Source organism: Lynx canadensis, chromosome A1 (assembly GCF_007474595.2).
Source record: "Lynx canadensis isolate LIC74 chromosome A1, mLynCan4.pri.v2, whole genome shotgun sequence".
Taxonomy (NCBI): domain Eukaryota; kingdom Metazoa; phylum Chordata; class Mammalia; order Carnivora; family Felidae; genus Lynx; species Lynx canadensis.
In genome coordinates, this window is record NC_044303.2 from 2,071,937 (window position 1) to 2,135,076 (window position 63,140).

General features: G+C 41.6%; 3 protein-coding genes across 3 annotated transcripts; 2 read left to right on the forward strand and 1 right to left on the reverse strand.

Moving 5' to 3' along the window:
- The first annotated feature begins 12,296 nt into the window (after window positions 1-12,296).
- Window positions 12,297-18,326, forward strand: SAP18 (Sin3A associated protein 18). Its single transcript, XM_030307712.1, has 4 exons — window positions 12,297-12,445; window positions 12,628-12,737; window positions 17,541-17,663; window positions 17,923-18,326. Exons 1-4 carry the CDS (start codon window positions 12,317-12,319, stop codon window positions 18,077-18,079), a joined length of 519 nt encoding a protein of 172 aa, XP_030163572.1. The 5' UTR covers window positions 12,297-12,316; the 3' UTR covers window positions 18,080-18,326.
- A 6,737-nt stretch (window positions 18,327-25,063) lies between these two features.
- Window positions 25,064-45,523, reverse strand: SKA3 (spindle and kinetochore associated complex subunit 3). The gene is made up of 9 exons (XM_030307690.2): window positions 45,311-45,523; window positions 41,923-41,984; window positions 41,632-41,797; window positions 37,333-37,744; window positions 34,863-34,948; window positions 29,160-29,245; window positions 27,366-27,569; window positions 25,497-25,627; window positions 25,064-25,193 (listed from the first exon to the last, which is right to left on the reverse strand). Exons 1-8 carry the CDS (start codon window positions 45,411-45,413, stop codon window positions 25,499-25,501), a joined length of 1,248 nt encoding a protein of 415 aa, XP_030163550.1. The 5' UTR covers window positions 45,414-45,523; the 3' UTR covers window positions 25,064-25,193; window positions 25,497-25,498.
- Window positions 45,524-45,566: 43 nt separating this feature from the next.
- Window positions 45,567-46,639, forward strand: MRPL57 (mitochondrial ribosomal protein L57). Its single transcript, XM_030307721.1, has 2 exons — window positions 45,567-45,650; window positions 45,859-46,639. Exon 2 carries the CDS (start codon window positions 45,864-45,866, stop codon window positions 46,170-46,172), a length of 309 nt encoding a protein of 102 aa, XP_030163581.1. The 5' UTR covers window positions 45,567-45,650; window positions 45,859-45,863; the 3' UTR covers window positions 46,173-46,639.
- Window positions 46,640-63,140: the final 16,501 nt, after the last annotated feature.

The window sequence follows — 63,140 nt, forward strand, 5'->3', positions numbered from 1 at the left end:
CTGTGTCTCCCTCTCTCTCTGCCCCTCCCCCGTTCATGCTCTGTCTCTCTCTGTCCCAAAAATAAATAAACGTTGAAAAAAAAAAAAGAAGATATGGTGTATATATATATATATATGTATATGGTGTGTATATATATATATATATATATATGGTATATATATATATATATATATATATATATATATATATATATACAATGGAATATTACTCGGCCATCAAAAAGAATAAAATCTTACCATTTGCAATGACATGGACAGAGCTAGATTGTATTATGCTAAGTGAAATAAGTCAGTCAGAGAAAGAAATATACCATATTATTTCACTCATATGGAATTTAGGAAACAAAGCAGATGAATATTTGGGAAGGGGGGTAAAAGAGAGAGGGAGAAAGAAGTAAGCCATAAGAGATTCTTAATGATAGACTAGAAACTGAGGGTTGATGGAGGGAGGGAAGTAGGGGATGGGCTAAATGGGTGATGGGTATTAAGGAGGACATGTATTGTGATAAGCACTGGGAGTTATATGTAAGTGATGAATTCTACTCCTGAAACCAGTATTTCACTATATGTTAACTAACTAGAATTTAAACAAAAATTTAGGGGGAAAAACCCCACAATATTTGTTCTTTCAATCCATGAGCAGGGAATGTCTTACCATTTGTTTGTGTCATCTTCAATTTCTTTCATCAATGTTTTATAGTTTTCAGAGTACATGTCTTTCACATCCTTGGTTAATTTATTCCTAGATATTTTATTATTTTTGGTGCAATTGTAAATGGGTATGTTTTCTTAATTTTTCTTTTTGCTGCTTCACTATAGTGTATAGAAATGCAATGAATTTCTGTATATTGATTTTGTACACTGTGACCTTACTCAATTCACTTGCCAGTTCTAGTAGTTTTTTAATGGAGACTTTAGGGTTTCTGTATATGGTTTCATGTATCTGCAAATAGTGAAAGTTTTACTTCTTCCTTACCGATTTGTATGGCTTTTATTTCTTTTTCTTGTCTGATTGCTGTGGCTAGAACTTCCAGTACTATGCTGAATAAAATTAGTGAGAGTGGACATCCTTGTCTTGTTTCTGGTCTTAGGGTACAATCTCTCCATTTTCCACCATTGGGTATGATGCTAACTGTGGTTTTTTTCATGTATGGACTTTATTATGTTGAGGCATGTTCCCGCTAAACCTACTTTGTTAAAGGTTTTTAATCATGAAAGGATGTTGTACTTTGTCAAATATTTTTTCTGCATCTATTGAAATGCTTGTATGGTTTTTGCCCTTTCTCTTCTTGATGTGTGTGTTTCAAACTGATTGATTTGTGAATACTGAACCACCTTTGCATCCCAGGAGGAAATCTCATTTGATCATGGCCAATGATTTTTTAATGTATTGTTGGATTTGGTTTGCTAATATTTTTTTTTTGAGGATTTTGCACCTATGTTCATCAAAGATAGTGGCTTATAGTTCCTCTCCTTCTTCCTCTCCTCCTCCTCCTCCTCCTCCTTCTTCTTCTTCTCCTTCTTCTTCTTCTTTGTAGAGTCTTTATCTGGTGTTGGTATTACGGTAATGTTGGCTTCATGGAATGAATTTGGAAGCCTCCTCCTCTTTTATATTTTAGAATAGTTTGAGAGAATAGATATTAACTCTAGTCAGAAAAAATCTGCCTGTTATAAAATAATTTTATTAGTCTATGGAACCCCAAAATATCTGTAACACTCAACAGGTATATTTTTATAGAAAAATGACAATCCACATTAGTGAATTCCAGTTTCAAATTCTGGCCACAATTCTTAGTTTTACAATTTTGTAATTCTTGGTTTGCCAGCCTACTGGAAAAAATCACTCAATAGTGTGCTTGATCACTTCAAGGTATGATATTGAATCTCCCTTTAATGGACTTTGAAGTCCCCAGGCATGAGGTCCTCCATTAGTAAATTGGGCAGTTAGTGCATTGACTCCTTTAGGCTATTGGAGACTATTTAGGAACCATTTATTAAATTGCATAAGGCTAAAACATTGAGATGCTTGCTTAGACAACTAACTAATTACCGGGAACTATATCAGACATTAAGTAGAACTTAGTTAACTTGGGCTGTTTGAAAGTAAAACAAAGTAAAACTATAAAAATTGAGATTTTTTTGATATTCAATTACATTTTTTTATTAATAGATTTCACTTTTTCTTTTCCAGTGAGATGAGAACTCCTTACCTGAATGCAAGAGCTATATGAATTTAAGAAACCATTAGCTTTTCCCCGCCCCTGTCATTTCTTTCTTTGTATGGGATAAGACTTCTTCCACCCCCTTTTAAATTTTCCAGGGTTACTTCATTGAAAAAATCAAAGCACAGCTGGTGGAAGGTCCAAACCACGACTATGAGTAGGGACGTAAGGCAACCAGAGTGACAACAACAGAGAGCATGCAACACATTCCAAAAACACCTCCTGAAGGGCCAGGCCCTGGACAGTGTATGACCCCTTCTTAATATAGTAGTGTTCGCCGGTGCAGGACATGTAATAAGCTATTAAAACACATAAGGGGCAGAAAACTAGCCAAAATGATGAAAAGGAAGAATTCTTCTCAAAAGAAATTCCAGGAAGAAATGACAGCTAGAGAATTGCTCAAAACAGATATAAACAATATATCTGATCAAGAATTTAGAATAATAGTCATAAGATTAATAGCTGGGCTTGAAAAAAGCATAGAAGACAGCAGGGAATCTATGGCTTAGAGATCAAGGAACTATGAAATAGTCACAACGAATTAAGAAATGCCATAAATGAGGTGCAAAATAAACTAGATGCAGTGACAGCAAGGATGCAGGAGGCAGAGGGGAGATTCAGTGAAATAGAAGATAAAATTATGGAAAATGATGAAGCCAAGAAAAAGAGAGATAAGAAAATACTAGCCCCCAAGGGGAGGATTAGAGAACTAAGTGATTCAGTGAAATGTAATAATATCTGTATCATAGGAGTTCCAGAAGAAGATGAAAGAGAGAAAGGGGTAGAAGGTTTACCTGAACAAATTATAGTTGAGAACTTCTCTGATCTGGGGAAGGAAGCAGACATCCAAATCCAGGAGGCCCAGAGAACTCCCTTCAGAATCAACAAGGTCTTCACCATGGCGAATCATAATGAAACTGGCAAAATACCAGGCTAAAGAGAGGATTCTGAAAGCAGCTAGGGACAAACAGGCCTTAACTTACAAGGGTAGACACATAAATGTAGTAGCAGACCTGTCTACTGAAACTTGGCAGGACAGAAGGGAGTGGCAGGAAATATTCAATGTGCTGAGTAAGAAAGATATGTAGCCAAGAATCCTTTATCCAGCAAGGCTGTCATTCAGAATAGAAGGAGAGATAAAGGCTTTCCCAGACAAACAAAAACTGACGAAGTTCATGACCACTAAACCAGACTTGCAAGAGGTCCTAAGGAGGACTCTGTGAGTGGAATGCTGCAAAGACTACAAAGGACCAGAGACACCACCACAAGCATGAAGCCTACAGATAACACAATGACACTAAATCCGTCTCTTTCAATAATAACTCTGAATGTAAACGGACTAAATGCTCCAATCAAAAGACATAGGAATCAGAATAGATAAAAAACTAAGATCCATCTATTTGCTGCCTACAAGAGACTCATTTTAGACCTGAGGACACCTTCAGATTGAAAGTGAGGGGATGGAGAACTATCTATCATGCTACTGGAAGTCAAAAGAAAGCTGGAGTAGCCATACTTATATCAGACAAACTAGACTTTCAATTAAAGGTTGTAACCAGAGATGAAGAAGGGCATTGTATCATGATTACGGGATCTATCCTTCAAGAAGAGCTAACAATTGTCGGGTGTCTGGGTGGCTCAGTCGGTTAAGCATCTGACTTAGGTTCAGGTCATAATCTCGCAGTTCATGGGTTGGAGCCCCACACTGGGCTCTGTGCTGACAGTTTAGAGCCTGGAGCCTGCTTTGGATTCTGTGTCTCCCTCTCTGTCTGCCCCTCCTCTGCTCCTTCTCTCTCTTCCTCTCTCTCTCCTTCCCTCCCTCTCTCTCAAAAATGAATAAACATTTTTTAAAAATTAAAGATAAGCTTACAAAAAAGAGCTAATAATTGTAAATGTTTATGCCCTCAACTTGAAACACCAACTATATAAATCAATTAATCACCAACATAAGCAATCTTATTGATAAGAATATGGTAATTGCAGGTGACTTTAATACTCCACTTACAGAATGGGCCGATCATCTAGGCAGATAAATCAATAAAGAAACAATGGCCTTGAATGATATACTGAACCAGATAGACTTGACAGATTTATTCAGAACTTTTCATCCAAAACAGCATTCTTCTCAAGTGCACGTGGAACATTCTCCAAGATAGATCACATACTGGGTCACAAATCAGCCCTCAATAAATATAAAAGACTTGAGATCATACCATGCATACTTTCAGATCACAACACTATGGAACTACAAAAGACCCTGAATAGCCAAAGTAATGTTGAAAAAGAAAACCAAAGTGGGAGGCATCATAATCCTGGACTTTAGCCTCTACTATAAAGCTAATCATCTACTAATCATCAAGACAGTATGGCACTGGCCTCAAAACGGACACATAGACCAACGGAGCAGAATAGAGAACCCAGAATTGAACCCACAAATATATACCCAACTAATCTTTGACAAAGTAGGAAAGAGTATCCAATGGAAAAAAGACAGTCTCTTTAGCAAATGGTGCTGGGAGAACTGGACGGCAACATGCAGAAGAATGAAACTGGACCACATTCGTACACCATACACAAGAATAAACTCAAAATATATGAAAGACCTAAATGTGAGACAGGAAACCATCAAAACCCTAGAGGAGAAAACAGGCAACAACCTCTTTGACCTCAGCTGCAGCAACTTCTTACTCAACACGTCTCCAAAGGCAAGGGAAATAAAAGCAAAAATAACCTATTGGGACTTCATCAAGATAAAAAGCTTCTGAGTAGTGCTAAGAAGTATTCTTTCTGCTCCTACTTTCTGGAAGAGACTGTAGAGAATTCATATAATTTCTACCTTAAGTGTTTGGTAGAATTCACCAGGGAACCCATGTGAGCCTGGTGCTTCTCTTTCAGGAGGTTGCTAGTTATTGACTCCACTCCTTTAACAGATATAGGTCTATTAAGAAAAACTATTTCTTCTTGTGTGACTTTTGCTAGAAATTTACTTTTTAAAATATTACTTTTCATTTCTAAAGTAAATATATGCTTATTATGAAAAATGAGTAAAATGCAAGAGAGTAGAGTGTCTCAGCTGCAACTCTGACCAAGAAGTGAAGTCTATTTCTCCACTTCCTTCATTTTTGTCATGGCCTTGTGACTTGCTTTGACCAAGAGAATGTGGCAAAAGTGAAGTTGTGTAGCTAATGAGCCAAGTCTTTAAGATGCGCTTACTCTATTGGAACCTTGAGACTATGATGTGAAGAAGCCTGAATTACCCTGGTAAAGACACATGACCCAGCACTATTACCTACCTGGGAGGCAAAGTCCTCTTAGAGATCAGATAACTACAGTGGCATGAGGGAAGCCAGATGAGACCAGAAAAACTGCCCAGCTGAGCCCGGCCCAGATAAAATGGCTGTTGTCTTAAGCTTTTGTGTTTTCAGGTGGTTGTTACATAGCACTAAGAAGATAATTGATACAGTGATCAATAAATATGAACTGATATAATTATTACCATATAAATCTAAAAGATGAGAATATGACCTTGATAGTTACCGAGGCACTTTAAAATGTCTTTTATCATTTGTTTTGGTTTATTTATTTTGACAGAGAGAGAGAGAGTGTGCACAAGTCGGGGAGGGGAAGAGAGAAGGAGAGACAGAATCCTAAGCAAGCTCTGCACCATCAGTGCAGAGTCCGATGAGGGACACAAACTCGTAAACCTCGAGATCATGACCTGAGCCTAGATAAGAAGAGTCCGTCGCTCAACCAACTGTGCCACCGAGGCACACCTGTCTTTAATCATTTAATAGATACTTTAGTGTTGGGTATATACAAAGGACTGCCTTAAATTTTATGTATGGTATTACGGTATCAATACCACGAAGACATCTATCACATGCATTTCCAAATCTCAAAGAACTGACACGTTATTGGAGATCTTTCTTCATGCGCAACCTTAGAATCAGGGCCAGAAGAGCCACCCAAGTCTCCCAAAGTATCACTCCTTCTAGATTTGATATTTAAATACCTAAACCAAATACCTTCCATAGCTTTTTTTTTTTTTTTTTTTTTCCAATTGAATAATGCTCTCGGTATTTTGCAGCGATTTAAGATGAGCCCATATCTGGGGCACCTGGATGGCTCAGTCAGTTAAGCATCTGACTCTGGATTTTGGCTCAGGGCATGATTTCATGGTTTGTGAGATTGAGTACTGCCTTGGGCTTTGCGCTGACAGTGTGAAGCCTGCTTGGGATTTTCTCTGTCTCTTTCTGCCCACCCCTCCCCCCTCACACTCTCTCTCAAAATAAATAAACTTAAAAAAAGATTAGTGCATATCTATTTGAATGTACATGATAATGAATTGGCAAGGATTTATGATTAAGTACTCATGGGAGCAATGCTATTTTTTTCCATGAGATTTTCACGAAATCAGCTATCCTTTGGCAATAGAGGGAATTGACAGGGAATTAGCCTCTTACTTTGCCCCCTTGCCTCTTTGCAAAAGATGATGCAGTCTACATAATGATGAATATAACGGCTCACATTTGTTGAGCGTTTAGTTTATAGCAGCCACTGTGCCAACTATTTTAGATGCATTTATTCCTCATTAAGTATTATCCTAATTTATGGATCAGGAATCTTTGACTCAGAACAGTTAAGTGATTCAAGATTAACCAGCTAGCAAGTGACTAAGCGCAAATTTAAATAACGATCTATCTAAATTCAAAGACTAAGATTTTTAAGCATTAATTAAGCTTTTTAAAACTATTTTTTAAGTTTTTAATTTATTTTGAGAGAGAGTGCGAGTGGGGGAGGGGCAGAGAGAGAGGGAGAGATAGAGAGAGCAAGAGAGAATCCCAAGCATACTCCGTGCTGTTAGCACAGAGCCCGATGCAGGACTCGATCCAATGAATCGTGAGATCATGACCTGAGCCAAGATCAAGAGCCAGACGCATAACCAGCTGAGCCACCCGGGTGCCCCACCATTAAGTAAGCTTTTTAGTTGCTCCCTACAATTTGCTTCTGGTGAATATGTTGTTGACACTGCAGACTCTTGAGGATGAGGATGTCTGTTTAAAAACGATTATCGGGGCGCCTGGGTGGCGCAGTCGGTTAAGCGTCCGACTTCAGCCAGGTCACGATCTCGCGGTCCGGGAGTTCGAGCCCCGCGTCAGGCTCTGGGCTGATGGCTCAGAGCCTGGAGCCTGCTTCCGATTCTGTGTCTCCCTCTCTCTCTGCCCCTCCCCCATTCATGCTCTGTCTCTCTCTGTCCCCAAAATAAATAAACATTAAAAAAAAAATTAAAAAAAAAATAAATAAAAACGATTATCAATCTAATCATTCAAATGCTTAAAGTAGGGGGTAAAGTGAGAGATATTTCAACCCTCTGAAATGCCAGTGTGCCCTCATTCCCTTGGCTTAAAATGTACTGTAAATGAGATGGTTCTCAGAACAACCTGAGAAGCTAGTTAAAAAGTGGATTCCAGAGGCACTTGGCTGGCTCAGTCAGTGGAGTGTGCGACTCTTGATCTCAGGGTTGTGAGTTCAAGCCCCACGTTGGGTGTAGAGATTACTTAAAAACAAAAGCCTTTAATTAAAATAAACAAAAAAAGTGGATTCCCAAAACCATCCCCCAGAGCACATTTTAGTGGGGACAGCCTTTACAAACACTGCCTCTCTGGTTGTAGTGTGAGCAATGGCTGAAGGGGTGACACAGAGACCAGCTAGGAGTGTCAGGACTGGCTCCTGGCGGCATTGCGTTTAGGGCTGATGCCAAGCAGGCATGTATGCTTATTTGTAAAAATACAATTTTTAGGGAAACATAAAACAATGTATCTTCTAAGTAGTAATTATACTACTTCTAGGCTTAATTTTTCTAGGAATCGTTATGGAAATTCACATATTTTTGCTACTCTTGGTAACAAGCAGATGCTTTACTGAGAGTATTTACATACACTTCTGTCCAAAAAAAGAACCCATAAATATTGTGCTTATAAATGTCATATACCTAGTCTCCCACAGATGCACCTGAAGAGATTTTAAAAAGGTTTCATAACTCCCCAGAAATATCCAGATTTACAACCCACAGCTTTTGTAAAAAAAGAGTCAGAAAATTTTATGAAAAATATATTCCACTAAATCTTTTCCAGAAACAGTTTGTACACGTTCATGAATATCTGTTTCCTGCCATCAGAAAGCTGTCCTTCTGAATCTCAACAGCAGAAAAAGCCATGGAGTTATAGTGATTGACTGAGGCAGAGTCTATAAAACTTCACCTTACATATTTCTGATTTTAATTAGGGTAACCTACTTGCGCCCCGATTGAAAATGCCAAAACATGTTTCAGAAGAAGAGCGAAGAGGACGGGCGGAGACACATACCTCAAATGTTCATTCTTTAAACATTTTTTGTTGTGGCAAAATGTAACGCGGAATTTTTAATTTTAACCATTTTTAGGCGCACAATTCAGTGGCATTAAGTATATTCACAACGTTGTGCAATTATCACCATTATTCACTTCCAGAACTTTTCATTGTCCCCAGGAGAAACTCTGTATCGTTAGACAGTAATTTCCCATCCCCCCCCTCCCCAGGTCCAGGTGACATTTATTTTACTTTCTGTCTCTCTGAATTTCCCTATTATGAGTGCTTCATATGTGTGGAATCATACAATATTTGCTCTGTTGCGTCTGGCTTATTTCACTTGGCATAATGTTTTCAAGCTTTATCCTTGTTGGCATGTATCAGTCCCTCATTCTTTCTTAAGACTGAATAATATTCCGTTAATGTGTATCAGTTCATCGGTTTAGAGACACTAGGTTGTTTTCACCTTTTGACTATTGTGACTAATGCTGTTATGAACACTGGTATTCAAATACTGATTGGAGTCCCTGCTTTCAATTCTTTGGGGCATATACCTACAAGTGTAATACTCATGTGTGTGAATTCTAAAGAGAATGGACACATATACTTAAATATTATAATCTGTGTTCAGAGCTGGATCTAGAAGCTCAAGTAGGTGGATTGAAGCATGCTGAAAATCCACCTTAACTTCTAAACTATACCTGCGGTTCCACTGGGACCTGAGGGCCTGTCATTTGGAAAGGTCCAAATGAGAGCTTACGTCTAAGAAACTAAACCTCCCCAATAATGCCAATAATACGTTGTGAGGTTCTTCATTTCCCCACTTTCATTGTTGTTCCTTTAATTGATTGATTACAGTGCCCTCATGTGTCTATATTTTTATACTATGGAAGTTTTGAAATAAGTGATGGGGAGAAAGCAGCACATTTGTGATGAGCCCTGGGTGATGTATGGAAGTGTTGAATCACTACACTGTACACCTGAAACGAACATGACACTGTATGTTAACTGGAACTAAAATAAAAGCTTAAGTAAAAAAAATTAAATTAAGAAAATAGAATCATAAAACTGGGGAGAAAAATTAAAGATCTTTTTAAAAACTGAATATTCACTTCATGCAAGGACCCATCTCTAAGCAGTTAAAACACTTTTTTTTAACAGAGATCTAAATCACACACACAAGAGTATTTAAAACGTATGGCCACAATGTGACCAATGAACCCCCCCCCCCGCCACAAAACCCCTCTAGTGAGAAAATGCTAGCTAGTCCATTAGAAGCTCCCTAGATGCCCTTCATAAATTGCATTACCCTAGCTTACACTCAGAAGTAACACTGTCCTGAATTTAGTGTTAATCACTGCCTTGCTTTTCTTTATAGTTTTACCACTTTGTGTTTGTTTTCCTAAACAGCATTTGGGGGAAGGGAGAGAGAAGGTTCCTATTTTTTAACTTTCCACAAATTGAATCCTATTGTATGTATTGTTCTGTGACTTGCTTTTTTTAGTCTATTTTTTAAATAAGCATATGGATGCATTCATTCATTTTCAAATCTTTATGAAATTTCATTTTATGAATATATTCTGGGTAGACATTCAGATTTTTTCTAGTTATGAAGAATAAATGTTTCAATGTTGTTCAACATGTTGCCTGGTGCTCACGTGTGACTATTTCTCTGGGTATACAAATACAAGTGGTATACCTGGGTCTTAAGTCGTGCATATATCCAATCTTTCTAGGTAACACCAGTCTTTCCACAGTGGATGAGAGTGGTCTATAAGAATTCCATTTTCTCCATATCCTTGCCAGAACTTGGTTGTCAGATTTTTACATTTTGGCCAATCTGAGTAAAATGTAGTTGTGGTTCAAATGTGCATTTCTATGATTATTCATGAGGTTGGGCAGCTTTTCAAATGTTTACATGTAATTTGTGTTTCTTCTCTCCTATGAAATGCCCATGATGACTCGTGCCCATTTTTCTAACGGACTGTTTGAAAATTTTTTTTAATCAATTGATAGGCATTCTTTTGGGATGGGCTTTTTTTTTTTAATAGCAAGATATAGTATTCATACAGAAGAGTATAAAACATAAACATACTGCTTAAAGAATAATTTAAAATCTAACAACTGTGTAACCACCATAAAGGTAAAAAAACAAACAAACAGAATGTTGCCAATACTTCAGAAGCACCTTCTTTGCACACACCCCCATCACCGTACTCTTCTTTTCTTAGAGGTAATTCCCATTCTGACTTCTGTGATTAGTTCATTGCTTTTCTTTTTATAGTTTTATCACCTGGGGATGCATCCTGAACAGTATAGTTTAGTATTGTCTGCTTTTGAATGTTATGAAAATGGATTCACACAGTATATAGATTCTTCTAGCTTTGATGCCATACAGCCACTATGATGTTTGTGAAATTCCTGTTGTTTCACATAGTTGTAGTTTCATGTAGCTGTAGTTCATTTTTGTTGCCATACGGTGTTCCGTTGCTGTTCGGCACTTTTGTTGCTGTACGGTATACCGTGACTCACTGAACTCATGATTCATTGTACTCATGACGGAACTGGGGTTGTTTCTAGCTTTTTGTTCTTATGAACAAAACTGCCAAGAACATTACTGTAATGTCTCTGGATACACTTCAGCAAGATCTTCTCTAGGGCATATACCAAGGAGTGGAATTATAGATCTAAAGTATACATATATTCAACTTTACTAAATAACCCTAAGCCACTTTCCAAAGTAGGTATACCAGTTTACACATTCATCACCAGCATCGGAGAATTCCCATTAAGTCTGCCAGCAAATGTCAGAGTTTCTAATTTTTGCCAAGCTAGTGAGTGTAGTTTGTTTCGAACCAATCAATTCAAGCCAATTACTATGCTTTTAATGCATTCCCTGGATAATTATTCCTGAGCACCTTATATGTTTATTGGCCATTTGGAATTCTTCATTTTAAAAGCACCTGTTCAGTTATTTTGCCCATTTTCTATTGGGATGTCTGTCCTATTCTTTATATATCTTGGACACTAGTTTTTGCCAATCACATGCATCACAGATATTTTTTCCCACTCTGTGGTTTATGTTTTTCTTTCTTTATGATGAATTTTGAAGGTCAGGTTTTGTTTTGTTTTTCCAATTTAGTCAGATTTATCAATCTTTTCTGGTTAGTATCACGTATCCCAATCCATAGGTCACGAAGATGGTTTATATCCCAAAAGCTCTAGTTTTGCTGTTCATTTTCAAGTCTTTGATCCATCCGAAATCGTGTTATTGTGGTGGGGGAATGGCTCACTTCACTTTTCCCCCATACAGACAACTATTCCGTGAGCATTTACTGTTCAAGGGTGTGTTACACAACTTGTTATTCCTTTACTAAAGAGTTCGATACTTTGCTAATAAAGTCATGTTTTTGCTTACTTACCTCCTGTATCACTCGTAAGAGTTTTGCGTTTGTTAACTTATTCATTGCATGCGAGAAGTGCCACCGCAGGCTTCTTTGGCCCGTGAATATTTCAGGTAATAAATTCCCAGGCTACCAACGGCCTGCGAACGACCGCCTCCCTCAGAAGCTCCGCCCCGCGGACGCCAATGCCCGCCTTTTTCCTGAGGACGCAACACGCAGGCGCGGCCGGACCCGAGCTCCCGCGCCGCACAATGAGTTGCGCCTGCGCCGGCAAACGCCCCGCCCCTCCTCCTCTGGTCCTCTATAAAGCCTCGAGCTTCTCCTCGCGAGAGACTTCGTTCTCATGCTCGCTGCGGGGGTCGGAGGTCAGAGCGAGCGTCTCGCGGGCCGTAGGAGGAAGATGGCGGTGGAGTCGCGCGTTACCCAGGAGGAAATTAAGAAGGAGCCGGAGAAACCGATCGATCGGGAGAAAGTATGGGGTCCGGAAAGAGGTGGAGGTGGGCCTGGCGGGGCGGAGAGCGCGGCCTGTGCCCGAAGGCGGCGGTATTCCAGCTCCCCGGGCGGTTCGGAGGCCGCGACGCCTCCGGAGGGGAAGGGAGCTCTGGGCTCGCAGCCGCTTTCTTTAACTTCTGCCCTTCCTCCTTTCGCCCCCAGACGTGCCCGCTGCTGCTGCGTGTTTTCACCACCAATAACGGCCGCCACCACCGAATGGACGAATTCTCCCGCGGAAACGTACCGTCCAGCGAACTGCAGATCTACACTTGGTGAGAGTGCTGGGGCCGCGGGGGGCGCGGCCCTGGGGGGCGGTCGGACATGAAGTAATTCCCTGTGCCAGGAAAGAAGTGTCCTCCGTGTTTTCTCTTTTTCCCCTCCACTCGCGGCCTTTGGGCCCAGCTCTCAGAAAGTTGGAGGTTTTACCTGGTAGGTAAAAGGGGCCTGTCTTGTAACACGTTCAAGGTTCAAACTTTTTTGAGTTGTGAAGAATTGACAGACCCAAGATTGCTGTCGCTTGTGGCTGCTGGGTACAGAAATAATACGTAAAGAAAATGCGGCGGCCTTCTTTAAGGGGCTCATGGTCATGGGATAAAGGGAAGTAAAGGGAAGTCATGGGATATTTATCCTCGAGAGCATTTATGTGTGATATTAATCCTTAGGTGCCATGCGTTTAAAAAGAAAAAACAGGTTGATTTTTGATCTGGTGCTTGATGGAAAAGATTGTGATGCGTGTTCAGTAAAGACCTGCCCCTGAATATTTCTCTCATGGGTGGGTACCTTCCATACCCCCAAGTCTGTCCAGGGCCGGTACATACTGCAGACTTCTCTTTAGTGCTGCACGTATTTCCTTAGTTTCACATCATAATGGCTGTTTAGTAGCAGAAAAAGGTTAATAACGGTGCCTTTATTGTGATAAAGATATATGTAGCGTTACATTTGCCACCGTAAGGACTCCGTTGCATCAGCTATATTCACATTGTGCAACTCTTAACCTGTTAGCAAAGCTTTTTCATTTCCCCCAACAGAAGTTCTACACCTAATAAGCAGTAACTCCCCATTCCTTTCTTCGCCCTGGTAGTCTGTATGAATTTGCCTATTCTAGATATCTTAAACAAGTGGACTCATAACAGTGTTTGTTGTGTTTGCCTTATTTCACTTAGCGTGATATTTCGTTCTCTTTTTATGGCCGAATAATAGTTCCTTGTAGGATATACCACATTTTGTCCACTTATCTTCTGGTAGGCGCTTGAGTTTCCATTTTTTGGCTTTTGTGAATAATGCTGCTATGGACCTGGATCTGTTTAATCCCTGCTTTCAATTCTTTTGGGTATATACCTAGAAATGGGACTGCTGGGACGTACAGTCATATGTTTAACTTTTTGAGGAACCACCAACCTTTTTCACAGCAGCCGCACCATTTTATAGTCCTGGAAGGGTATGTAATTTTAAACTGTGAGCCCAGCACAGTACAACTTGATTCTTGAAACATTGGGACCTTATTTGTCTTTTTGGAGGTACCCTGTAGTGTGCTTGCAGTTCAGCATCATTCCAGGATAAAAGTTCCGGGGAGATTGGTTTAACTTACAGGGAAGGACTGTTACTAAAGGGTTGATGAAAATCTCTATTCAGAGATGAAAGTGTATGCTTCTTCCAACAAATAAGAGTTCCTGTTTGCCAGGTGCTATGCTTAGATTCTGAGGGTATGAAGTAAAGAAGGTATCGCGGTTTCCTACAGGAAGCTCAGTCTAGCGGAGAAAGCCCGTGAAGAAATACTAAGTATACTTCAGGGTGAAGATGGCAGAGTGAGATTTTACCAAAGACCTACTGCTCCTAATCCAGAAGAAAAGTTACAAAAAAATTCTGCCCTAGACTGTCCTGTCCTTAAAGTACAACCAAATAAGGAAAGACCACCCATGTTGTATCTCAAAGTGACGGCCAAAGACAGATTCTGAAAGGCTGAGTAGTTGGTGTCATAGTAGCACAGAGCCCTGCCCCCTCTGCCTAAGAGCAGTACTGAAGGAAGATGAGTGAATAAATCTTGGGACTTCTTGATTTGTACAAGTAGACTGAGGGACTAAATAGGCAGCCCTAAGATAAGTCCAAGAAAGAAGAGTGCAGTCCAGAAGACCCTAGCAGAAGCAAACTGAATGTGCCGAAGTTCAGGGCACTGTATGGAGTTGGGGTAATAATAAGCCAGATGCCACGGGAGTGGTAAATCTCCTGTGCTTGTATGGTCATTAAACAGGTTATTGAAAGAGGAGTAGTTAGGTAAGCTGTATCAGGGTTCGGTCAGAAAAACCGAACCAGCAGGAGATCTGCATGAAGGGCTTTGGTTCACATAATTATGGAGACTGCCTAGGTACCTAGATCCCGATCTGTAGGGCGAGCTAGCAGGAAGGGCCAGGCTGGAACTTGAGCAGGAGCTAAAACTGCCCACAGCAGCCTGGATTTCTTATTCAGGGAAGCCTCCCGTCTGTTCTTAAGGCCTTTCAACTGATTGAATCGGGCCTACTCTGATTGATTGAATGAAGCTTACTCAGATTATCTGGGATAATCTCCTTAATTTAAAGCCAACTGGTTATAGCCTTTCATCACATACACAGAATACCTTATAGCAACACCTACATTAGTGTTTGATTGAATAACTGGGGCTGTAGCTTTCCCACATTGACGCATAAAACTGACTCTTACAGTCACACAGCAAAGTTTCTTCCCAAGAGAGCTCTTTCTTCATCCGTGCACTCAAGCTTCGGACTGGTGGTCAGAAAGCAACGCTTGGCATTCCCAGCTATTAGTTTAGGGAGACGGTCGTCGGCAGGTTGGAAGCTTGTAGGAGATTTACTGTCAGAACTGATAACGGATGTAAACCAGATTCCCTCAGTTCGTTAGGACAAGATGACAGTATGGGAAGTATTTTTAGGAAGGAAGAAAGAACTCTTTGTGGTGCATAGCATTAGTATATAAGGTGTGCCAGGGAATAATTAACATCAGGTGAAAAAAAAGGTCACCTCCAAGACTGATTAAAAAATCAGCTTGATCTCAGACTTCATGGGGACAAAGTTAAAACAGGCAGGGGAGTTGTTGCAGAATAGAGTAGAACTCTGACCGTTAAAAAAGAAAAAAAGCTACAAAATTAGGAGGTGATAGGGTAGCAGTGTGACTCTTTATCTGAAATTTTGTAATTCCTTCTATTTTACTTGTTTTTTCTTCCGTTAAATTCAATGGTGAATTTCGTTAAAAATACATATAATATTTGAAGAATGAATTATAACTTCATAATACATATCAAGTATAATGTGCTTGATAATCTTCAAGGTTTTTTTTTTCTGCCTCGTTGTGTATGTGTACAAGAAGATGCCTACAGTGGTGTTAACATCACTGGTCATTTCTGGTGGGTGAGATTTGGGATATAATTTACTGCATTCGTGCATGCAGCTTTTCCTCCTCTGTAAAGTGTGTCAAGTGGAGAAAGGCAGTCACGCGCAGCTTCTCGCCCCATCCTTGCGTGGCTGCATAAGAGTGTCCTGGGCCTGGAGCCTTTTTACTTGTTTGTTCGTTTGTTTTCCCCAAAGAGATAAGAACCCTCACAGCCTGTGCTGGACGTGTCTCTTTGGCAGTACCTTTCCCTGTTCTGGGTTTGATGTGCCGTTGTCTGGCACCTGACCGGCCCCACTGCAGTGTCTGTTCCCAGGGGTCCTTTACCTGCAGCACAGGAAGGGTGCGTGCAGACTGTCGGCGCATCAGCTCCAGGGCGAGACCTGCTGGCGCTGAGGGACCCGCACTCTCAAGCCAGTCTTGTGCTGTCTTTTCTCCGTGCGAGTAAAGCATCGTTCCCTCCGTGGTCTGTGTGAGTCGGGTCCGTCTGGGCAACCCCAGTACCCACACAACATGCAGTAGGTTGACATCCTGGGCCTACTGCTCCTGCTGGAAGGCACACGTGTGCTCTGTGCCATCCTCCACGTGATTGGACTCCTCCCCTGGAGGTGGGAACAGCTGTCAGTTGTGTGACAGAAGTTTTATACAGAAATGTTTAAAAACCGAGATGGAGAGGAGTTGAAGGCAACATATACGGAGTTCCGTAATGAGGTAGAAATAGGGCAGTGGTGGTGGGGAGTGGAGAAGACGATTCGATCTGTGTTTAGGAGGCAGAAACAACAGAGATGGGAAGAACTTAACAGTGCTTTTAGGTTTATGACCTGAGCGGCTGAGTGGGTCTTGGTAGTTTCAGTGGTAAGAGGGCAAGGGCATTGTTTTGGGGGTGATGCTTTTGAAGAGTGTCTGGTGTCCTTGTTTCATTTTATAGCACCTTATAGGCAAAGTTGTTTCAGTTCTGCATCATCCATTAAGTTCCGAGTTCACATCGTTTCAGGGCAAGAATATGTATTGTCAAAGGAGCCTCTGCTTAGTCTAAAGAAAATTTCATGTTTCATTGGCCTTCTGGCTCCGTCATCTATAGAACTCTTAAGATTCCATCTTAGAAAAAACATTACATCTTTACAAAAATGCTTTCCTGTCATTAAGTCTAAGATGCATTTCAACTTTAGACATGATAAAATGTGGAAAAGTATATATGCTTTAGAAACAAGGATACAGTTATTTTAAGCGTTTAGGTTAATTTGGATTAGTTATTCTTAAGGAGGTAAATCACTAGCCCAGAAAGACGTTACATAGCAATGAAAGATAGCAGGTGTAATCCCTTAAAGTCCTTTTTGGCACTAAAAGTCTGACTTTAGTTCATCAAAATTTCAATCATTGAGGCTGGTAAGGGGTGTTTATGGGGCAAATAGTATTAGCCGCTTTAAAATTAAGTATAGGGGGCCCGGCTGACTCCGTCGGTAGAGCTTGTGACTCCTGATCTCAGGGTTCTGAGTTTGAGCCCTGTGTTGTGTGTTTTGAGAATGCTTAAAAATAAAATCCTAAAAAAAATAATAAGTATAAGACCTTGACAGCCTCAATTCTAACAGGTCACAATCCAGACACACATAATTAACTCATTATATGTCAATATCCTTGCTATATTACTGTTATATTGTTGATTAATCAAATGTAATGTTTTTTTAAAAAAAATTCAGGATGGATGCAACTTTGAAAGAACTGACTAGTTTAGTAAAAGAAGTCTACCCAGAAGCTAGAAAGAAGGGCACACACTTCAATTTTGCAATTGTTTTTACAGATCCTAAAAGGCCTGGCTATCGGTAGGTAACTTTTAATTTTTTAATTCCTGTAATCTTTTTGGCTTTGATATGTTTTAATTGATAGGGATAACCCCTTTTAATGAGCCTCCTATTGGGCAGAAAATAAATTTATATTATCTTAACGTCTGGTTCAGCTTAATGTAGTAATTAATTTATAACTGTGCCATAAGATAACGGAGCGAATCCAGTCCAGTGTTTACTTTGCATATTTAGCTTCGTTGGTCTGTGATCCATTAACAGTTGGTCTCCTTTTCTGCAGAGTAAAGGAGATTGGCAGCACCATGTCTGGGAGGAAGGGGACTGATGACTCCATGACCCTGCAGTCGCAGAAGTTCCAAATAGGAGACTATCTGGACATAGCAATCACCCCTCCAAATCGGGCACCGCCTCCTTCAGGGCGCATGAGACCATATTAAATTTTATTTACTATTCCTTGAATTATTTTTCGTTCAGTTATGTAAAATAAACTTTTTCCTCCCCTCGTCATTGCCATTAAGCCTTTAAACTCTAAACGAATTGTAATGCGTCTCCTTAGGAATTAGATTTGGCTGTGTTGGGTGTTAACAGAACGTCCATGTTTCTGGTCCTTCCATAAAATGATGAAGAAAAGTGCTCTTAGCATCCGATGTAAAACTGTATTGTCAAATACATGTGTGCAATCAACCGGAGTGTGAAAGTTCATGGCGATGGGAACAGGGTTTAATTAGCATTTGGGGTTTATGCCGAGTAGTGGAGGAGGTTGTGTTGAAGCCCGAGTGGGGCAGAGTGACACAGCCGTGGTATCGCACGAAATAGAGTGTGAGCTCGTGGCCCGGCCGCTCCGTGCAGGTAGAACTAGGGTGAGGTGGCTGGCGGAGGCGTCTTGCGGGAGCACCAGCCGAGGCGAGTTGAAGAAGCCATGTGTGCTGGAAGAGAGCGCGCCGTCTGAATCAAGGTACGGTGACATAAAAAGTTAGAGGAGGATGGGTGCCACGGGGCGTTTTCTGTTTTAAAAATGGGGAGAATAGGCATTTTGAAGACAGGAACCACTAGCGAGGAAATCAGGGTGAGAACTTAGGTGAGGGTGGAAAGGTGGAAAAGATCTGAAAATGGAGGGAGGGATGGGATGAAAGCAGAATCTTGAGACCTGGGAGCAGAGCCAGGGAGGAGGCCCAGTGCAACGAGTAGGAGATACTCTCGCGTCCCGTTGACGGTGGGGGGGGGAACGGGCTTGCGTATGAGTATGTGGTTGGAGGGTCCGCGAGCGGGATGCCAAAGACCGGCTGGGATGACGCAATCTGGTTGCACCAGGAGCTCCGCAGCCGCGGACCCGTTGCTTGAATCTGTGTGTGTTTGTAAAAGAGGGATGATGGCACACAGGATTAAGTGTCTGCAAAGGCCTGACCTGTAAGCGACCGTAAATCCTACCTGTTTTCCGTAAGGTCGAGTTTAGTCACAACTGGAACCGGTCTTCCGTGGCACTCTTGTTCCCGTCTTGAAGTGTATGGACCATGTGGCCGCTGTGGAATAAGCCTAAATTATGTTAGTGGATTACGGGAGGAAATGGAAGGCGTATATTCCAGAATGAAGGACGAGGTGCTGGCAGTGGATTTCAGAGTCCGACTGCAGTCGTTTTGTACACACAGAAGCAGCCTTTTAAATGTGACGGGATGGGCCCCCCATCGCGAAGGCCGTCACCAGGCGGCAGAGACCAGCTTGGAGCTTAGATCTAATCTTGGGCCTCTTCTCCTCTGAAGTTTACCCCAAACTCTTAGATTCTGTATTCATTCAGACTAGATGGACTTGAGTTCTGGAGGTCATAAAAGTAATTTCAACCTTTTTTTTTTTTTTTTTTTTTTGAGAAGAAGAGCCATGGTCCCTTCCTGTGTGTGGGAAGAAACTGATTTACTGTGCAGACGGCAAAAGCAGGAACTAAATTCAGGACCTTCGTAAGACAGTGTTTCCCATGATGTGAACTGCAGTGAGGGCTCTCCTGTAATTCCAGGTTATTGTCTTAGTAGTTTTAAAGTGGTTTATTTGCTTGGTTCCAACGTGGAATTTTCCCTTTAAAGATTGCGGTCTTCCACCGAAAGTACAGTTAAGGACTATCTAATGAACTTATTACTGACTATAATGCTAAGAATCAGAAGACTTGTACCTAGTCTTTGTTTACGTTTGGCTTTGGTAAGTATGGCTTTGGGTAAGTAACTGAGCCGCTTCCTTAAATACAAAATAGTAATAAATGGTCACCGTGACAGCACCGTGCTCAGTGCGTAGCATCCTGACTGCCTCGCTTGCTCTTAGGGTATTTTGGAGTTGAAATTTTCCCTTTGGAGTATGTGTTACAGTTCACGTGTTGCCTGTAATAACTTGCCAGTTTCCTCACAGTGTATGTGAACTTGGCATTTTGAGGTATTTACCAGATGTTCAATAGAGAGTCTCGCCATTACATTCTATTTAGGTTTTACGAAACACGACTGGGACCGTCCTATCCATAGTGATCCCTGGCTCAGGTGACGTTTGAGACAGCGGTGTGCACGTGCGTGTGAGCACGCGCAGGCCTGTGAGGGGGAGAGAGAGCTATTAAACTGTTAGCTTAGGTTGAAAATTCTAAAATTTAAGCGCTGTTATTCTTAAATAAAGAGCTGAACTTAGCCTGCCTCTTTCTATTCAATCAGACACGAATTCCAGACTTGGTTTTGGGGAAACTGAGGAGGCAGCACCCGGAAACAGCTTCTCAGAATTACAGTCAGTGCTGGGCTGTGCCCGGCACGAGGAACTTGACTGCGTTTCCTCACTGAACCTTGACAGCCAAGCTACGGAGACCGTGGTTCCATCTAGCGATCAGGTGGGGGCCTGCTTCAAGCGGGCACCGCTGTGGGGCACGCGCACCCAGGTACCCAGCAAAAGCTGAAACGTACGTTCCCCCAAGTAGGGTTCTTTGGCGGTTTCTTTCATTCTCGCCTCTGCAGCCTGGCTCCCACTCACGTTGCAGGGCTGCTTCCTGCAGGAAATCTCCCCGCCACAACTGGTTTCTCCCAGGGGCCAGTCGTCTGGAGTATGTAGACCGGTTTCAGTGTTTGTACAAACCAAGCCACCCATCGTGAGTGAAACCAGAGCTCCCAGCCGAGAGTTTCAGAGCAGCCGGACGGGGTCCGTGTGTTCCGATTTGTATTTTGCTGCTTGACTGTGGGTGGTTTTGCCGATAGCTGTAGTTTCTTGGAGCCCGCAGTGGAACCAAACCCGAAGGAAGTCTGTTTCTCAGGGATTTTCTTGCCCCCCCCCCCCCCCCCCCCCCCCCGTAATCCCTGGCAGGGGAATAAGCTCAAGCCTAAAAAGCAATTTTAATACTAAATACTAAGAAAATAATTTTGTTAAACAGAAATCGTGATCCTGGGAATGTTATGCAGAATTTATTATAGAAAGGTGTTCTCACAAAACCAACCTTGAGTTGTGGGGAGGAGCCAATGAAATGCTGCTGAGTGTGCGTCATGGTGAATATTCAGTTAAAGTGCTGTTTACTAAGGAAGAAGAAAAAAAGCATTTGTGGCCCCTTGTTTTGTGCCTTCGGTTGTCGGAATTTCCTGTCCAGGCTAGCAGCTCCTAAGAAAAGTTCAGACGGGTAGTTGATGAAATTAAAGCAATTTCAATTGTGAATGAGGTGAACCTCCCGAGGCATTTTTCGCACCTGTAAATTGTAGAGGCCCTGTTGGGAGTTGTTGGAATCTGTGCCGTTCCTGATTACTTCAGCTCCCCTCGTGCTTCTCGGTACTTTGCCGGGACAAAATACACGTAACGAGTGCCCGTCGGATAGCAGGTGCCTGGGCCTGGCAGTACACCAATAAACCTGAGCCACATACGGATCCTTAGAGAGTCTTCCAGTCTAGGGGTGCCTGGCAGCCGAGTCAGTTGAGCATCTGGCTCCGGCTCCGGTCACGATCTCACAGCTCGGTTTGTGAGGTCGAGCCCCGCGTCGGACTCCGTGCTGAGCGCTCGGAGCCTGGAGTCCAATTCCGATTCTGTCTCCCTCTCTCTCTGCCCCTCCCCCGTTCACACTCTGTGTCTCTCTCTCTCTCTCCTTCAAAAATAAAAATAAAATTTTTTAAAAAGTCTTCCAGTCTAGTCACGGAAGTGTAACTGGTAACAGGTGGGTCGGAAGGTGTCACGACGAAGGGAATCACTGCTGAAAATGGCACTGGAGCTTGTCCAGCTCCTGAGGGCAGCTGGGTCGGATTTCTGTTCCCCATGTGGGATCTGGCAAGGGCCAAGGCGCGGGTGTGAGGAGGTAGGCGCTGAAGTGCCTGGTGGCTGGAGTAGATACAAAGGAAATGTCTGATGCCACTGCGGTAATTTAGGTGCGAATCGCAGTAGCGGCAGAGGGCAAAGGGGAGGGAACACGTCCAGAGATGTTAGGCCAGCGGAAAGAATTGGAAGCGGGATCTGGGCTGGGACGCGGGACCTGGCAAAGGAAAGTCAGGCACTAGAGCCACGGTTTACTCATGTGCAAGTTGGCATGAGAGTACTCGATCCTTCGTAGGAGTTGATCCAAGAATTAAATTGGTTCACGTGTTTAGAACTGTGCCTCGCAGAGTAAGACGTTACCACTGTTTCAGTAGCTTAAGTTGCTGGGTGTGTCTACATGACGAACAAAAGCAACCAAGGTCCTTGCCGTCTTCGAGCTCGCGGTCCGTTCGTAGCGACAAAAACGTACACCCAAACATACCACAAACTCTGCCGTCCGTCGTGAAGGGTGAAAATACGGTGTCAGAAAGAACCAGGCGGGAGGGCCTCCGGGACCGGGGAGAGAGTGACATTTACCCCGAGACCTGAGGCAGATGGCCCCAAACGCCTCTGAAACGGCCAGGAAACTCCAGCCGGCGAGGCAGAGGAGCTTGTGAAGCATTTAACCGAAAGGCCCCAGGCCGGAGCCGGCCGGCTGCAGGCCCGGCCGGAAGATCGGCCTCGTCGGCGCTGTCACCCCTCGACTCGCGCTGTCCGGCCGGGGGGCTCCGTCCCCTTCGCGGTGAGAAGATGGCGGCTGGCAGCCGCGGCCGTGCGTCTCGGCACGTCGAGGCAATGGGCGCGCGGTTTTGTTCACCGGCGGTTCCCCGAAGGCCCGGCGCCGGCCGCTGTGGCCCGGGGCTGCGACGCTGCTCCGTGGCGCCCGGAGCTCGGCTGTGAGTTCTTCCGGGAAACCTGGAATGCCGTTTCCCCTTAAAGGCCGGCGGTGGGCGGACTGAGGCGGAACCTCCGGCCACGGGAGGGCATTCGCCAAGCGGGGCGGCCGGGGAAAGTCCCTTCGAGAGCAGTGTGTGTGGGGCCCCGCGGCAGGAAGGGGCGGAAAAGGCGAGTTGGCCCGTGCGGCGAGAGCACGCGCTGCGAGCGAAGAGGGAGAAGTGGCCCAAGGTCAGATCGCCCAGGGCCGCGGAGGCCGCCTCAGAGATCTTGGGTTTCATTTCGAAAGCACAGGGGGACACTGAAGGGTTTTAAGCCAGGAGACAGGCTTGCCGGATCCTAACCCTCGGAGCTTAATAAGCTGGAAGCATCGCAGCGCGAAGTAACGGGAACTAGGGCCATGGGGGAAGAGTGGAAAGGGTCGGGGGGAGAAGTTTCGGGCAAATGGAAGTCGAGGGGCCGCCGCGAAAAAAGCAGGCGACCGGAAACGCTTACTTCGGTCTTTATTTCGCATCTTAAGACACCTTGAGGCTTCTCACCCCCACCCTCTCTCCAGTCCACTGCGAACTTCCTTCCCTGGGTCCCCCGTCAATGTTAGCGCTGTCGGGGGCTCCTGGGTGGCTCAGTGGGTTGAGCAGCCAACTTTGGCTCAGGTCATGATCTCACGGTTCACGGGTTTGAACTGTGTGTCCGGCTCGGTGCTGACAGCTGGGCGCCTGGAGCCTGCCTCGGATTCTGTGCCTCCCTCTCTGCCCCGCTCACGCTCTCTCAAAAACAAACGTAAAAAACAAAAAACTAGTGCCGTCAACGACCTGTTTCGCGAAGCCCAGTGGTCGCTTCTGTCTTTTCACTCGGATCCTCGGCAATATTGGTAGAGTTGATCACTCTCTGTGAAATATTTTCTGCCTTCACTGGCCTCTTCTCGACCTCCTTTGCTAGATTGCTCCGCCTCTTTCCGTCTTCCAAAGTTAGGGGAACCCCAGGCTTGAGTCCCGAATATGCTTGGAGTCCACCCCTCCCTCCTCCGGCCGTCTCATCTGCTCTTCGATCTGTGAAAACCGCCAATAAGAGCTTGACAGCAATTCGGGAGTCATATATAAAATTGACCAGAGCTTTCCCTTGAAAAATAAAACTGAAAAACTTGCAGATAATTATGTTACACTACATTTAACAAAAATTAAGTTATAACCACATAGTAACTCCTAGAACAAAGAATCATCAAGTGTTGTTTTAGGGATGATCTTCTAACAGGATGAAAAGAGCACAGTGGGACGGGTCTTCACATTGGACTTCCGAGGCACAGGCATAAAAGAGGGTCGGGTAATCTTTCCTGCGTCAAATTTCCCAAACCTAAGCCTTTGAAGGTTAGTAGGTTTGGGACACTGAAGCACCTTGTCAAGATACTTGCAAACTGCTGCTTCTCAATTTTAACTGGTGTCCACAGAGGACAGGCCCTTCTTTTCCCTCTGGTTGTAATCTGGAGTTCACCAGCATTACTTGCACGAACTTAGAACTACTTCCTGGGCTTGGACAGGGAGGCCTGAAGCTATCAGAGGGCTCAAGAGACAAGGGTCCCTGCCTCCTGGGGTCCCAGGTGACAGTCCACAGAAGGGCACCTGGCCCAGGAAGAGTCCTCAAAACCTTCCACATAGAGGCTCGGGGTGTGCTGGGTGGCCAAGCTGGAGAGAGAGGGAACGCTGAGAGGGTCAGCAGCCACGTGGTGGATGAAGTGGACTGGAGAGGACAGAACTGACGCGCACGAAGAAGCTGTGAGTAAAAACAAAAGGCACGCGTCCTGATGGGTGAGCCCCTGGCTCTGGTGGTCCGCCCGAGGCCGTCTGCGGTATAGTCACCCAGGCCTGCGGCCTCCTCCCTCTTCCTAAATTAACTTAAGCTGTCATCTGTAGACAACAGTCTTAAGAGAGCGCTGCTGAACTAAAAGGTGTGAAAGGCTCAGGGACAGTCGTGAGAGGAGACAGGACAAGGACAGAGCCAGAATCAAGGGAGGAGCCCAGCTCTGGCTGACGGCACCACCACCCCGCCACGAGAAGATCAGGATGGCCTTGTCGGAAGTCACAAACATTTAAGAACTTTGAACTTTTTACCCTGCGTCCTAGTATCTCTCAACCATTTTGTTAGATCGGGCAGGTGAATGTGAAGTCAGTGCAGTCGTAACGACAACTTTAACGACGGAATAGCTGAGTAAGATCGAGGTTAAATGGAGTCAAATCTTAACAAAAAGCACATCTGTGTCCGTGTTCATCTTTACTCTGGGCTGGTTTGGAAAAAGGGGGAAGATGTGGGGCTACGCGACAAGTCCATCCCGCTCCGCTTCCACCGCCTTCTGTTCTGTGTCTACAAAACTTGCAAAGTTTTCTGCAAAAAGATACAAAGTTTAAGAAAAATCCATGAGCTATAACAGACATCAACACCACAAATGACAGAACACTGCGACTATATATTTTTGCACTTAGAAAATCGTGTGCCCGGTGACATCATCCTACTTGCTAGTGTGGGGATCTGAACTGCAGGGACAGCAAGCTCAGTATCCCGAGAGCCAGAGTTGGGCTGTTAACCTGTTAAGCTGGCAAATGTCAAAACATTTTACTACCATCTGAATGCTCATTTGTAAGTGTCTTCCTCCAATAACACAGGTGATTTCTCTGGAATGGCGCCTACCTTCACCAGTTTTCTTTGTTGCCAGCACCTCGGACGCTCGGTGCTCCGTATTTGGCGAGGAACGCTTTGCCGGGTGGCACGGCTCTCACTGCCACTGGAGTAGCTAGGTTCGAGTTGTATTTTGATAAAATCTGAAACAAAACAAATTCCTTTTCATCAAGTCCCAAGAACTACACAATAAACTTGGAAGGTGTTACAAAATACTGAAGAAAAGCCAAGAAAAGGGGCTCAGCTCAGTCGGTTAAGTGTCCGACTCTTGGTTTTGGCTCAGGTCATGACCTCACGGTTTGTGAGTTCGAGCCGCGCGTCGGGCTCTGTGCTGACAGTGTGGAGTCTGCTCAGGATTCTCTCTCTCCCTCTCTTTCTGCCCCTCCCCCACTTTTTCTCAAAAAATAAACTTACCCCCCAAAAAAATCTTTAAAAAAAAAAGCCAAGAAAAATGTAAAAATATGGGTTATTTGAAACAGTTATTTTTCAGCAGCACAGACATTCAACAGCAAAGAAAGGATGGAGTTTGAAATTGAACTTTGATGTAGAGGCTTGACTTCTGAAGCCTTCTAAAATGTACTCTAAGATTAGTGGAAGTAAAATAAGCAGCAACATATCCCCGAGAGCAAATTAAGCCTTTACAACACTGTCAGGGAAAATATATCTAGGAAAGAGGCAAAATATGTGCTCAGAAGATGATCAGCTATTAAAGATTATGAAAAGGAGACTCTGAAATATCAGCTATGATTTTTTTTCACAAAGAGGTGATACATGAAATACAAGGATCCCCCCCTTTCACGTAGAAATAAAAAGGAGGATCGACCACAGCAAAGCAGAAACTCTAGATAAACTCCTATAAAGATAGAAGACGCTCACCCGATTTTCTAATGTCCAGGAAAACAGAGAAGACCGAAAATAAAGGGTAGCAAATACTTTCTTGATATCACAGGATGAGTCCGCTCTCTTGGCATTTAGGTATTACTCCAAGTAGCCACGGCTCTCCACAAGCTAGGTAGTTTGCGAGAATGGTTCTGAACGACTCCACTTGCCTAAGCGACAGCTGCCACTCTAACTTCTATTAGGGTGGGGTTGACTGGTGGTGATGGGGTAGAGTTGGTAGTCCTTACAGATCAGTAGTAGACTAGAGGTAAGTGGTGTACAAAACAATCAGACATTCTTGGGGCGCCTGGGTGGCTCAGTCGGTGAAGCGTCCGACTCTCGATTTCGGTTCAGGTCATGATCTCACAGTTCGTAGGACAGAGCCCTGAGTCGAGCTCTGTGCTGACGGCGCGGAGCCTGCTTGGGATTCTTTCCTTCCCTCGCTCTCTGCCCCTCCCCCGCTCACGCCTGTGCACTTGTGTGCTCTCTTATAAATACATAAACATTAAAAAAAAAGAATCAGATATTCTAACATGTAAGTCAGTGTTTCTCAAACTGATGTCCAAGATGTCTCAGGTTCAAGAAACACTGATATGTTATCCATGATACCCTACCCTGGAGAATGGGGGGGTACGTGGCATTTCCGATTTTGCCAGCCATACCTCCAATGGAAAAAATGGTCAACGTGGCAATGGCAGTTGAACAATTATTATAAAATATTATAAGAGGACATTTCAGAACATGAAGTTGAAGGTAAAGAGAAAATGCACCATGAGGAAATAAAAGTATGATGAAATCCTGAGCTCATGCTCAGTCTGAAGAGCCTTACCCAGGTACTCTCAGAAGGGACTGAGAGCCCAGAATTCGGATTTTCTCAGTACACAAACCAGCACATTAGCCCGATGAGAAATAAGATGGTTTTTATACAGTTTCAGGTCGTTAATATAAATGTCTAATTTTGAAAAGAATGTATCAGAAAAAGAAACAGCCTGGGAAAATAACCTGAAGAATATCTTCTGGAATGGTAGTGACTTCTGGAGGTGTAGGTGTTCTCAGCAGATTCTCGTAAGAAGAAATTACGGGAGAAGAGGGATCCGCAAAACTCTCAAAACACTTCTCCGAATTTAAAACTAACGATGTACAGTCTTTCATTTCCAAATCGTTTGATGAACTATTTGTTTCCGATAATGGATAATTTGTGGATCCCTATTGAACAGAAGTAAATCATTAAATTATGATGGCATAAAATACAGTAAATAAAAATTAGTCAGTTTTAGTTCTGTTGCACAAAAATGACCCGCTCTTCCTCGACCGATTACTAAAGAAAATGGAGGAAACAAAGAAATGGCACATGGAGAACAAAATACTCTCTTCTTACTAATAAAGGCTGAGCTACAGCTTATTATGAAAACTAAACGGGCCTGACTGAACAAGGTTAGAGGGACTCACCCACCCAGTTTCAGGCAACACTAAGCTGTCCCAGGTAAGAGTAACACCATGGATGAGCAAAAGTGTGACCACACGCCCTCACTCTTGACACAAAGAAAGCCCGTGTGAGGTAAACTTAGCATGCAATTCGTGCTAACCTGAACAACCCAGTAAATCACCTCCTCTCTCTAGGGTCAGAGTTAATAGAGTCACATCAGCAGGGGGCCTTCCACAAGAACAGGAACACAAGGAGTGAATTCACTGTAAGTGGCAAGTACTAGCAGGAGATAACCTGATAGGGACTTCAACTGATACTAGTATTTTGTCCGTCTAGCTATTCCGTCCAATAGAGTAGGAACAAGCCACACGGGTCTATTTAGATTTAATTTGAAATTCATCAAGTTTTTAAAAGTAAAAATTAGCTCCTCAGATGTACTAGCCACATTTTACGGATAGCCCAGCCTACTGTGTTGGTTGTCTTAAGTGTTCATAGTGACTTCAAAAAAGGGAGGAGGTATGATTATATTAATTTGTTCATCGAGTAATATTTGGAAAAAGCATAAAAATCACCCATGAATCTGTGACCTGGAGACAATCACATTTTGGTGTGTTTTTATCCATTCTTTTATTCTTTTTACTTGAAATAAAATATATATTGTGTGTGTGTGTATACATGCACATGCATGTCATTTTCCATCATTAAGTATTTTTAAAACATTCTTTTTATGTTCTTATCTGTGCTTTAACACATATGTTAGGGGTGCCTGGGTGGCTCAGTGGGTTCAGCATCCAACTCTTCTTTCGGCTCAGGTCATGATCTCATGGTTCGTGAGTTTGAGTCCCGTATCCGGCTTTGCACTGTCAGTGCGGAGCCTGCTTTGGATTCTCTCTTTCCCCCGGCCCTCTCCCACTCTCTCTCTCTCAAAATAAATAAATAAATATTTTAAAAAATAATAAAAACATACTCTAGTTACAGAACACCATACACAGCCTAGTGTAGTTTGCTTCTATGCTACCACTTGACATCTAATTTTTCCCATGCTTTGCTCTTATAAATAATGCTGTTCCCTCCTCTATAAACTCCTTGTTATAATTCTTTGTGCCAATGTACCTTAGAGTAAATTCTGAGACACGGTTAAAGGGCATGAAAATGTTAAAGCTTTTGCTATATGCTACCAAATTCCCCTAAATTCCCCTCTAGAAATATGTAAATGTACTCTTAAAGGCTGCAGTAGTCTAAGTGGTTTTTTTTCCTTTTTAACTGAAGTATAGTTGACAGACAATATTAAAACAGACTGCGTCTAGAAATAGTAGCGTATATAGGTCATCAGGAAAAAAATCAGAGCTTTCAAGGTTATGGAAACGTACCAAAGCTATACTGTTCTTTGTAGAAGGAATTTTCAAACCAGGAGTGCAGAACGTGGGTGCCAAGGGGGAATCTGTATAGTCGCCATCTAAGAGACACAAACAATGGCATGAAAATATACATTTGAAAATAAAGTTGAGGGGCACCTGGGTGGCTCAGTCGGTTGGGCGGCTGACTTCGGTTCAGGTCATGATCTCACAACTTGTGAGTTCGAGCCCCACGTCAGGGCTCTCTCAACTATTTAAAAAAAATTTTTTTTAATGTTTATTTATTTTTGAGAGACAGAGTGCGAGCAGGGGAGGGGCAGAGAGAGAGGGAGACACAGAATCCGAAGCAGGCTCCAGGCTCTGAGCTGTCAGCACAGAGCCTGACATGGGGCTCAAACCCACGAACCTAAAGATTATGACTTGAGCCGAAGTCAGATGCTTAACCGACTGGGCCACCCAGGCATCCCAAGATTTCAACTTTTACGTTATAGTCAATATAATTTGTGTACTTTATGTTTAAGAACTCAAGAAATTAGCTATAGTGTGTGCTTGACTAGATAGGAAGAAACAAAACTTCATACTCGCTTATCATCGGCACTAATAAAAGTTCAGCAAGGCTGCAAGGTATAAGGGCAATATACAAAAACAAAAATCAGTAGTTCTAGCAAAAGAGCAACAAGCAATTAAAAATATAATTTGAGGGGCGCCTGGGTGGCGCAGTCGGTTAGGCGTCCGACTTCAGCCAGGTCACGATCTCGCCGTCCGTGAGTTCGAGCCCCGCGTCGGGCTCTGGGCTGATGGCTCAGAGCCTGGAGCCTGTTTCCGATTCTGTGTCTCCCTCTCTCTCTGCCCCTCCCCCATTCATGCTCTGTCTCTCTCTGTCCCAAAAATAAATAAACGTTGAAAAAAAAAATTAAAAAAAAAAATATAATTTGATAGAAGATCTTTTTCTTAATATGAAATTTATTGTCAAATTGGTTTCCATACAACACCCAGTGCTCATCCCAACAGGTGCCCTCCTCAATGCCCGTCACCCACTTTCCCCTCCCTCCCACCCACCCACCCATCAACCCTCAGTTTATGAGAGAAGACATTTTTTACAACAGCAACAAAGAAGACAAGACGCCTACAGGTAACTCTATCAAAATCTGTATGAACTTTCTGGAGAAGATCAAATTTCTAAAGAAGAAAAGAGGGAAGGAAGAGGACAAGGAGCTCACCTACCTTCTAAGACACTAGGATTTACTCTAAAGCCATAACTGATTATCAGAACAAGAAAGAGATTTCAGAAACAGAACCATGTGTATACAGACATTTAATGACTAACATATAGTATGATGAAAGCAGTCTTAAAAAAAATCAAAGAGAAAAAGTAAACATGTTAGAAAAATGATCAGACTAGGAAAATTTTATTATGTCTAAAAATCAAGTGCTGGGAAAGATGGAGAAATAGGAACAGAAACACTGCTGGTGGGAATCAGAACAGCCGCTCTTGGGTGGCAATTAAGCATTTTCCAGAATACGGAAGATATGCATCACCTTTGATCTAGAAATGCCACTCCTAGATGTAACACATGTACACAAGGAACAAAGTCATCAGAGCACTGCCTGTAGGAGTAAAGAAGTAAAAAAACAACTACCCCTTAATAAGCAAATGAATAAATGAAATTTGGCTTATTCATGTAACGCTTAAAAATTAAGATGAACTGGATTTACATGGAGTGAACAAAAAAAAAAAAAAACAAGTGACAAAATAAAAATTGGATGTTGTAACTTAAATAAAATTTTCAAACAACACAACTATACTTTAGAATAATCATCACTTTAGGGGAGGAAGGGAAGGAGAATAACGGAGTAGGGATTTAGCTTTATGTGTAACGGTAAAAGATCTGAAGCAAATGTAGTACGATGCTAACATCTACTTAATCTGAAATCTGCATGGAGACAGTCAAACACGTGGGACTCTAAGACAGCCTCTGAAGAGGCAGTGGAACGGAGACAGTGCATCAAGCTGAGCGCCTGGAAGAGCAGTGAGGTCTGCGAAGCAGGAACTGGAAAACGCTTGCCCAGTGGCACTGACTCCAGGGGAACAGGATGAAAGCAAGTGAGGCTAAAAGTCTAGTCTTTGCAAGAAACGGAAAACCAGAGTAGCAGCTCCAAACGGTGTAGAGTCGTGGGTTCTGAGCTCACTCTACGTGTCCAGTGCAGGCGACCTGAGTCAAGCAGTTAACATAAAAATGTGTGCGATCGGTAAACCCGTGGGGCCTTGGCTGGGGCAAGCATGAAATGGTTCCACAGGACTCCGTGACAACCCATGACACTGAAAACAACTTCATCTGAGAGGAGTTAAAAACTAAGAGCCTGGCAATCCCTATCAAAATAACACCAGCAGTCTTCCCAGAGCTAGAACAAACGATCCTAAAATTTCTATGGAACCAGGAAAGACCCCGAGTAAGGAATCTACTCCTGAAATCACTGTTGCACTATATGCTAACTAACTTGGAGGTAGATGAAAAAAAAAAAAAAACAAAAAAACGAAAAGCCTGTAAGGAAACACACCTCCAAGAAAGAGAATCAGAGCAATAAACAAAAGTATTAACACCTTAAACAGTTTTCCAAATACATGTGTCTAAAATGTTCAGAGATAAAGGAAGGCACAAAATCATAAGGCAAGGGAACAGGATTATGGAAGGGAAAAAAAAGAACAGTCACATTTGAAGGGAAAAACATGTAAGACAGAAAATGTGGTCCCTGGAATAAAAATTCAATAGGTTAAAATAATAATTTAGACTCAGTATAAAAGAAAAATAGCAAAGTGGAAGAAAGTTCCAACTAAAGCACAAGGTAGCATAGAGAAAAGGAAAATATCAAAGGGAAGTTAACAGACCAAGGAGACTGAAGGAGAACATTCTAAAATCTGTTACAGAGATTCCAGTAGAAAAAAACTGAAGAATTAGGGAAGAGGTAATCTTATTAAAGAGATAATCTCAGAGTATTTTCCAAAATTGATGACATGAGTTCTTAGTTTGAAAATCATACCAAATTCTAAACGCAATAAATAAAAACAAATAAACATTTTAAAATTACAGAGAAATGTAGAATATCAAAGATAATGACAAAAATCTTATGACCGGGAAGAAAAGACCACAGATCTACACAGGAAAGCACACCAGGCCCACAGGACTCTGCTCATCAGGAATGCGCACCAGATCACAATGAAATAATTTCTGTATAAAATTTTGAAGAAAGTCAGCTATCCATTGTCTATTTCCAGCTAAACCACTGTTCCAAAATGAATGACAGAGAAAGAAAAAAGAGATCTTCAGACACAAAACCAGAGACCACTTCTCACAGATGAGAAGTATCTCAGAGAACTGCTGAAGAAAACTAGACCCAGAAGGAATGAGTGGGATGTAAGAAGCAACAGTAAATAAAGAAAATGGTAAACAAATGACGAATTTTCACTAGGTATAGACTCTAAGACTCATACTAAGGGTACTTTTGTGGCATAAGAATAGAGTCAGGGGGCGCCTGGGTGGCGCAGTCGGTTAAGCGTCCGACTTCAGCCAGGTCACGATCTCGCGGTCCGTGAGTTCGAGCCCCGCGTCAGGCTCTGGGCTGATGGCTCGGAGCCTGGAGCCTGTTTCGGATTCTGTGTCTCCCTCTCTCTCTGCCCTTCCCCCGTTCATGCTCTGTCTCTCTCTGTCCCCAAAAAAATAAGTAAACGTTAAAAAAAAAAAAAAAAAAAAAAAAAAAAAAAAAAAAAAAAGAATAGAGTCAAACTAAAATACGATACAATCTCTCTTAACAGGCCGTCACTGAACCAAAGTTCTAATGGATAAACCTAAGCTTGCCATTCCCTCCGTCAAATACACTGCCTGTTTTGTCGTCAGTAAGCTGTTCTTTAAAAAATCCCTCCGGGGGACACCTGGGTGGCTCAGTCGTTTGAGACTCTTGATTTCAGCTCAAGTCACGATCTCACGTCTTGTGAGTGAGCCCACAATGGGCTCTGCACAGAGCGCGCACAGCCTGCTTGGGACTCTCTCCCTCTCTCTGCCCCTTCCCCGCTCGTGCTCTTTCTCTAAAAATAAATAAACTTTAAAAAAGATGTTTAAAAAGAATCCATCCCACTTCAGAAGTAATACACAAATATTCTCCTATATCATTTCCTTTTTTTTTTTTTTTTTTTGCTTAAAGTTCATTTATTTATTTTGACAGAGGGAGAACATGTGAGATGGGGGGGAAAGAGAGAGAGGGAGACACAGAACCGGAAGCAGGCTCCGCTCTGTCAGCGCAGAGCCCCACGAGGGGCTTGAACCCATGAACCACAAGATCATGACCTGAACTGAAATCAAGAGTCAGATGCTTAACCGATTGAGCCACCCAGGTGCCCCCCGCTCATCATTTTCTAAAAAGTTTATGCTCCACTGGGAACTGGCTCTTGGTATGTACGAGATGGTCCACTCTCTCCCTCTTTGGTACAGACAGGCTCCTTCCTACAAGCTGAGCTCTAAGTTTACTACGAGTCATTTGTCTTTCTTCACACCTGTTGATGCCAGAAATACTTGTTAATTTAATAACATAATTTAATATTATATGTCAGTGAAATTAGTACAAAAAGAATTTTTCTGAAAAGATGTTCCTAAGTTTGGAAGACTTGATAAAGACAAGTTACTTTTGAAAATATGGCAATAGGGGCGCCTGGGTGGCTCAGTCGGTTGAGCGTGTGACTTCGGCTCAGGTCATGATCTCACGTCTCGTGGGTTCGAGCCCCGCGTCGGGCTCTGTGCTGACAGCTCGGAGCCTGGAGCCTGCTTCGGATTCTGTGTCTCCCTCTCTCTCTGCCCCTCTCCCGCTTGCACTCTCTCTCAAAAATAAATAAACATAAAAAAATTTTTTTAAAATGTGGCAATAAATTTGACAGAGATTAGACAATTATAATTAATCAAGAAATCACAAAACTCTAGAATGCTTTCTTTTATATTTTTGTGAAAACTGATGTTTTTGTAGTTGGTGGGACAAATATGAAAACACTGTATGAAATTTTTCTTTAAGTTCTTGTAGTATTTTAAAAAAACAATTTGAAATAGTAGCTACTGTATTCTAAGTGTAGTTTATGTAAGAAAAATAACGTAGAGTCTGATCAATGGGCTGAAGCTAAATTTTAAAAAAAGGTACTGTTGATTCTGTATCAGAAGTTTGGTGAATGAATACATATTTATGTTTTAAGTTAAAATGTTAGAAACAAACAGGCTGGCAAATATTTTTTTTAATGTTTATTTATTTTTGAGAGGGAGAGAGACAGAGACAGCAAGCACACATGAGCAAGGGAGGGGCAGAGAGAGAGAGGGAGACACAGAATCCAAAGCGGGCTCCAGGCTCTGAGCTGTCAGCACAGAGCCCATCATGGGGCTTGAACTCATGAACTGTGAAATCATCACCTGAGCTGAAGTCAGACGCTCATCCGACAGAGCCACCCAGGCGCTCCAGATAAATATTGGCTATAATCAGGAAAACTATGAAAAGCATATCGGAAAATTCTCTTTCTCTAGTATGAAATCATGCCGCACCCAATGGGATAGAACTTTACATAACTCAATAGCATGAACTGACAAGACGCTGAAGGACTATGGGGGTGTCTAAGATGATAGAACAATTTTTGTACAAAGATAATCTAGAAAAAGGATAGCTGAGAAGTAATGTGATTCTTATACTCACCATTTTTTTTCAACTGCTGGATTATGAGGCCAGGAGTAGCAAAGAAATGATTACTGGTCACCGGTTCTGATTCTATGGCCTCCTCACTGGCGTGATTCATAGGGAAATTATAAGGTGAAAAAAAAAAAAAAAAAAAAAAAAAAAAAAAAAGTTAATATTGAACCTCAGGGAAAAAATTCAGTCTTGCTATATATGGTCCAGTGTAGACAAACATTCAGTTCCATTCTGTGTAACACAAGTCCCATTGAACTGTGTTTGTTTTTTTTTTTTTTAATTAATGTACACACATGGCTCAAAAAAGGTTATGAACCATTTGGTATTGACAGCCTTGACTGCGAAGCAGGCTAAGAACCCCTGACTTAAGGGAAAGCCGTAAGTTTAACTCATCACTTCAAATACAGGAGCTACATAGTTCATGGTTTCAAAACCATAAAGTGGAATTCTGCAACCAGTTTACAGATATAAATTAAGAACCTGTCATTTTTTTAGACTAAAAAAGACTGATCCCTGTCATCTAAGGATGTTCGAGCCATTTACTCAGATGTCTGGAATATAAAGAGGAGTATCATCAAATAACTATAAGATGGTTCAACTAACCAATTGTCCTGGCATAATTTACTGAATAATTTTTACTTCTGTAATACACATATTTATATATATCTGTATTATAATATAATAATTTTACTATTCGGTCATATTCCCTCATTACTATTATTTTTTATTACTATTTCAGCTATTTTTTTTTAAGACTTTATGTTTTTAAGTAATCTTTACACCCAACATAGGGCTCGAACTCATGACCTCAAGATCAAGGGTTGCATGCTCTTCTGACTGATCCAGCCAGGCACCCCCTTTTTAGCTACTTTTACTTATTATTCTTCCAAGTAAATTTTAGAGTCATTTTATCATTTACTTTAAAAAAATCCTATCGAGGCTTTGTTGTAAATGCACAACATCTATAAATTAATTTGTCACGATTAAGCATCTTAACAACATTCAGCCAGTCTATCAGGATGAAGAAAAAACATTATATTCCCCACTTTTTCCTTTCCTTAACCCAGAAATACTTATGGTTTTTATCATGTAGATCTTTTTACCCACGACTGGCATCAGTATTTCACTTTTCTGTCGCAAATTTGAATGGATTTTTTTCTACTCCATTTAGGAACCAGTTATTAATAAAATATAGGAAAACATTATTTTAAATGGTTAACTTACCACTATATAAAATATATCTTCTATGAGCCTCTTTCTTGAAGTTTGAGATGTGAATTTTTTGAGTTGCCCATGTACAAAACATGGCCTAGAAATACTTGTTACTGGCCAGAGTTATCAAGAATGATGTTAAATAATGGTGACAGATAGCTTCACTATGATTAGATACTTGTAATTTATCATGTTAATGAAGTACTCTATTTGGAGTTTGACCAAACGTTTTAAAGGAACGGGTATCAAATTTTACCAAATCCTTAAGGCACCCAGGTGGCTCAGTCAGTTAGGCGTCTGACTCTTGATCTCGGTTCATGATCTCACAATGAGTGAGATTGAGCCCTCTGACAGCACAGAGCCTGTTTGGGATTCTCTCTCTCCTTCTCTCTTTGCCCTTCCCCCATCTGCACTCTCTCTCTCTCAAAATAAATAAACTTAAAAAAAAAATTTTATCAAGTTCCTTATTGGCATCTATTAAGATTATCCTTTTTTCCCTTATTAAATCCAATCATTAAAATGTATGTTATGGGCTTCAAGTATTAAACTATCTTTGCATTCCTGAGATAAGCTTAACTTGTAAGTTATCTACTATACTTGTAATATTCTGTGAATTCAATCTGTGAGTGGTTTAATTGGGACTTTACATTATTATTCATCAAGTGGACTGGTTATAGTTTTCTCTTGCATGCTCTGTCAATGTGTGTATCAAGGGTATGTCACCCTCATAAACTAACCTCAGTGTTTTCTGTCTTAGATGTTTTAGAAAAAGAACTTTTTAAAGTAGGTTTCATGTCTGCCATGGAGCCCAGTGTGGGGCCTTAGTATGGGGCCAGAACTCACGACGCTGAGATCAAGACCTGGACTGAGATCAAGAGTTGCACCCTTAACCAAGTGAGCCACCTAGGTGCCCCCAAAAAGAGCTTTTTTTTAGGCTGTGCTCCAATAGAACTTTATGTACAAAAAATAGGGAGCAGGCTGGATTTGGCCTGTGGCAGTAGTCTGCAGACCCCTTATAGCGACAGTTCTTTTTAAAGATGATTATTTTCAGGGGACCTGGGTGGCTCAGTTAGTTGAGCATCTGACTATTGACTTTGGCTCAGGTCATGATCTCACGGTTCATGAGTTCAAGCCCTGCAGTGGGCTCTGTGCTGACAATGTGGAGCTTGCCTGGGATTCTATCTTTCCTGCTGTCTCTGCCCCTCCTCCGCTCCTGCTCTGTCTCAAAATAAATAAATAAACTTTTTTTTTTAAAGCGGCTTACCTTTTACTCTCCTTCATATTTTTAAGTCCCATCGTGTAATCTTCATTCAAACACGCAGTACAGTCAGAGATACCGAAGTGTTCTAATTTAGGAGTTACACACTCAAAATCATCCATCTTTAGGGCACATTTTGGAGTTTTTAGTACTTTAACTACGGACTGCTTGGAAGATGGAGTTAAAATTCTGGGCTCTTCTTCATGGTCGTTTACTGCCTGTGGAGGGTTTGGTGGAACTTGGGATATCATGTACCGCTCGAGCCCAAAATCTGAAAGTTGGGGACTCCGTGGAGACTTCTCAGAACTAGCAGTGCTTGGAATAGCAGGATTGGACAGACTGTCCTTCACATCAGGCATTTGGACATTTTCATGCTTAGTGGACTCTGAGTCAGAGTCAGTGATTTCTTGTTCATCCGCTGTGAGGAAAAACCAAGGAGGTCATATTCTGGTCAAACATCAAACCACAAAATCCCAAGTACTAAAGCCACATAAAATAGCTCCATCTGAAATGTCCCCAGTCAGCAAAAGTCCTGATTCCCTCCTTAGTCTCTAAAGGTTTATTTCAACTGTCCCTGTAGGAAATTTCTGACATGTACCTTTTGTCTACCCAGATCCCATTTTGTCTACACATTAAAGAAGGAAAGTAAACTAAAGTATTAAAAGATGAAAAATCAATGCAAATGAAAGTCCAATATCCTTACTCCCCCAGCTAATGTGATTTGCCAATCTTTCTTAACGAATTCTGGAACTATTTTATCATTTGATGACATTAAGTACAGGGTGGAATTAACTATGATCTAGCTTTAACACAAAGTATAACATTAGTTTAGATTATTCATTTACAGATGCCTAAGTTCAAAAGGAGAGATTGTCACACCATGATAAGTTTTTATCCTTAGTCTGGAACGCCTGTATCAAAAGTCTGGCTGAGGAAAGTAATAGGAGAGCATCAGAAAGATATGTAGTTTCTCAACCCTGAAAAGGTCATATCTGGCTCCAGACCCCATATGGTTAATCACCACACTGTACATTTCAAACTAAATAATTTACTAACAACTATGCTTTTCCCCCACAATCCTTTGCCATTTCCTGCATACATTAATGGTTAGTGAATTTGGTGTGGGACCCAAGTTGCAGTTAAAAGGTCCAGGATAGGGGCGCCTGGGTGGCGCAGTCGGTTGAGCGTCCGACTTCAGCCAGGTCACGATCTCGCGGTCCGGGAGTTCGAGCCCCGCGTCGGGCTCTGGGCGGATGGCTCGGAGCCTGGAGCCTGTTTCCGATTCTGTGTCTCCCTCTCTCTCTGCCCCTCCCCCCTCATGCTCGCTCTCGCTCTCTCTCTCTCTCTCTCACTCTTAAAAATAAACATTAGGGGCGCCTGGGTGGCGCAGTCGGTTAAGCGTCCGACTTCAGCCAGGTCACGATCTCGCGGTCCGGGAGTTCGAGCCCCGCGTCGGGCTCTGGGCGGATGGCTCGGAGCCTGGAGCCTGTTTCCGATTCTGTGTCTCCCTCTCTCTCTGCCCCTCCCCCGTTCATGCTCTGTCTCTCTCTGTCCCCAAAATAAAATAAAACGTTGAAAAAAAAAAAAAAAAAAAAAAAAAAAAAAAAAAAAAAAAGGTCCAGGATAGCACCTATGATGCCAAGGAACTGGAGAAGGAAAACCACTAGCTTTTAGTGTGAGAGACAACAGAAAGTCAAACAGGATAATCAGAAAGAAGATATGTGGATTTGGCCAGGATCTGGGCAGAGATAACTTAACAAATGACAGGGTTTCAGTGAGATAGCAAGGTATGGAGAATGGGATGGGTATTAGGAAAGCGTGGGACAAATGTAAAATGTGTAGCATGAAGTGGAGAAGAAAAATGAACCAGTAATTAGGGTAACAAGAAAGGAAGAGAAAATGGAGGGGGTGAGCTGAAGGAAGAGAAATTAAAATGTGTTTAGCATCCCCCATGGGACAGGCATTTGAATGTTTCACTCCAATTAATTTTCATATTAACTATTTCAAGCACAAAATATCTTAGGATATGTTTTTGTTTTTATAAAGGCACCAAACAACATTTTGGAAAACAGTCAGCTGATACAATGTAAAGAGCCAAAACTTAACCTCACATCCTCTCATTCCAAACGCTACCATTTGTTTAAGAATAAGGAGGGAGGGAGTTACTACAAAGATCTGTTTTAGCCAACCTTGAATAGATATCATTTGGTTGCTAAATTAGAAATATGAATTGCAACAACTGTACTTGTTGAAGGAGATGGGAAAACGTTTCTCCAAAATACCTTGTTTGTTGTATTCTTTTTTTTTTTTTTTTAAATTTTTTTTTTTTTTTCAACGTTTATTTGTTTTGGGGACAGAGAGAGACAGAGCATGAACGGGGGAGGGGCAGAGAGAGAGGGAGACACAGAATCGGAAACAGGCTCCAGGCTCCGAGCCATCAGCCCAGAGCCCGACGCGGGGCTCGAACTCACGGACCGCGAGATCGTGACCTGGCTGAAGTCGGACGCCTAACCGACTGCGCCACCCAGGCGCCCCTGTTGTATTCTTTTTAAGAAGAAAGTACTTGTACTTTTGTTAGGAATCGGAATGTATTTTTGTTAAGTCTGATAATGATCTTTTTTGTTTCTCTTCATCTTTTAAAGGAAAGTCTATAGTTAGAGTTAGATGGGGTCTATCAAACATTGGCATAGATCCCTGTCAGAATCTTTTGGGTCCAAAGGAACAGAAAACGGATGAATTTAGGCTGTACATTTAGTTAGCCAGCGAAGAGATCAAACAGATTGGAGGAAGTGAAGAGGTGCACGCTTTCTCTTTGAAGGTAGGGTTTTCTTTGTTCTGACTGGCAACAGGAAACAAACTACGATAGGACACTTTTCGCATGCATGATAAACCAGGACGTGTTAAATATGGAGTATGTACCATACCAAAAAAAAAAAAAAAAAGGTTATAGACTCTGGTTTCATGGCTTTTGGCCCTTGGAAGAGCTGCTGATTCACAGCGTTCTGTTTCGGCATCGTGCTTTCTGCTTTCTGTTAATTCTGAGAAATGTTAGAAGAGCTACCAAAAACTTATCCTTGTATTTATCACAAGGCTGTCACTGATAAGATTAATAAAATCATCGCGATATCACTGCCTCACAGGGAGTTACTATCGTCCCCATTTTGCAAGTGAGAAAAAAGCAATTCAGAGAAATTATCCAAGGTCACACACCTGTAGCAACTGGTGGAGCCAGGATTTGAATCCATAGCTTGTTCACACTAAAGTCAGCTGAATTCTTTCCACTGCACCACGCAGACTGTTTAATATACCCTCCACACAGATCCCCAATATGTATTTGCTGAATGTAATTAATGGTTGATTTATGTACAAAGGCCATTCTCATAACGGAAACAAAGGCACTGAAGTATGCTGAAATTAGTCCCTCACAGGTATGGGCCCCACGATAGTTAACACCAGCTGATTAACATGCCAGGTACTATTCTAGACAAACTTTATCTCATTCAATCCTGCTACAACCTCAAAGGTAAGTAGTATTAAACATCTCCACTCTATAGATGAGATTCTGAGGTACGAGGTTAAGTAAGTGGCCAAAGAGAATACAGCTAGTAAATGGTGGGATTAGAGATTTGCATTCAGATGGTCTGGCTCTACTTCTAAAACACCATGTTATCCTACCCTTCGTTAGAACTGTAAAACTTAAAAAAGGACTTTATCAGTTTATATTGCCCCCAATTTCTTGTTCTACGGAAGAAAAAATTGAGAACAAGAAAAATGAAATAGCACGCCTTACCTTCAGTCTCTCGGCTATTTTTGGCAGAGCTGGCTAGAAACCAACCATCCTAAAATCATGTGGATCTATCTTGTAGTCTTCTTTAACGTTTATTTATTATTGAGAGACAGAGAGACACAGAGCATGAGCAGGGGAGGGACAGAGAGAGAGAGGGAGACACAGAATCCGAAGCAGGCTCCAGGCTCCGAGCTGTCGGCACAGAGCCCGACGCGGGGCTCGAACCCACCGACCGTGGGATCATGACCTGAGCCGAAGTGGGTCGCTTAACCGACTGAGCCACCCAGGCGCCCCTCTTGTACTCTTCTTTAATCTAGCATTTTGGAAAGGAGAGGAAGGACTGTCTTTGTTTTGCCACCACCAGTCAGCACCGCATCCAGCACAGAGACTGATGAATAAATGACCACACATGACAAGTCACATAATGGCGGAGCCAGAACCAGAGTAACCGTACTGAATCACGCTGCCTTCCTTCTCTAATACTAAAGCAAACGCCATAAAATGCAAATCATTCACACCTGAGCTTTTCTTGGCACGTGGATTATATCCATACTTCTGGAAAAACTCCGTTATTTTCATGATATCCATTGAATTTTTTTTCATTAGTACTTTTGTTGCCTTTATGAAACCAATGCTTTCTTGACTTTCCAAACTTGCTTTATCAAGAAGAAGAATGACATCATCCTTTTATGAGGAAAAAAAGTACATTATAATTTTTCTATCAAAAGACTTAGTCTTAAGACTAAAAGACTAAGTCTATTTAAAAATTACCACACAAAGATGATAAATTAATATTGCAGGACCCATACCTTTAGAGTCTGGACTTCAGAAAGAAGGTCATATAAAATTCTCACTGGATAATCTTCAATGTCTTCAATATGAATAGAGAAAGGAAAAAATGCAATAAGGAAAAGGAGGAAAAAGAACAGAAAATATAATTTAGTATCGTTTCTTAGAATTATAAAATCCTTGTAGATATTTATCATTTGTTTCGTATCAATTACAAAGTATTACAGCCTTTGTTTTAAAAGTTATTATCACATCCATACAAAAAACTACAAAAATCGTAAGTATATAGCTTGATGAACTTTCCAAGTGAACATACCTAAATAATTAGCACTCAGATCAAGAAGGAAAGAAGGGAGGGAGGGAGGGGAGAAGGAGGAAATGTAATTCCACCTAGCAATTTTTTTTATAATGAGCACTTTTTGGTTCCTGTTTTTAAAATCTTTGCCAATGACAACACTTACGTTTTCTTCTAAAAGCTTTATTGTTCTGCCTTTTGCATTCAGAGCTACAATCCTCCTGGAATTGATTTTCTTTTTTATATGGCATGAGGTAAGGATCAAGATCCATTCTTATTTTCCATTTCCATTCTTATTTCCAGGTCCAACTGACCTGGCGCCATTTATCGAAAGGACATCCTTCATCCACTGTACTGTCACCTTTCTTACTAATCAGTTGCAATATATAGACTATACATCATGTAAAAGCAGTTTTTTAAAGAATTATATTTCTCTTTCTAAAACATGCCTCCTTTGAAGATCTCCTTTCACCTGTTAAAGCTGACCAATTTTTATTTGGGAAATGCAAGTCAACGTGACAGTGATACTTCATACCTACTAGAAGGGCTATATTCAAAAGACAGGTAATAATAAATGATGAGGATGTGGAGAAAGCGCAACCTTCATTCGTTGCTGGCAGAAATGTACAATGGTGCATCCACTTTAGAAAACAATGTGGCAGCTCTTCAAAAAGTTAAACATAGGTTTACCATCTGGCCCAGCAATTCTAAGTGTATACCAAAGAGACCTGAAAGCATAATGTTCACCGGAAATGTTTACATATATTCATAATATCTAAAAAGTGGAAACAACCCAAATGTTCATCAACTGATGAATAAACACAACGTGGTGTATCCATACATTGGAATATTATTCAGAAATATAACGGAATGAATCATTGATACATGCTGACATGGATGAACCTTGCAACATCAGGCTAAAATAAGTCAGTCACAAAAGCCTACTTTTGTATGATTCCTTTTATATGAAATACCCAGAATATACAAATATATACAGGCAGAAAGCAGATTAGCAGTTGCATAAGGCTAGGGTAGTTGGGGATGGGATCATGGGGAGTGGATATTAACAGTCACAGGGTTTCTTTTGAGGATGATGAAAATCTAAACTTACTGTAATGGTTGCATAACTCTGTGAATACACTAAAACCATTGGACTGTATCCTTTAAGTGCTGAATTTTATATTATGTGAATTATATCTCAATAAAGAAGTTTAAAAAGTCAATCAATTTAATGATTCATAAAAGCTGAAATTTTTTGGTGATCATTTTCTCTATCACATTTCCGTATATATATATATTTTTAATTTTTAAATGTTTTTATTAATTTTTGAGAGAGACAAAGAGCACGAGCAGGGGAGGGGCAGAGAGAGAGAGGGAGACCCAGAATCTGAAGCAGGCTCCAGGCTCTGAGCTGTCAACACAGAGCCGGACCAGGGGCTCGAACCCACAAACTGTGACATCATGACCTGAGCTGAAGTTGGACGCTTAAATGACTGAGCCACCCAGGTGCCCCAATACCATATTTTCTGTAATACATATTGGCCACAAATAGAAAAATCATCCCAACTTTTTCTTATAAAACCAGAAGAAAGAGCAAAATTTGCGTACACAGTTAATATGCTGGTAAGAAGGTAAATTAGCACAAGAACCCAAAGTGGCACCTAGCTGGCTCAGTCTGTACAGCATGAGACTCTTGATCTCTGGGTCATGAATTCAAGCCCCACATTAGCTGTAGAGCTTACATTAAATAATGTAACAAAAAATAATAAAATATTAATAGTGGTGTCTTTGGATGGCTGAGTTACAGAAAATATTTATTTTCCTCTTTCTACTTTTCATTTCTCAAATTTTTTGTCATGTACGTATATTGTTCTTACAGTCAAAATAAACATTTTTAAATGGCTGGAACACTATTCATAATATAACAAAAGTAAAAGGAGTCTGTGTCTACAGAGCACGATGTTTTAAGGCAAATTACATTTATGACATTTATAAAATAATCTCAAAACCTGAGCTACTCTTGCAATATTTTTAAATTTTTATGTTTTATTTTATTTTTTCTTTTTTTGAGAGAGAGAGAGAGAGAGAGAGAGAGAGAGCGAGGGCGAGAGCGAGCATGAGCCGGGAAGAGCAGAGAGAGAGAGACACACACAGAATCCGAAAGAGGGTCCAGGCTCTGAGCTGTCAGCACAGAGCCCGACGCAGGGCCGGAACCCACGAACCGGGCGATCATGACCTGAACTGAAGTCGGACGCTCAACCCACGGGGCCACCCAGGCGCCCCGCAACAATTTTTTTTAAATGTCTAATACAAAGGTTAGTGGTGAAGAGTTCTGCTATATTAATTTTATTTTTAAGCAGTATTGATGGGTGCCTGGCTGGCTCAATCACAAGGTCATGTGACTCTCAATCCCCAGGTCTTGAGTTTGAACCCTGTGCTGGGTGTCGGGATTTCCAAAAAAGAAAAAAAAAAAAAAAAAAAAAAAAAAAAAAAAAAAAAAAGGTACTCACTAGTATTGACGGGTTGCTGGGGAAAATACAGGCATTTACTGCAACTGTGGGCCATTTGGGTGAGACAAAGTCAGTTTACAAGCAAAGAACCGTGCTAAATAACTGCATTTTGTTTAATTACACAGTATTTTTATTAATATCCATTATGTGACTTGAAGTATATCATGTATAAATTAGTGTGCGCATTATGAGCTCAGTCTGCCAACTTAATTTACACTTTTATTCTATGCTGTTTCTCCTCCTAACACAGTGACAGTGCTATTTCAATATTTGCGGAGAGCAAATGTGGTTGGACACAGAACTGAAAACAGCCACAACAACATACTTGAGGGGGCAGAAGAATAAATAATAAAAAGGTGACACCTGCAGCCCCTCGGGGCCCTGCTGACGACAAACGTCGAGCGTTTTGATGGGTGTGCCACCGCCCTTCCATATCTCTTTCGAGGCACCCCTCGCCACTGTAGCTAAGATAACACACTCTCGGCCGAGTGTGTGCGTTCGTACTTGTGAAGGCCCTTCCGACCGCCGTACTCGGGGCGGGCTGCGGGCGCCCGGGCGGGTCGCAGGAGCCGCGAAGGCCCCGACGCCCGACGCCTCACTCACCGCTCTCCTCTCCGTCCAGCGCTCGCTGCAGCCGGGCCGTCTCGCTGTCGAGGGTGATGGCCAGAGACCGTAGCTTCGCGTGGAAGCTTCGGATCAGATCCATGGATAAGGACTGCTCGGCAGGACGCAGGACGCGAGCGGACCCCACCGCTCCGGACCGGCCCGCCACCAGTTTGAATCTCTTGGCGCCGGAAGTGTCCCGCCTCCGCGGGGGGTCGCACGAGCCCTCTCTCGCGAGAGCTGAAGTCTCGCGCGAAGCGGCAAGGAGGTTCCGGGAGGCGGACGCGCTTCCGGGGTCGCGTCCGCTGGCGCGCGGGGGAGATTGTGAACGACGCGGCCGGTGAGTTGTTGACCGTATTTCGTTGCTTCGGGAGTCCCTTTCTTTCCCTAGGGAGTCTAGTTGGGCTCCCTGCTTCTTTGGGGGCACGCTGTGCGTCCTCGGGGGGTGGCGGAGCGGCAGGAGAGCCGGGGTCGCGCGCGTGCGCTGCTGTCACCTGCGGCCGAGGGCGTAGCCAGTTCCGGGTGCGACTTTCCGCGTATCTCCGCAGGTACCATGTTCGTGACCGCCCTCCTCCTCCGCAATCGCATTCCTGGCAGCCAGTGGATCGGGAAGCACCGGCGGCCGCGCGCCGTGTCTTTCCACGCGAAGCAGAACATGATCCGTCGCCTGGAGATAGAGGCGGAGAACCATTACTGGCTGAGCATGCCCTACCTCACCGCGGAGCAGGAGTACGGCCACGCCGCGGGGCGCCGGGCGGCGGCCTTCGAGGCCATCAAGGCGGCCAGCGTGTCCAAGTTCCCCCCCCACAGATTTGTGGTAGACCAGCTCGACCATCTCAATGTCACCAAGAAGTGGTCCTAACCCAGCGCCACCGCCTTTCAGCTGGACGGATCGCGGGGCTGCCATCTCTGTGACCCGATTCTGGAACTGAAAAGCTAACCTCGAGAGAGAAAATGAACCTTTGGACCGGAGTCTTAATGGACAGCAAAGAGGAACGTAGTGGTCTGCATGTAGAATATCTGGGGCTCCAAATTCTTTAATACTTGAGAGTCTGATCTCTGTCGCATTGTTTCCTTTTTCTTTATCCTCATAGGAAGATACAGGAGATTTCCTGGGTCACAGAGGATATGAAATGTATTTTGGATGGAAGCTTCAAAAAACAAAACAAAACTATGAGCTATGGTTTGGAATCTGTGCCTCAGTATGACGATAGTTGATGGGGGCTTTATAAAATGTAAATTAGTTTGCTTACCTTCTGTGGAAACATCGCCTAAACATAAATGAAAAAGTGAAATAAATGAAAATCTGAGAAAGTTCAGTTGAACATACTCCTAAAAACAGCGTTTTCTTCTGGGATGCTGCTGAAAGTAGACATTTAAAATTTTTTTTTTTAATGTTTATTTATTTTTGAGAGACTGAGTGTGAGCAGGGAAGGGGCAGAGAGAAGGGGAGACAGAATCCGAAGCAGGTGCCAGGTTCTGAGCTGTCGGCATAGAGCCCGACAGGGGGCTTGAACTCACGAGATCATGACCTGAGTCAAAGTCAGTCGCTTAACTGGTGGAGCCACTCAAGGCACCCCTGAAAGTAGACGTTTAGATAAAGTAAAAGGTATTCATCACAACTGCTACGTGTGTTGTATTTTAACAACCTGTTTCTGGGATATAATTGACATTACAGGCCACCAGTTGAAGATGTTTGTCTTTTCGAATTCCCTTTTTCAGTGTATAATACTGTATTCTACTGTATAATACCCTTTACATGTATTATCAAATCGTATGATATACGATATTACGAATCGTATGCTATAAAGGGCTTGACTGTTGTATACCCTGTATATTTTACATGTGACAAAAACTCGTCCAAAATCCGTTCCCAGTAATGAATGTGACTTGGGTTTCAATTTCTGTATAATCTAGATATCTCAACTGCTGTCTTTATATTTGACATTTTCAAAATATGGAAGAAAAAGAATTCAGTCCCATTACCCAGAGATGAAATAATCATCTTTTATATATATTTTTCTTGTAGTCTTTATATGCTTTTTGAACATATACTGAATCTATAGGGGTAAATAGAATCTTGAGTTAAAAACAAACATTTAAAGGTTATGATGCATATTGCCAATGGCTTTCCAGAAAAATTGTAAAACAGCAAGACCAATGTCTGAGTGTGAATCTCATTTGCCAGCGTTGACTGTTTTCTTCATTAATGAATGATTCATGGTTCACCTTTAATTATCTGCCGTTGGGATGTGTAGGCTGTGGTGCAGACATTATTATTACTTTTTTGATTCGTTGCACCTAAAAAATGCCTGCCACGTGATAGTTGAATATTTAACCAAGCTGAACTCTGTTATTGATAGGTCATATTCTGTGGTGTATACTTATTGAATGCTTTTTATAGCTCACAAAAATGTCTCTGGTTCCTATGAGCAAGTTAATATCTGTGACCATTTCTTTTCATTCCTGGAAATGGTGACAGCCGATGCTGTTTAGGAGAAAGGTGAAGGAAGGGGGCTCAGGGGACCTTAGAACTGTAACTATTTCACATAAAATCGTTAACTAAGCGCCTGGGCAGTTAAGTGTCTGGCTCTTGATTTCAGCTCAGGTCGTGATCTAACGGTTCCTGAGATTGAGCCCCACATCAGGCTTTGTGCTGAACAGCACAGAGCCTGCTTGGGATTCTCTCTCTCTCCCTCTCTCTTTCTGCCCCTTTCCCTCTCGCAGACACTCTGTCTCTCAAAAGAAAAAAAAAATGTACCTACTTCTGTTGCTTCGATCTCTGTGTAACTCAGAAACTTTGGAGTTTGAAAAAGGAATGGTTAAGGTGAATCTCAGAGAAGGAAAAAGATGCTAGAATCTTGGGTCTGAAGAAATAGAAGGCAGTTCATGAGGAGAGATTTTTATGTATAATCATTGCAGTTGTAAAACAGTCTCGTGAAGTAGTCGTCTCCACTGTACAGGTTAGAAACTGAAGCTCAAATGTCAGCAACACTGTCACGTTCACCTCGCTAACAAACGGTCAAACTAGAATTCAGGACTAGGTTTATCTAAAGATCATATGCATTTTAATATAGTACATTAACCGCTGTAAATACAAGGTCACAGCTGTGTTTTAATCACTTCTCGGCCAAAGCAATGCTGTTGAAACATTTGATTTTTTTCCCCGCGAGTCTACAACGGTTAAAACCATAGCCATCCTAGAGTTCATCTTTTCTTAACAACAGAGCTTATTGCCCTCAGCTGATTATAGTTACATGCCTAATTGAGTAGATCTGTGCCAGCCTGTGCCTTCTGAACAGTCGCTGGCTTGGATCTGTAATAGAGCTCCTAGGGCTCTGTGTCATCCGGTTGTTCACCTTGCGAATATTAACCTCAAGGAGCTCACTGTCTCACCGGATGAAACGCACCGCATAAGTAATACGGCGTGATGACTGACTTCATGGACACAAGGTGTAATGAGTCCAGCGAAAGGGCCATTTATCAACCTTCCCTGAACAGTCAGGAAAAACTTGAGACGATCTTCGAACGGATTCTTAATTTGCCTGGCAAGCGTGTGGCAGGAAGTAGAGGCAAAAGTAACAGTCTAATGATTAGTCATAGAATTGCCAGTGGTTGCAATGTAGGCTACTTGTGAGTGGGGGAGGAGAAGTGACCGACAGGCTAAGGATGTAAGCAGGACCAGAATATGAAAGTTCCTGTATGACACTTTAAGAAGTTTGGCTTTTATCCTGTAAGTAATGGGGAGCCATCAAAAATGCTTAATTCGTTAAATAATGGAGAGCATTGTGGACAATGGGTTAGTGGAAGAAATGACCAGGAATAGAAAAACCTGGTAGCTATTAAAATAATCCAGCTAAGCACTGAATTTGGATGGCGGAGGTGGAAAGTGGTTAAAAGAATTAACAAGTCTGCGAACATTTGTATTACTCCTAATACCTTGGATCCCTATATGGAGGGTAGTTTATAATTTAATTAGGGTAATTAAAATTTGTTTTAATGTTGGGGCACCTGGGTGGCTCAGTCAGTTAAGTGTCCGACTTTGGCTCAGGTCATGATCTCACCGTCTGTGGGTTTGAGCCCCGCGTTGGGCTCTGTGCTGACAGCCCAGAGCCTAGAGCCTGCTTCGGGTTCTGTGTCTCCCTCTCTCTCTGCCCCTCCACTGCTTGCACTCTATCTCTCTCGAAAATAAACCTTTTCTTAAAAATAATAATTAGAAAAAGTCTGAAAAAATTGTACAATACCAGTACAGTGAAAACTATAAAGTGTTTGAGGAAAGTCAAAGAAATCCTAAAGAAATGGAGATATTCTGTGCACGTTAGTCAGAAGAGTCATAAGGTGACTATGGCAATTTTACCAAAAGTAATCTATAGTTTCAGTGTAATCCCATTTTATGTCCCAATAGGTTTTTTTCTTATTTTGTAGAAATTGACTAGCTAATTCTAAAATTCATGAAAATTCAGAGGACCTAGAATAGCAAAAACAATTTTGAAATACAGAAAGTTGGAGGATTTAATACTACCTGATTTCAAGACTTAATGTAGAGCTTCAGTAATTAAGAGAGTGTGGTGTTGACATAAAGACAGACAAATAAAATGGAAAGTTCATAAATAGGCCACACGTATGTAATTTATTAATTTTTAACAGATACAGGAAATGCAGTGAAGAAAGGATAATCTTTTCTAAAACCTGGTGCTGGAACAAATGAGTATTCATATGCAAAAGATGACCTCAGTCTGTGTCTAATGCTATATACAAAAATTACTTCAGGGGCACCTGGCTGGCTCCGTCGGTTAAGCATCTGACTTCGGCTCAGGTCGTGATCTCACCATTTGTGAGTTCGAGCCCCACGATGGACTCCGTGCTGACAGCTCAGAGCCTGGGGCCTGCTTCAGATTATGTGTCTCCTTCTCTCTCTGCCCCCTCCCCCCCTTTGTTCTCTCTCTCTTTCTCTCAAAAGTAAATCAAAACATTAAAAAAAATTTTTTTTTTTAATTTTTTTTTTCAACGTTTATTTATTTTTGGGACAGAGAGAGACAGCATGAACGGGGGAGGGGCAGAGAGAGAGGGAGACACAGAATCGGAAACAGGCTCCAGGCTCTGAGCCATCAGCCCAGAGCCCGACGCGGGGCTCGAACTCACGGACCGCGAGATCGTGACCTGGCTGAAGTCGGACGCTTAACCGACTGCGCCACCCAGGCGCCCCAAAACATTAAAAAAAAATTTTAAGGGATACCTGGGTGGCTCAGTTCGTTGAGCGTCCGACTTCGACTCAGGTCATGATCTCATGGCTAGTGAGTTCAAGCCCCGTGTCGGGCTCTGTGCTGACAGCTCAGAGCCTGGAGCCTGCTTCAGACTCTGGGTCTCCTCTCTCTCTCTCTCTCTCTCTTTCTCTCTCTCTGCCCCTCCCCTGCTCATGCTGTCTGTCTCAAAAACAAACACTAAAAAAATTTTTTTTTAATTAAAAAAAAAATTACCTCAAAACGGATCATGGATTAAATCTAAAACCTAAAACTTGTATAAAACTTCCCATAGGAAACATAGGGGGAAACTCTTTGTGACCTTGGGTTAGGCAAAGATTTCTTAAAAATGTATGAAGTCATGCTTTGTAAAACCCCAATCTGATGAATCAGAATTCATCAAAATGAAGAAATTCTGTTCTTTGAAAGACATTCTGCTAAAAGAATGAAAAAAAAAAAAAAAAGCCAAAGACTGGAAGAAGAATACCTGATAAAGGACTCATATCCAGAATATATAAATCATTCTTAAAATTCAGTAACAGGAAAATAATTTTTTTGAATGGACAAAATATTTGGACAGATGCATCAAAGAAAACAAATGGGCTGCAAAAAAACGCATGAGTAAATGCTCAGTATTATTAGTCATTAGGGAAATGCAAATTAAAACCACCATGAGATACCACTACATATCCATTAGAATGTATAAAATTTAAAAGACTGACAATACCAAGTGTCATCAAGGATACAGAGTACCTAGAACACATATACTGATAAGAATATAAAATGGTGCAACCACTTTGGAAACAGCTTGGAAATTCCTTTAAAAGTTAAACATAACAATTATCATATGACTCAGCCACTCTACTGCTGGGTACTTACTTAAGATTAATGAAAGCATGTGTCCATAGAAAGACCTAAATGTTCATATCAACCTTTAATAAAAAAGTAGAAACAAGTCACTTTCATCTGATGAATGGATAAACATTTGTTGTACATCCTTGTACAAATGTACACGAATGATCTGATAAACACAATCAGATCTGAGTGAATCTCAAAATAATTATGCTGATTGAGAAAAGCCCCACGACCCCATAAAATACATTCCATTTGTATGAAATTCTAGAAAATGCAAGCTAAGCCATAGTGATGGACCAGTGGCTGCCTGTGTTTAGAGATGGGTAGGCAGGGAGGGGCAGGAGGAAGGGACTGCAAACTGGCATAAGGAACTTTTGGGGTGGTGGATTATTTTATTATCTTGATTGTGGTGATGATTTTCATAGCTGTATAGATGTAAAATCTTATCAAAATGCACATTTTATGTATGTGCATTTCATTCTATGCTAATTATTCCTTAACAAACTTGTTTTAAAAGTTGTCGAATATTTCCCAAAGTGATTTAAAAGCAGTTTACGTTCCTACCAGCAATGTATGAGAGTATTGTTAATTTGTACTTCTCTGATGACTAACAAAAGTTCAGTATATTTTAACATACATCTTGGCTGTGCAGCTTCTTTTCTGAAGTAACTATTCAAGTCTTTTGCATATGTTTCCATTTTTATTCATGAATTATAGTTGTGTCTGGATACAAGTCCTTTGTCAGAAATTGTTTTGTGACTATTTCTTCACAGTCCGAGCCTTGTCAAATTCATTTTCTTAACAGTTTTTGGTTAGAATTTGTCAATTTTCACATCTCCAAAGGCAAGGGAATTAAAAACAAAAATGAACTATTGGGACTTCATCAAGATAAAAAGCTTCTGCACTGCAAAGGAAATAATCAACAAAACTAAAAGGCAACTGACGGAATGGGAAAAGATATTTGCAAATGACATATCGGATAAAGGGCTAGTATCCAAAATCCATAAAGAACTCACCAAACTCCACACCCGAAAAACAAATAACCAGTGAAGAAATGGGCAGAAGACAAGAATAGACACTTTTCCAAAGAAGACATCCAGATGGCCAACTGACACATGAAATGATGCTCAACATCACTCCTCATCAGGGAAATACAAATCAAAGCCACACCGAGATACCACCTCACACCAGTCAGAGTGGCTAAAATGAACGAATCAGGAGACTACAGATGCTGGCGAGGATGTGGAGGAACGGGAACCCTCCTGCACTGTTGGTGGGAATGCAAAGTGGTGCAGCCGCTCTGGAAAACAATGTGGAGGTTCTTCAAAAAATTGAAAATACAACTACCCTATGACCCAGCAATAGCACTGCTAGGAATTCACCCAAGGGATATAGGAGTGCTGATGCATAGGGACACTTGTACCCCAATGTTTATAGAAGCACTTTCAACAATAGCCAAATTATGGAAAGAGCTTAAATGTCCATCAACTGATGAATGGATAAAGAAGATGTGGTTTGTTATTTTTTAAATTATTTTTATTATTTTTATTGTTTTTAAGATGTGGTTTATACATACAATGGAATACTACTTGGCAATGAGAATGAAATCATATCACTTGCAGCAACGTGGATGGAACTGGAGGGTATTATGCTAAGTGAAATAAGTCAGAGAAAGAGACCATATGTTTTCACTCATATGTAGATCTTGAGAAACTTAACAGAAGACCATGGGTGAGGGGAAGGGGAAAAAAAAAGTTACAAACAGGGAGCACCTGGGGGGCTCAGTCAGTTAAGCGTCCGGCTTCAGCTGAGGGCCTGATCTCGCGGTTCGTGGGTTCAAGTCCCGCATCCAGCTCTGTGCTGACAGCTCAGAGCCTGGAGCCTGCTTCAGATTCTGTGTCTCCCTCTCTCTCTACCCCTCCCCTGCTCATGCTTGGTGTCTTTCTGTCTCAAAAATAAACATTAAAAAAATTGAAAATAAAAGTTACAGAGAGGGAGGGAGGCAAAACATAAGAGACTCTTAAATATAGAGAACAAACTAAGGGTGGATGGAGGATTAGGGGAGAGGGGAAAGTGGGTGATGGGCATTGAGGAGGGCGCCTGTTGGGATGAGCACTGGGTGTCATATGGAAACCAATTTGACAATAAAGTATATTTAAAAAAAAGAATTTGTCAATTTCAACAGTCTTATCAATTTTTTGTTGTTGTTGTAATTACTTTGGTTGTTTCTTGTGGGGCTTGAACTCATGACCCCCGGATCAAGAATCACATGTTCTACTGACTGAGCCAGCCAGGCACCTCTTGTATTCTGAGAAATCTTTACCTGTGGCCAAATAATGACGATTTTGTTTTTTCCTCTAAAAGCTTTAGTTTTTCCTTGAATATTTAACTCAGTGCTCTCTCTCTCCTGTTGCTTGGTGTGTGGTATCCGGTAGGAATCAAAGTTCACTTTTGTTTTGTTCCCTCTGTTGGGTCAGTATTGTCTGTTCAAAAATACCCCCCTGCCTTAAATTCGTACTGCATCTCTGTTGAAAATAAATCGACTATATGAGCGCGGGTGTATTTCTGGACTCCGTTCTGTTCCATCCATTTGTTTTGTAGCTGGGCCTACGTCACACTGTCTCCATTATTTTTACTTCAGGGTAAATTTTGAAATGTAACTTCTGCAGCTTTGGTCTTCTTTTTCAAAGTTGTTTTGGTTCCTCTAGGTCCTTTATGTTTCCACAGACATTTTACAATCAGCTATTCAGTTTCCTAAAAATACGAAAAGCCTGCTGCGATCCCAGTTGGCGTTGTATTGAATCTGTAAGTACATCTAGGGGAGAACTGACATGTTGAAAATATTGAGTCTTCCACTCCCCCAATGTGTTAACTCTTCATTTATTTAATCTTGTCTCAGCAATGTTTTGCAGTTTTCAGTGTAGAAAACTTTTGTTTTCCTTTAACTATTTTGTGCCTTTGATACTAGTGTATAGGAATACAATTCATGGTTTCTATTGACCTTGTATCCCGAGCCCTTGCTAATCTTATCATAGCAATTTTTTTCATTGTTACTGATTCCTTGGAATATTCTAAGGAATTGTCATCCACAAATAGGGAGAGGTTTACTTATTTTCTGTTGTTTTTCATTTTTCTTCTTGCCTTACCAAATAGGATAGGACCTCCAGAAAGGGATAGGAACCTCCAGTATTACCGTAAATAGAAGTGATAAGAGTGGACATTTTTCCTTGTTCCTTATATTCCGGGTTTCCTGAGCATTTTACCATTAATAATACTGAAGTTTGTAAAATGCTTTTCCTGCATCCACTGATATGATCATTTGGTTTTTCTGTATTATTCAGGTAATACGTTAGATTGTATTAGTTGACTTTTTATTCTTTTTAAAAAAAGTTTGAGAGAGAGAGAGAGAGAGCACGAGCTGGGGAGGGGCAGAGAGAGAGGGAGAGAGAGGATCCCAAGCAGGCTGCACGCTGTCAGTGCGGAGCCCGATGTGGGGCTGGACGTAACCAACTGTGAGATTGTGACCTGAAATCAAAAGCCAGCCACTTCACTGACTGAGCCACCCAGGTGCCCCTATGTTAGTTGATTTTAAGATGTTTAACCGATCTTGTATTTCTGAGATAAAACCTGCTTGGTCATGATATATTATTTTTATTTATTGCTGGATTTGCTTTGTTTGGCTAAGGATTATTTTGCCTATGTTTACGTGGGAACTTAATTTTTTGTAATGCCTTTGTTAGTTTTGACATTAGGGTTATGCTGTACCTAAAATAAGTTGGAAACTTTCCTCCTTTATCTCCTGAAAGACTTACGTAACATTGGTATTATTACTTCCTTAGATATTTGATAGACCTTGCCAATGAAACAATCTGACTTTGGTGTTTTCTTTGTGGCGAAGTTTTGCTTTGTTTTGTGTTTTCCATTTTATTATTCACCATGACTCATTCACTGTAGTGAAACATCTATTCACTGCTTTCCAGCATTCCCTTTTTTTCTGCTAATAATTCTCTGATTTTCCTCCAGGGAATTATCCCTCCTTTTTCAGCCTTTTGCCCCAGCTGGAACTCTTGATCCATCTCAAACTCAGCCAGTGAGCACATCGCATACCTATGGTTGCAACTGGTGCAGGAACGGTTATGTGATCCACCGAGGGTCCGTGGGGCACAACGATGCTCTTCCTTGGAATGCTGGGATTCAGACACTTCACATTCCTATTGAATATGAACCTTCAAAGGTTAGTAGCTATGGCTGCTGTAGTCACATGGAAAATGGATCAGTCAAACTCTGAAGAAACAGATCCAGGTCGTTGCTGCTTCCTTCTTTTATTTTTCTTTCTTCTTTGTCTTTCTTCTTTCTTTGTTTTCTTTCCTTTTTCTCTTCTTTCTTCTTTTTCTTCTCTTTCTTTTCTTTCTTCTTTCTCTCTTTTCTTTCTTCTCTTTCTCTCTTTTCTTTCTTCTTTCTTTCTTTCTCTTTTCTTTCTGATGTTGCAAGTATCCTTATCATTTTTTGTTGTTGTTGTTTAGACATTATCTAGGGATAAGTCTGCTGGCAATGAATTCATTTACTTTTTTAAAATTGAAACATAGTTGACACACAGTGTTACGTTAGTTTCAGGTGTACAACACCGTGATTCAATGTCTAGGCTCTATCTTACGCCATGCACCATTGCACCAAAAGTGTAACTACCATCTGTAACCACAAATTCACTTAGTTTTCATTTGAGAAAGTCTTGATTTACATTTATTCTGGAATAACATTATCATCAGATATGGGATTCCGCCTTGATAATTCCTTTCTTTCAGCACTTGAAAAACGCGTCGCTTCCTTCTTGCCTCGTATTTTCAGATGAGAAATCCAAATCCACTGCCATTCTTCTTGTTTTTCCCTACAGGTAAGGTGTCATTTCTCTCACTGCTTCCTAGAATCGTTTCCCTTGTCTTTTAGTTTTCAGAAGTGATTACGATGGGTGTTGGCTTGGGTATCTTTGTATTGTTTGAGAGTCACTCAACTTCTTAAATCTGTAGGTTTCTGTATTTTGTCGAATGTTGGAATGTTGGAATTTTTTTTTGTTCTAGTCCCACAGGTCCTTGAGGCTCTGTTCTCCCCTCCTCGAGGGGAGTTCCTTTCTGTTGTTTGGATTGGGTAATTTCATTATTCTATTTTCAACTTCACTCTTTCTTCTGTTCCCTCCATTCTACCTACTGTTGAGCCCATCCATTATATCTTCTATTTTGGTTATTGTATTTTTCAGTTCTAGAACTTCCATTTTTCTTCTTCATAGCTTCTATTTCCTTGCTGAGACTATTTTTCATTTTGCTTCAAGCATGTTTATAATTGCTCACTGGAACATTTTTATGATGGCTGTTTTAAAATTCTTGTCAGATAATTCTAACATCTGTGCCAGTGCCTATTGTATTGCCTCTGAAGTTGAGGTTTTTCTGGTTCTTGGTATGATTGATTTTGTATTGTATCTTGGACATCTTAGGTACGATGGGACCTCGGGTCTTCTTAGATCTTCTGTTTTAGCAGGTCTCCTCTGACACTACCCACCCTGCCCGCAAGGAAATAGGTAAGGTCTCATTTCTGCCAAATGGGTGTGAAAGTCCAGGTTTTCCCTTTGACACTCCACTGGGGACAAGGGGTACCTCCTTATTGTCAGGCAGAGGTGGTATTTTGGGATCCTCACTAGGCTTTCACCAACCACACCTCTGGTCGTTGAAGCCTCATTATTACCCCCCACCCCACCCCATGTAGTCTCTAATGTCACTGTGGGAGGGATGAGGTTTCATTATTATTAGATGGTGGTGAAAGTTCCAGCTTCCCTCCTGGTTTTCTCCGATACGACCCCAGCAGGATGGGGTGGGAGGGGACCTCATTACAGCTGAATGAGAGTAGATAGAACTCTAGGCTCCTCACTGGGCTTTGCCGGTAGGGTAAGGCTAGGGCTGCATTTTGGTGGTTGTGTGTATGTAAGTGTGCTGTTTGACTCAGTAAAGTAGTTACTGTCTAAATGTTTTGTCTTGATAGGTGTTCCTTTCTCGGTCTTTTGCCTGCAGAATAGGCTGCTCCCATTGGTGTTCCACACTGCCAGCTTCTCCAACACCCAATATTAGATATATGTGGCAAAAAAGAAATGTTTCTTGGGTCCTGAGGTTCCTAAATGGTCTCTCTCTCCACTTTTTTGACCCTTATGTTTTTTATGTAATATCCAGAAATTTTTGTTGTACTTAGTGGGAGTCATCGGGGGAATTATTCAATCTTGTTCTAGAGCTGGAAGTCCTGGAGAAATTTTGGATTACAAACTCACTGTCTTTGCCACTCAGATTTCCTTTCATCTTATCAGTTTTGGTAAGCTGTGTTTCTTTAGGGATGTTTTATCTAAGTTATCAAATTCATTGGCATAACGTTTGTAACATTCCCTTTCTATTCTCTTGATGTCAGTAGGATCTGTAGTAACTTCTTCATTACTGATACTAGTGATTTATGTATTGATCGAGACTTTGCTAATAACTTTAGTAATGCTTCCAGAGAACTTTTGGTTCTGTTAGTTTTTGTGCTATTTTTCATATTCTACATCATTATTCTCTGGTCTTATTTTTACCTTCTTTTCATTTGAGCTTCATTTGCTTTTCTTCTTCTGGCCTTTTAATTTAGATCGATTTTGAAGGTTCTTAAAAATACAAGCATTTAAATATTTAATTTTCCCCATATGCACTTCATTAGCTGCACAAGACAGGTTTTGAAATTTGTATTTTCATTGTCATTCAGTTCCAAGTATTTACTAATTTCCTTTCTGATTTTTTTGACCCATTGATAGATTTTTTAAAAAATGTTTAATTTTGAGAGAGAGAGTGAGCGAGCGAGAGAGCACGAGTAGGGGAGGGTCAGAGAGAGAGGGAGAGAAAATCCCTCGGTCTCTGCACTATCGGCACAGAGCCCAATGCGGGGCTCGATCCCATGAACCATGAGATCATGACCTGAGCCAAAATCAAGAGCTGGATGCTTGACTGACTGAGCCACCCAGGTGCCCTGACCCATCGATAGATTTATATGCTGCGAAAGGACAAATCCTTCCGGAATTTTTCAGTGTTCCTACGAAGTCTTAACCCCCTGAGCTGTAAAATTGATTTTAAGGTGCTTACTTTTAACTCCCCTAGAAATAATAGATTTTCATATATCACTTTGCAGCCATTTGCCCCTGAAAGATAGAACTAATGGTTACCATCCAAAAGATAAGAGAATAATCTCTTTGGGAGCCAAATGGTTACGTTCCAGAGTAGAGACCTAGGCTAATGGCCAGGGTGACTGAATGAATAACCCAGACCTCAGGAGTGATTTTGAACATTATCTTCCTTTTAGTCTCCCCTCCAGGGAAATAGAGTTACATTTCAAAGGGTAAGGACCCAGGATCCTTCCTCCTCTCATTGGACAGAAATTCTCTAAGGGCAGAAATTCGTATTTTCAGGATTCCTCTCTGACAGTGTAATCGCCCCGCCACATTTGCAGGTATACGCAGTCTGGGTTCATCGTCTGCACAGTGCTAGGCATGCGGGGACTAATAATACTGCAATGTTATTCTGGCTGTTCTTAATGTGAATTAGACTGACCTCTGACCAAGGGGACTGGTGTTTCTGCTGTATCTATGTAAATACGTAAGAAAGGTAACATCGCAGATCCTTCACTTAATCAGTGTGTCTTTTAATTTCCAATAATTTAAGCTCTTCTAGATGTCTTACTGCTAGTAATTTAACGTTATGCTGTCACGGTAATAAGACATTGAAAACGATTTCAGCCTTTTAAAAGTTATTGAAATTTTTTTTATGGCTCAGCATGTGGTCTTAGTGAACATCCCACGAGTTCATGAGTGCATTCTAAGGTTAATGGGGGAGGTGTTCTGAAATGTCAGTTACGTCAAGGTGGGTAATAGTGTCATTCAAGTCTCTTTATATTCTTACTTTATATCCTGACTTTCGGTATAGCCATTTTATCAATTATAAAGAAAGGGGTTTAGAATATCCTATGACTCCAGGTTTGTCTGTTTCTCTCTTTAGTTGTTTTCATGTATTTGAAGCTTTGTAATTAGGCACATAAAAATTTGCAAGCATTATGCCTTCCTAAAGTCTTGATCTGTTTTTTTTTAAATTTTTAATGTTTATTTTTGAGAGAGAGAGACAGAGAGTGTGAGCAGGGTAGAGGCAGAGAGAGAGGAAGACACAGAATCCAAAGCAGGCTCCAGGCTCTGAGCTGTCAGTACAGAGCCCGACACGGGGCTTGAACCCACGAACTGCGAGATCATGACCTGAGCCACAGTTGGATGCTTAACCGACCAAGCCACCCAGGCACCCCTAAAGCCTTGATCTTTTATCACTATGAAAGTATATTTTATCTGATGACTAATGTTTGCATGATGTATATTTTTTCATCCTTTTACTTTCAAGTTATCTTTGTGTTTAAAATACATTTCTTAGAGATAGCATATAGTCATAGAATAGGGTCTTGTGTTTTTTTTTTTAATCCAATATGACAATTACTGTCTTTGTAGTATTTAGTGTATACTTACATTTAAGTATACATTTAAGCATTCATTTAAGTATAACTTACACTTAAGTTATGAGTAAAGTCTGCCATTTTGCTATTTGTTTTCAATTAGTCTCATTTGTTTTTGTGTGTGTGTGTCTCAGTTCCCCTCTTGACTTCTTTTGGGCTAACATTTCTTATTATTCCATTTTGACTCCTTTGTTCACTTTTTGACTATACCTCTCTGCAGTATTTTTTAGCGGTTTCTCCAGGAATTATGAAATACCTCTTTAACTTATCAGTCTATTTAGAGTTAATATTGTACTATTTTCACTACAATTGCATAGTTCCATTCACCAACCCATCTTTTGTGCTTTTACTATGTTACAAATCTCACAATATAGCACTATACTTTGTTTTAAATAAGCACCTCTTAGAAATTTTTAAGTTTAGTTTATTCTGAAAGAGAGAGAGAATGCAAGTGAGGCAGGGGCAGAGAGAGAAGGAGAGAATCCCAAGCAGGCTCACACCATCAGCACAGAGCCCCAAGCAGGGCTCGAACTCATGAACTGCGAGATCATGACCCGAGCCAAAACCAAGAACTGGATGTTTACCCAACTAAGCCCCCCGGGCGCTCCTAAACAAGCACATCTTTTAGAGAAGATAATAAAATATAATTTTACAAACTTATCTATACACTTACCATTACTGTAATCGTTTCCTATCTATAGATCTGATGCACAAAATTTGTATTTCCTATCTAGATATCTCTTCTAAGCTCCAGATTAAAATATCCCATTATTTCACATCTTTACCGAGATGTTATCTCCAAATTAAAATGTTCAAAACCAGGGGCGCCTGAGTGGCTCAGCTGGTTAAGCGTCCAACTCTTGATTTCGGCCCAGGCCATGATCTCACAGTTCAAGGGATCGAGCACCGCACTGGGCTCTGTCTACACTGTCAGTGCAGATTGGGATTCTGCTTGGGATTCTCCTCTCTGTCCCTCCCCGGCTCACGTGCGTGCGCTCTCTCTCTCTTTCAAAATAAATAAACATTAAAAAAAAATAAAATGTTCAAAAATGTTCAAAACCAAACTATTCACCCCAAAGAATCTTTTCTCATTAACCTATTATGGAAATTCACATTTTCTCATACCAGAAGCCAGAAACTCCAAGGCAAGGATTCCTCATATTATTATTCTTACTTATTTGCTGCCCTTTTTCTTTTAAAAAGTTGTTGTTAAAAATGGAAAACTTTCCGTTCCATCCATTTTTGTTCCTTCCACATACCTTAACTTGAACATGAGTAATTTGCCCACTGAGTGATCTATATGAGCAGCACAATAAAGACCATATGTATTATTTCACACTGACTTTATTTCTAGCCACAATTCTAAATCACTCTTATACTATGTTCAATAAATTATCCCTAACTGAAACCAAGAGAGTCATTTGTGGTGTCAGCGCAAATCCCACAAGCTTTGTGACATACGTGGGTGGGGGCGCCCGGGTGGCTCAGTCGGTTAAGCGTCCCTCCAACTTCGGCTCAGGTCATGATCTCGGGGTTCGTGGGTTCAAGCACCACGTCGGGCTCTGTGCTGACAGCTCACAGCCTGGAGCCTGCTTTCCGATTCTGTGTCTCCCCCTCTCTCTGTCGCTCCCATGCTCTGTCTCTCTGTCTCTTGATAATAAATAAAAAAAACATTTAAAAGAATTAAAAAAAAAAAAAAAAAAGCTTCATGACACACGAGTCTGATTGCAGCCGGGGAGCTTTATCTCTACAGTCAAGGATGGTTTTGTTGACTGTACTCTTTGTTTATGCTGACAACTTCTGTTTGTTGAAATTTCCAAGAAGCAGATGTTACTTTGTATTTATTTTGATGCCACAGGAATTTCACTGAGCTGATTCCTATGATGACTGAAAAATTCATGTAGTATATAACATACGAAGCAAAACATGAACGATCCCTTCACGGCCACCCTACTTACTCCTCCCCCTTTTCCAACTGTCTTGGTGCTTCCTTCCAATCTCCTTCAATGCTTTTATGTATGTTTTTCTCCTCAAGTTTAAAAGTAATATGTGCCCATCACAGAGAACTAAAAAATAATTCGATAACAGAACAAACTCGCTTATAATCACAAAATCAGAGCCCAGTACCCAGGCACACACACTTTGTCGATGACTGGGGGTCATACACATGGTTTTGCGTCTTACATTTTCATGTATTGTGAATAATGTCCTGTGTCAGAGTCCGAAAGCATTGGTAGTTTTATCAATATGAGTTAACACCTCCAACTCAGACCATAAGGAAAGGCAGTTTAGTCTTTGCTAGGAGAAAAATATGTTTCATCTTAGAAGCAGGAAAGAACATCAGGCCTCTGTAAATACTGCAATTAGAAGGGCCCCTTTTCTCTTAATAATCAGTGTAAAATACAGCACTAAGCAACAAAGCACAGAATATATAACTGAATGCTTCTAAGACTAATCATTATTTGATCTATATACTACTAGAGTATTAGCAAGAAAGCATGTTTTCCATTTAATTGCTTAACAATGTATCTATATAGTTACATAAAATGCTGATTGACATCCATTGATCTGCAGCTATAATCTAAATATAAACACATCTGTAGAACCCTAACCTTGTACTGCCTTTTCTCTCACTCACAAACCAATGACTAAGTACTGAATGGATACTTCTCAAAGGTGGTTTGGGGCCCCGGGTGGCTCAGTCCATTGAGTGTCCGACTTTGGCTCAGGTCATGATCCCATGGTTCGGGGGTTCGAGTCCCGTGTAGGGCTCTGCACTGACAGGTCTGAGCCTGCTTTGGATTCTGTCTCCCTCTCTCTCTCTCTTTCTCTGCCCCCCTCCAAAATAAATAAATAAACATTAAAAAAAAAGGTGGTTTAACAATTCCACCTATAAAATATGTCTCCAATTCTACATAAAACTAAACAAAGATATTTTAAAAATTTTATTCCACTCGGTGTTTCAAAACAAGAAATGTAATTTCACCCACTTCAAAGGCATGTTAAAGAAAACACACATATGTGGGCCTTCTGGCTCACAGGAGGCCAAGGAGCAATTCTCTTCAGTCCTCCTTAACCTGGGTTCATGCGACACCAGCCACCTCCCCCATGCTGCCTAAGTTCAACCCCAAGGAGATCAAAGTCGTGCCACCTCTGCCCTGGCTCCTAACATCGGCCCCCTGGGTCAA

Excerpts from the sequence above, each read along its gene's own strand:
- SAP18 (XM_030307712.1), top strand. The coding sequence starts at position 12,317 with ATGCTCGCTGCGGGGGTCGGAGGTCAGAGCGAGCGTCTCGCGGGCCGT. Across the intron at positions 12,446-12,627 it reads AACCGATCGATCGGGAGAAA|ACGTGCCCGCTGCTGCTGCG; the intron begins GTATGGGGTCCG and ends TTTCGCCCCCAG. Across the intron at positions 17,664-17,922 it reads CCTAAAAGGCCTGGCTATCG|AGTAAAGGAGATTGGCAGCA; the intron begins GTAGGTAACTTT and ends CCTTTTCTGCAG.
- SKA3 (XM_030307690.2), bottom strand. The coding sequence starts at position 45,413 with ATGGATCTGATCCGAAGCTTCCACGCGAAGCTACGGTCTCTGGCCATC. Across the intron at positions 37,745-41,631 it reads ACGTGCCAAGAAAAGCTCAG|CGGATGAACAAGAAATCACT; the intron begins GTGTGAATGATT and ends TTTTCCTCACAG. Across the intron at positions 29,246-34,862 it reads CCAGCAGTTGAAAAAAAATG|ATGGCGACTATACAGATTCC; the intron begins GTGAGTATAAGA and ends TGTGTCTCTTAG.
- MRPL57 (XM_030307721.1), top strand. The coding sequence starts at position 45,864 with ATGTTCGTGACCGCCCTCCTCCTCCGCAATCGCATTCCTGGCAGCCAG.